General features: G+C 39.1%; 1 protein-coding gene and 1 non-coding gene across 2 annotated transcripts; both read left to right on the top strand.

Annotated features, from left to right (window-relative positions):
• The first annotated feature begins 2,204 nt into the window (after positions 1 to 2,204).
• On the top strand, positions 2,205 to 41,750 carry LOC117291534 (ankyrin-1-like). Its single transcript, XM_033773313.1, has 18 exons — positions 2,205 to 2,463; positions 5,564 to 5,785; positions 7,296 to 7,652; positions 9,392 to 9,514; positions 14,462 to 14,634; positions 17,051 to 17,251; positions 18,148 to 18,251; positions 18,665 to 18,818; positions 19,280 to 19,438; positions 22,243 to 22,428; positions 24,506 to 24,757; positions 25,135 to 25,354; positions 26,463 to 26,662; positions 28,527 to 28,666; positions 29,931 to 30,669; positions 31,901 to 32,011; positions 37,233 to 37,394; positions 41,665 to 41,750. The coding sequence occupies exons 3-15, from the start codon at positions 7,367 to 7,369 to the stop codon at positions 30,295 to 30,297; spliced, it is 2,565 nt and encodes an 854-aa protein (XP_033629204.1). The 5' UTR covers positions 2,205 to 2,463; positions 5,564 to 5,785; positions 7,296 to 7,366; the 3' UTR covers positions 30,298 to 30,669; positions 31,901 to 32,011; positions 37,233 to 37,394; positions 41,665 to 41,750.
• A 10,773-nt stretch (positions 41,751 to 52,523) lies between these two features.
• Positions 52,524 to 52,644, top strand: LOC117291983. Its single transcript, XR_004519249.1, has one exon. It is a non-coding gene; the product is annotated as a U5 spliceosomal RNA (small nuclear RNA).
• The last annotated feature ends 8,304 nt before the right edge of the window (positions 52,645 to 60,948 follow it).

The raw sequence follows: 60,948 nt of genomic DNA, 5'->3' as shown, positions 1-60,948 counted from the left end.
CCCCTGGGTCTACCCCGGTGTGTGGCGTTTTTTGTTCCAGGACAAACGTGGGTAATTATCTGCACACGTTCGTCCTGTAAAAAAAAAAGCCACACACCGGGGGGTCGACCCAGGGAAGCTAAACGAACGCACCCGATCAATGAGTCACTTTGGAATGTTAATGGAAGTCCGAGGTCGCCACCCACTCCAAACCTTAAAACCACACATGTAAGGAGATATCGCTCGTGACTCCAGCCAATCAGACGACTCATAAGAGGGAGTTCGGGTCAGGGTTTTGTAGACTTGCAACCCGACGTCTGAAACGACACAACCGTGTTGAATTCCACAAGGATGCCATGCCACTGGACGTTCTAATTTCAATCCAATATGGCGCGGGTTACGGCTTTATTTGGGTGCGTTCGTTTAGCTTCCCTGGGTCTGACCCGGTGTGTGGCGGTTTTTTTCTTCCAGGACGAACGTGTGCAGATAATTACCCACGTTCGTCCTGGACAAAAAGCCCGTCACACACCGGGGTCGACCCAGGGAAGCTAAACGAACGCACCCAGTATAGGGTGCGTTCGTTTAGCTTCCCTGGGTCATTCCCGGTCGCGTATTTTTTTTCCCTAGGACGAACGTGGGCAATTTACATAAATGGGCGTAGTTAACTATACATTTCCCCATGCACATGCGTACTTCGACGTAATAATAGTTGTGGAAATACACTCACGCATAACATGTACATACACGCATACACACATACACATGTTACATGTACAATGTACACATACATGTACAATACATGTACCATGTACAACTGCGTATTTTTAGTACAACTTGTGCTCTACCTTTTGTCCATAAAATGCGTCGCGCTTGCTGCCATTGCCAAGTCTTGATTGCCCGATAAAATATGTTTGGATAGGGTTGGGAGGGCAATTATGAAAATAGACTGACGGTGAACGGTTGTGGTCCTAAATGTTTTTTTGATAAAAATAGTGCACTAAAAACAGCACTTATGCATCTGGAAGCACACAAAACTATGCCACAAAATAATGTGGGTTTTTTTCTTCACAGGTTTGTTTATTTATGCATGTTGGGTCACATCAAGTGAAAATACTGTCTTTGACAATAATTACCAAATGTGTCCAGTTTAAAAATAATTGCTTTTTTGTAGACCATGGATGGTATATCTCCATGGTTAGACCATGGAGGCAGAAATAGGAGGTAGACTGGTTCATCACAACCTGTACACCATTGTGTGAAGCGATAGTAGAAGAAAAGCAGTGGTCCCCATTTATTTCTCCTCCATGCCACAACTATTTTCATTCCACATACAGTGGCCCAATTAAGGTCCCTTGCGGTCATCACTAAAGTTCTTGCATGCGCGAGAGTATTTTTCGGGCAAAAACACGCCCATTTTGTGTTAATTGCCCACGTTCGTCCTAGGAAAAAAATACGCTCCCCGGTCTGCACCGGTACGGTGCGTTCGAATAGCTTTTGACGTCATTCCAGGGGCTCACCCAGGTCAGCCCCCAGTGCCCTGCTTGTGGAGTGGGTCACTTGGGGGCTGGCCCCAGGTTAACGACGTCACTACGAGAGCGTTGAGTGGTCGTTCGTTTAGCTCTTGTCAGGGGCACACCCGAGTGAGCACCGCGGGGTAGACCAAGAGAGAAGCTAAACGAACGCACCCATAGATTGAGCAGGCCCATGACCTGTTACTGCCGGTCGAGGAGGAATGCCTGAAAATTGGCCTACAACTGAACACAAAAAAGACCAAGGTGATCGAGGGCCTTGACTGGGCCTTACCATTTCCTGGAGGGGTGTTGTGTAAAGAAATCATTGAAAAAATATAATGTTTGCATTTATTTTACTTTTGACCATAGGTATTTTATATGAATGGGTTCTTGATAATTTACCCCCACCTTCTCGGTAACATTATAAGCTTCGGCTTCTTGCGTAATGCCTGCACTTAGTAGTTTTCTTGTAACAATGGATTTGCTATTTACAGAAGAATAACACTTAACCATAGTGTATTGCTCCATGAAACAGCACCGCCTTGTACTGCATGTATTCTACAGTTTCCATATTTCCCCGAGTATGCGGCTAGCTAGTCCCCCACCGACCGGTGGAGCGTGTGGCAGAAAATGGGCCCGAAACGCGGCTAGCTTTGGCTCGGTAAAGTTGCCCCTCACACACATATTAGAGCTCTAATGCCCTCACATCACAAGTTGAGGGAAGTTGGGGCGGAACAACGCGCGACGTACGATTGCGGAATTCAACGATAGTACGACTACGACGTACGATCGATGTACACTCTCCATACTCTCCATTAACTAAGTAGGTCACCCTCCACGGCACAACAACCATGATCATCATGGAGCTCAGGTAAAATTTTATCGACACATCAAGTCGTCAACGACAACGTTGTCAACAAGTCACTGAAACGACGGTCTCACTCTCATGCATGGACATGATGGATGGTCTAAAGTAAGTTAGTATTTTATAGTATTAAATCATTGGGTTGTAGCAGTAGGCCTACTCACTGTAGAACCAGTAACTGGACTGGGGGCGCTGTATTCCTTTTTTTGAAATTTTGACATTCGTCCTTCCTTCCTTCCTGTGAAAAGTGCAGCCTCACATTTCCGTCATCTCATACTAATTACTAGCGATAAAATATTAATAGTCTAAATTGTTTGCTGAGTACCAGCGTAGATGATGTAGATGTAGTTACTGGAATGGGTACCGGTCACTTCGGCACCTTGCAAACTTGACACTCTGCACACTCTGCACCTTGCAAACTCGGCACCCTCAAACTCGGCACAGGCACAAATACAAACTCGGCACTCAGTTAAAAGCGTGGGAGGCCTCAGTATAATTTTATGTAAAATTCACTCCCAGTTCACTCCCACATGCCCATATAAAAGCTAGATCCTGTGAAGATATTACTATTAGTAATAGTAGGCCTAATAACATTGCAAGGGTCGTGGGTTCGAATCCCACCCGAGTAACATGCCTGTGATATTTTTTCACAGGACTCGGGAAAGTACTGAGTATACAGTGCTAACACACATCGGTGTATGGGTAAAAACCAAAATTATTATTCTTGATCCCCGATGCAAATTTAACATCTATAATATCGTTGCGGTACCCGCTGCCAAAACATAGGATTCAAACTGCCTCTAGCTACCGGGCAACCTCGGTAGTCTAGTTGGTAAGACACTGCTCTAGAATTGCAAGGGTCCTGGGTTCAAATCCCACCCGAGTAACATGCCTGTGATATTTTTTCACAGGACTCGGGAAAGTACTGAGTATACAGTGCTAATACACATCGGTGTATGGGTAAAACCAAAATTAATAGTTATAACATTGGTCATACCTCACACAAAATTCAACTGATCCTCCGTGATGCGGAAATCAAGGTCTACTACCAAACTCGCAACAAGTTGGAACCGAAGTTACACACTCACAAAGACAAGCATGACTCTAGCAGTCGGGCAGGGGTCTATGGAATTAGTGGAATCTTGTGGTAAAGTGTACATTGGCGAGACCGGTAGAGACCGGTAACTACCAGGCTAAAAGAGCTACTAGATTAAAAGGACATAAAGCACACGGCCGCAGACTGAACTAAACATGGTGCGCGGACGGTAAATTATTTCCCTGGGTCCCAAATTTTCTTGAAAGTTCGGAGCGGTTAATTCTTATCAGCTCCCATGACATAGTGATTTTGCCAGGGACTGCTCTATATTACGACATCCCTATGTTCCGAAACCCCTATGTTCCGACACCCCTATGTTCCGACACCCCTATATTCTTACACCCCTATATTCCGACACCCCTATGTTCCGACGCCCCTACATGTGTTCCGCCAACTCAACCATATTCGGACACCCCTATAATGTTCCGACACCCCTATATTCCGACACCCCTATGTTCCGACGCCCCTACATGTGTTCCGACAACTCAACCTATATTCCGACACCCCTATAATGTTCCGACACCCCTATATTCCGACACCCCTATAATGTTCCGACACCCCTATATTCCGACACCCCTATGTTCCTACACCCCTACGTGTGTTCCGACAACCTATATTCCGACACCCCTATAATGTTCCGACACCCCTATATTCCGACACCCCTATAATGTTCCGACACCCCTATATTCCGACACCCCTATGTTCCGACACCCCTACATGTGTTCCGACAACTCAACCTATATTCCGACACCCCTATAATGTTCCGACACCCCTATATTCCGACACCCCTATGTTCCTACACCCCCATGTTCCTACACCCCCTATATTCCAACCACCCAAACACCCCTATGTTCCGACACCCCTATGTTCCTACAACCTGCACCAACATTTTGTGTTAGCCATTATCTAAGAAAAACATTGCAACTTAAAGAAACGACAGCTGACTGCAATTTAATCCATAAACGTCCGGTAGCCTATCTTTATGTAGTCCCCAAACACAAAAGGGTTCAATTTAGATGAAAAGTGTTGTTCTGCTATAGCAACTTTGGTTATTAAGAAGAGATCACTTTTTAAAAAAAGTACAAATTTAACTTATGAATGTTCAAACTTATTGCTGGCCAAAATTCACAGCAAAACCTTTAATACAAGTTGTGTTTTTGTTATTGGTCAACAGAGTAATAATGTGCAAAAATAGGGGTGTCGGAATATGGGTTCAGTTGTCAGAACATAGGGGTGTCGGAATATATGGGTGTCGGAACATCTTTGGGGATGTCGGAATAAAGGCAGAGTTGTCGGAAAATAGGGGTGTCTTCGGAATATAGGTGTGTAGGAAGATAGGTGTGTAACCATTTTGCCATAACCTGGGCTACAAAGCTACTAACTTTCATAGCATTTTTTAAGTACACATAGGCCTACGTTACTTTATTTTTAATCACTTGACTCTGATCGTGGTGATATTGCTTGGTGCCGAGTATGTTTGTCAAAAAAAGGCGGGTGCCGAGTTTGTATGGTGCCGACATTCTTGGTGCCAAGTGGGTGCCGAGTTTGCAGGTGCTGAGTTTGCAAGGTGCCGAGTTTGCAAGGTGCTGAGTTTGCAAGGTGCCGAGTTTGCAAGGTGCCGAGTTTGCAAGGTGCCGAGTTTGCAAGGTGCCGAGTTTGCAAGGTGCCGAGTTTGCAAGGTGCCGAGTTTGCAAGGTGCCGAGTTTGCAGGTGCCGAAGTGTCCGGTATTCACTGGACTACTGGGTCTATTCTCGCTGTAGTTACGCTAACGTAATCTTCCTCCATCATGCTCCTACATCAGTACATTGTGTACCTAGAACTAGATTGTGACATGAGATTTGTTCCGCTATCTTTGTGGAGACGATAGCGGAACAAATCTCATTAGTCATAGTTCTAGGAGTAGGAGTAGGACGGTGCATTTTAAATGTTATTTTTATTATTTATTCAGCATTTCATATTTCTGTTCACATAGTGAACTGTTATCACACAAACTTTTAGCATTTTGTCTACATTAATGTGAAATATTACAACAATTTTTTTTTAAAGTTATAAATATTAGAATAATGGGAATTAGTTGTTGCGCATCTTACTTTGAAGTATCCTATGTTTAGGTAGCGTGACTTTAGCCTGAACATCTGACGTCTGCACACTTCGAGGCTCATGAATGACGCCAGAGACCGGCCTCCAGTCGATGTTAATCTTCACCATTGATCTACATTCATTTCACATTGTGATACGCAGTCAAATTCTACACCAACGCAAGTACATGCACATGCATGTGCTGTATGCAACACACTCAGACGTGGACACAGCATGTAGACGATGACCGAAAAGTAAGCTTTCCATGTTTTGATTGGTCGTCCGAGGTCACCTCAGACTAATGAAAACAAACCCAGATAATTCAATGCAATCCCTGGATCTGAATACATACATAGCAGCTATCTCTACCCTTGCCGATAAAGACAGGGGCCCAGTCTAATTTATAACTGCAGCATCAGAGAAGGCTTTCAGTCCAGACAGATGGGTTTCATTGCACTGGAGGGAGGGCGCATAATATATTGATGATAACTTTTGTTTCAATTATTCAATTAATATGGGAGTGGCTCTAAGCTTGGGCGATACCACGATATTATCGAATAACGCGATATTAATTTGGAAACGATTTTGATATCGGATCTAATTGGTTTTAATCGAAATATCGATATATCGTGATATATTGCGATGTATCGCGATATCGATCAAGTATCGTAATATGGTGATGTATTTCCTAGCTGAGACATCTTGCACCCCATAGGTTTGGAGTAAAACCAGAAGAAGAGGTCAATAGAACACCTCTCTTATGCTATGACTGTCTCTTCTACAACTTTCACTGGGAGTTTGAAGAGTGATGATGTCAAATTTAATTAATCGCGGTTATATCGAATATCGCGATATATTGTCGGCGATATATCGTGAATAAAATAAATCGATATCGCCCAAGCTTAGGTGGCTCATATTACCTGCCAGCTCGCCTTACCCCATTCTCCCAATAGGTTGCTACCACTCCAGTGTTGCTTCCATTTCTGTGATTATTTTGCGAAAAGGAGGTAGAATTTTAATTTTTTTCCACAAACATTTCTTCAGTTAGTTCCCTGAATTACGGACGCTTGAACCAAAACAAAGAGGGGCATGTTTTATACCTGTCACACCAGTTACAGATGCTATATGTGAAATGGTATTTTAGGTGGTAACCTTTTTCTTGCAACGTATTTCTGCTGTTCTTAGCTAGTTTTTGTGTTTAAGCAGCTCTATGAGTTTAGGCCCTGGAGTGCTCCTGAGTCATGCATGTTGAAGAGAAAGCCAATCTGTGCTCTGTTTAAATCTTTGTTTTCTAACATGTCTGCTGAGACCATTCTCAAAGGAACTGGACACCTCTGGTAATTGTCAAAGACCAGTCTTCTCACTTGCTGTATATAAACATATTCATAAAATAACAAACCTGGGAAAATTTGTACTCAATTTGCCTTCGAAGTTGCCAGAGAACAATGGAAGTAAAAACTCCACTTGTCACACAAGTTGTGTGCTTTCAGAAGCCTTGAACTCGAGACCCGAGACCTCAGCTGAGGTCTCTTGTTAAATTCAAATATTTCAGTTTATAGGAATTACTTCTTTCTCAAAAACTATGTTACTTCAGAGGGAGCCGTTTCAATGTTTTATCAACAGCTCTCTGTTGCATGGTTAAAAGAAAGTTTTTATGCTAACAATTATTTTACGTAATTAACATGAATGTCCCGTGCCTTTAAAGACATTTTACGTGTAATACATACAAATTCAACCCCTCTCCCCCTTTTTCTTTTTTTACAGAACCTGATTGTTTGGACCTTGATGTGCAGATATCACTTTAAAATGTGTTTGCCCTTGATGTTCTTGTACCCATGACATGTTTCCTGCTATCTGTTGTGCGTTCATCCAAGATGGTAGAAGCTAACCTGGTCCTGTGCAATGTATTCTGGCGTGCAAATCTCACCTGTAACTCTTACGTCCATGGTGATCCAAAACTCAACTTTGATGAACTTTGGCCTAATGAATTACAGCTTTCAAGACTACTAGAATGTCTGTTTAATGATGGTTTTCGGCTTCAGGCATTGGCATATAGCAAATATGCAGTACAATGTGGATCATTAAAGATGCTGAAAGTGCTACTTAAGAAAAAATATATTGGTAAGTACTGTAGAGTTATGATGCTTTGCTAAAGTGACAAGACAATGTATTTACTACCTGCTACGTACTAAAACGATTTAGCATCGCTTATCACCCGAACTTGCACACAAGGTCAGGTTAGAGATGTTGTTGGAATAATAAGGAAAACCATTTATTGAGGAACAGAACTTCTTCTTTTTTGTGCATGCTTGCTGAACTTGCTTTGTAAAGAAATGTTTCTCATAGTCCTTCTGATTGGTAGATGTGGTGGGTGTGTTTTTATTCCTTCATTTTTCAGGGTGCCCTTGTAGTCGGGTGCATCCGCTGGTGTACTGACATGACTGAAGGTCAAAAACAGCATGGAACATAGTGAAGTACCTTGTTGACACCCGGCTTAACTGGTACCGGTACATGTCAAATCTGATGCCTTGTCATCCATGACTTGGGAAAGTGCATCCATTGCAAACCTCTAAATCCCATAGTGTTGTAACTTATACAGCAACTGTTGATATGGAAACCGGTAAAAGGCTTTGGAAAAATCCATAATTCACAGAATCAATTTGTTCGTGCAGTCATGAGGAGCTGTGTCTCATGAGAACATCCAAGGCAGAACCCATATTGGACATACCAACAAAGATATTATTAGTACTTAGCGGTCCGTTTCACTAAATGATGTGCTTGCCTAGTTACTTACAGATTGAAGTGGTGGATACTGGTCTGTAGTTAGGTGGGATTCTTTTATCACCCTTCTTTAATATGGGAAAAATATGGTGAATGCTCTATGTTCCAACACCCCTGTGTTCCGACATCCCTATGTTCCGACATCCCTATGTTCCGACATCCCTATGTTCCGACATCCCTATGTTCCGACATCCCTATGTTCCGACATCCCTATGTTCCGACATCCCTATGTTTCGACATCCCTATGTTCCGACATCCCTGTGTTCCGACACCCCTGTGTTCCGACATCCCTGTGTTCCGCCATCCCTATATTCCGACATCCCTATGTTTCGACATCCCTATGTTCCGACATCTCCGTGTTCTGACACCCCTGTGTTCCGACATCCCTGTGTTCCGACATCCCTGTGTTCCGACATCCCTATGTTCCGACACCCTTGTGTTCCGACACCCCTGTGTTCCGACATCCCTGTGTTCCGACATCCCTGTGTTCCGACATCCCTATATTCCGACATCCCTATGTTCCAACACCCTATGTTCTACTGTTGGAACATTAGTCAATAAAATATTAATCAGTCAGATAAACAAGATTGCGGCGAGTGTATAATTAGATTGCAGCGATTACATGTGTATGCTCGAGCACCAACTGTTGAAAAACCTTATAGTTAGTTTCCCACAGAAAAGAATGGCCAGAAAACCTTCCACAATATTCTCTTGGTATTTAAAACAGTCAGCTGGTTGTATGTAACAGTATCAGGCATTCAACTTTTCAGCTGATCAGCTGCTTGAATTGTAACATACATAACAACGCTGCAATCTTATTCTATACTCGCTGCAATCTTGAATATCTGACTGATTAATATTTGATTGATTTCTTCAAATTTTGTTTGTCAGCTGTGCCATTTAACATTTTTAAACACAGCACAAAATCTTACTATCCATAAACGTTATGCCTAGTACCATGTTCCAGATGATCTGCAGTTGCACAAATACCTGATTTACCAAAAAGTTAATTTGTTTATGGTTTGCAAGAAAAAGGTCATAATGCTGTTTGATTTTCTCCTGATTTATGTTTGACACAGATATAAAAGATGTTTTCAATGATGGAAAAAGTTTGCTGCACATTGCATGTGTTTCATCAAACACCAAGGCAGTTGCATGGTTGATAAATGAAGGTATTTCCCTCAGAACACTTGACAATAATGGTAAGCAAACTAATACACTATTCCAATTTAACTTAAAATCGGCCTCTGTATTAGCAGACCAAATGTACACCCAACCCTCTCTTACCTCCCCCTCCCACCTGTCCTCTCATCACTACGTGGTCTTGTAGTGTGCACCCTCATACATTCCCCAGCTTTAACTCTTCCTTCCTTCCTGTAAAGTGCAGCCTCACATATGTGAAGATAAGATTCACTGCGTGTTTTGGTATGCGTCCAAGAAAGAATTAGTAGGACATGGTGTCTAGTCTGGAAATATGTACAGATAGTGCAAGTTAAACTGATGAGCTACTTAGATGGATGAGCCTTAAGTGCGAGCTTAAAGGCGTCAAATGATTTGTACTCCGCTGGGTCTACTGCTAGGCTATTCCAGTTCCGGATGGTACGGGGGAAGAAGGAGTTAGTCAACACTGTTGATTTGGTGTGAGAGATAACAAAGTGGGATTTGTGACCTTTGGTTGATGTAGATAGATGGATGAGGTACTGGTTCCACTCAATGTTGATGAGACCGTAATAGATTCTTGTACATCATAGCCAGGTGACTGCTAGTGCGTCGGTCCTGTAGGGATTGCCAGTTAGTTCCTGTAGAATAGCAGAGACACTTCTTGTCCTGTCGTATATCCCTGTGACAAAGCCGGCTGCATTGCGTTGGACTTGTTCCATTTTCTTTGAGCTGCACTGTGTGTGGGTGTCCAATACAAAACTAGGTACTCAACTATTGGTCTTACGAATGTGTTGTATGCAGATTCCTTGATCTTGTGACTGCAGTGCCTGAGATTTATTACGGGCTTGGGTGGAATTAGCTTTTTTAGTGATTGTGTCGACATGGGCATTGAAGCTTAGATGAGAGTCAAAGGTACTTTGCTGAATGTTCATGTAGAACTTCTTATGTGTGACCATGGATGATGCAGGAGACTCGGATGGGCCTGCGCTTGTTGGTGATTTGGAGCACATTGCACTTCTTAGCATTGGACCTCATCAGCCACTTTGACTCCCAGTCTTGGAGGGCATCAAGTTCTTTTTGGAGGCTGGTCGTGTCATTGAAGGATGAGATGCTGCTTGTATATAATTATGCCGTCTTCAGCTAGTGTTGGATACAATTAGGAAGATCATTGATGAAGATCCCTGTGGTACTCCTGATGTTACATGGGAGTCTATGCTTTTCTGACCATCAGCTGCAATGAACCTGGGACTGTTTAAGGGACTTCATAATTAAGGGCACCAAGCTTCTTGTTTCTACTGCCAGCTGGTACGCTTTTCACAATGTCATAGATGGACTTGTTGTATGCATTGAGCAGGTCTTCTGTGTATCTCTCTTTAGACCTCGGAAGCGGGCCCAGTCCTTATCTCTGTTAGTTCGACTAGCTTTCCTGTAGGCCCTTGCTTTGCATCTAGAGGCATGCTTGGTGTCGGAATTAAACCAGGGTTTGTTGAGTCTATTTGAGCCTTGTTTGGAAGGAACATAAGCATCAATGACATGAATCAGTTTATGGTGGTTGGCCTTGTGAAGATCTTCAACTGGAGTGGTGGTAGAAAACTCAGAGGTGAAATGAGGTGACCATTCCTTTATTCTCATGTCCATGAATACCATTTCATGGTCACTCAGCCCTGGTAGGCCAGAACATGTGTTGACAATTGAGGGGAGGTTAGTTATGATGACAGACATCCAAGATGTTATTACCTCCGGTAGGGAAATCAATCATCTGCTCGAGCCCAGATCTATTGAGGACCTGCAGGAAGGATTCACTGATTGTAGTCCGGTGCTGATGGGACTTGATGCTGTTAGTAGCCCAGTTGATATCGGGTAGATTGATATCCCAGCTATCCAAATTGCAGCATCAGGCGTGTCATGGCCGAGCGGTTAAGAGCACCGGATTCAAGCTCTGGTGTTTGATCAGCAGAGTGTGGGTTCGAATCCCGGTCATGAAACTTGCTATGTAATATTGGGGGGGGGGGGTAGTGCTTTCTGCTCCACCGGCCAGGCTTAGGACTGATGATACCCAAGCCTACATCCGTATGGACTGTAAAAGGGGTAACCCTGTTTCAGGTGGCAACGGCCTCTGGACAAAAATAATTGCATGGGGACTTGCATAACAAAATAAAATAAAAATAATAAAAATCAAAAAAATCAGGATTGTTCAGGCAGATATCAGAAATGCCACTGGTAAGATCATTCATGTGATCGATGCTGCAGTTAGGTGGGCGGTAAAGAGAAGCTACAATTATTGATTGATTGCCGTTGATGATTTTGGCAGCTATGAAATCAGCTTCTGTTTTGATGACCATCTGATGGTTGTTAAGGCTAGAATGGATGCCTAATAAGACGCCACCGTAGCCATCCTTCCTATCGCAGCGGTAAAGGTCATACCCCGTTGGAAAGACTTCGCCTTGAGAGATTGATGGTTTGAGTCAGTTCTCGCATCCGTAGATCACATCGGGCTTCACAGCTTCAACTAGACTCCAAAACTCTTTACGCTTTGAGAGGATGCTCTGAAAATTTATTTCAAGAAGGTGAAGGTTTTGAAAGGAATGTTGTTTGGCCTTATTTGGAGATGACATGGCGAGGGGGAGCCAGGTGGGGTTGAGCTGGTAGAGCTTGGTGTCGAGTGATGGTAGTCTCAAAAACACTAGTTGAAAAGATGAGCAGACCACATCTGGGCATTTCCAAGCCAAAGTGGACATAACTCAAAAAAATCAAATTGTGCCTACATGTTTCTTTACACTTTCTTATTATTCCAAACACATGCCAGGATCAACTTCAAAACCTTTTTTTAGAATTTGCTTCACAGTTTGATTATAAAAAAATCATTTGTTCGGAAAGTGTATTTTCAGTGGGAAAACTTTAAAAACTTAGATTTTTTTCAAATGGGTCCAATGTTTTCAGCAATAAGCAGTTTTCAATAAAAGTCATTACATTTTATATCCATGAAATATGGTGTACAAGAAATATTCATCCAATTTTAACCATCACCCTCCACTTTTCCTTTCATCGCTTACCTTCAGATACTTTAGATATAGTGTAGCACGAGTTACCGAAACACACAATATTTTAACTTTACTACAAAATGGTGACACTTTAATTGATGCCAATTAATATCTATCTTCTACCATTGGTGCCTCAAGTATTTATAAGAAATTGAACTGTCAAGCATTATCTACTACATTATAATGATCCGTTAAAAACTGTTGCACGAGTTACCGGTAGCACGAGTTACCGATGTAGCACGAGTTACCGATGTAGCACGAGTTACCGCAATTCACTCTCCCCTAAACCAGCAGGAGGATTCAGTTAGTTTTACCAAGTATTACTTGGCAACAACTGAGAGCTCTCTTCTGCATATAATGATATGCATAAATGCAATATTAAAGCCTGGGGTCTATGGTAGGCAGTGGCAGGCAAACTACTAAAGACCTAAACACTGACATTTGTGATGGTCGATGGTTTGTAAATATTGTGGTTGAATATGAAGCCTTATGAAGGAGACCACTTTCCCGGTGAAGTTGTGCAAAATGGGCAAAATTATTTTACAAGTTGCTGAGGAATGCTATTTAAGAAACTTTGACATTTTGTGAAATAATAGTAAGTTGTTAATGGCCGGACAAACTGTAGCACGAGTTACCGTAGCACTAGTTACCATGTTTTTTGCATGTCAATGTGAAATTAAGACGAGCACATCTTTCTAAGGTATACCATAATAAACTAAGGCATAGTAGTTACTCATCATATAATCAATTAGACTTGATTGGTTTTTGTTTCAGGACACGATCACAATAAAAATGGGTAATTTTTTAACATGTCCTCTGCTCGTAGCACGAGTTACCGATATTCAGAGCTGTCCCATGCATACAACAATTTTTTTTTTCTCGTCAAATTACTATGAGGATCTAGCCTTGGATGTTGGCTTTCAAAATACAAAACATTAAGATTCAAATCAAATATTGTTTAATAACTGGAGCCTGGAGTATGAAAAAGGACACCATAAACTGTAGCATGAGTTACCGTGGAATTGCCCATCTGTACATTCCCATGGTAGATCAAATTGCCCAAGGACTTGTAGGGTGGTGTAGACTGACACAGGCTGCGTGAAACCAGACATTACATGATTCACAGAGTATGCTAGCTTTGGCACCCTTGTAGGACGTACATGCTCGGTTGCATTCCCCACATGGATATTTAAGGGGGGGGGGGCAGGGTTGGACTCCACATCACCTGCTTGACGGATTGATTGACTTGCAGGTAAATGGAGTAACACTGTAACACTGCCAATATACAGCAACAAGATGGTAGTAAGAACTACCCAGAAGGATGACCCGGGGGGACAAGGATGATGAAGATGACATGAACTTCTAGTTGAAGTTGACATTATTGCTTGACCATAACTGTTGTAGGTAGTACTGGGTTTGTGTTCATAGAGTTTGGATAGAGTTCATCACTAGTTCAGTTGGCCATAATATCGTTGATAATGGCTGAATTATAACACTAGGATAATAATTACACTTACAGAGGTGATGCTCAGTGTAGAAGCAAGGATTGAAAATCAGGATAAGGAGAAGGACGATCTGATCGACAAGATTCTTAAAATCACATACGACTATCCTGTAACTCTGTCTTAAGGAGGAACAAAGCCTTTTGAAGCTTGCCTTATCCTATTTTCTGTCAATCTTGTTATATGGCACAATCACATAATTTTTATGTTTGTAGGTTGCTCTCTTCTCAATTTTGGTTTAATCAAGAGAAGTCTGGATTTTAGGACATCCTGCTGATTGTGAAGGATGGGACTGTTGAAAAAAGGTGAAAAACAAAACATCAAAGGTAGATGCATCTTGCTGCTAAGAAAGGAGAAATATTTATAAAAGAGTTGTGATAGTGATACTTGCCAAACTGACTGACCTATATAGTTTTGTAATTTGTATGGTTAATGTTTTACTTAGGACGAACACCAGATCAACTGTGTTTCTGTTCAAGTACAAGAAAGGAGTTGCCATCTCGGTATCACACACTAAAAATGACCAAAAAGCAAGTGGCTGCTGTAGAGGACATTGAGAGAATTTTTGAACTAGTGAGAGATCCTGCAGCTTTTGAAGATCTTCAGATAATGTTGCAGGTACAGTTTTAACCTTTTAAAGTACATCAGTTACATTACATATTTATTTTAGGGACGTTCCACTTCTAAGCTAAGCGCTTTGTCTGACTGGCATATAACAATGCTCACTATCGTTTATACCAGTTTTGATTGTCATAGATGCATTGTGGGTTGGGTTGGACTAGTTAGTCATAACTGTTGTGGATATCAAATGCCCTATAGTCTTTGAGCAAGTTCGAGTGTGCACAATGGTTTTAACTAAAGGTTGACCATTTTGACTCAAACCCAGGCTGGTCGACCATTGGTTGACTACTGTGGTCGACCATTTGGAACCAGCCTCGACCCCATGGTTTCTTCACTGGTCCCAACAGCATGTTCCATTCTAACATGTGTTAAGCGCAGAGGGGAACCAGTGACACTCTAGCGAAAAGGTGGAAAGTTGACTAGACTACCAAACGAGTCGTTCGGGTGAGTACGTTACTGCGCATGTGCGTTGCTAGTCTGTGGTCGACCACTGGTGGACTATTTGTGCGCACTCGAACTTGCTCTTTGTTGTAAGTGTATCTTCCTCATCTTGTGATCCTGATGGCTTCCCTGAACCATCTATCGACTCTGTGGCTTGTAAGTCGCACAGCGTTTAAGCCGCAGCGGGCACTGCACACACACTAGAGTAACTATAAAAACTTGTAATGCACACTAAGCCACCCTGCTGGGTGTCCAAGGCGCTGTAAAACCAATACCAAAGAAAGCAGACCAACAAAATCAGTCCTTGAAAATCTGTGACATAAGATAAGTTTTTAGAAGAGATTTAAATTTGGTGGTACAAAGACAAGATCTAAGATTAAGTGGTAGAGAGTTCCAGATGCATGGCGCAGCCGAAGAAAAAGACCTGTTACCCCAGGAGTGTCGAGACTTGGGTTCATTGAGTAGAAGCGTGGAATTGGATCTAAGATTCCTTGACGGAGTGTAAACTTGAAGTAGTTCTGAGATATAATGGGAGCGTTGCAGTTAAAGGGTCTTACTAAGTTTTAAGATAGTGATAGTAGAAAGCTTCCCTTAAAATATTACTTACTGAGGTGCTGTAGTTTTTGATAAATGAGTAAAACAATGTCACAAAAGTAATTTTTGTCTCAGTTTTAGCAAGTAAAATTGTATTAACCAGTTATGGTATAATAAACTGGTTACTCATTTCTCAAAAAGGTAATATTTGAAGGGAAGCTTTCTACTATATATCATTATCTTCAAACCTTGTAAGTTTAATGTAAATCTGTGGACATTTTGAAAAAGTATGTGAATCTTTTAAGTGCTTGTGGACAATAAACATCAACTTGAAGATGCTTTGTTGAGAGATAGAGAGCCAGTGAAGGTATTTCAGAATGGGGGTGATAGAACAGGATTTTCTAGACAGTGTCACAATGCGAGCTGTGGTGTTTCGGAGGTGTTGAAGACAGGAAATCTGGTTGTTAAGAAGACTGTAGAGAACAGCGTTGCTGTTGTCCCCGCTAAAGATCATGAGCGAGTGCCTGGCTGGCAGAAGAAAGGACATGTATGTGCCAATCATTGAAGGGGACCTAAACCAGTGTTCCAAGCTTGAATCAAAGTTGTGTTCTTCTATGATCATTAAATTTTGTACAGGGGGTTTAATGCCCTTCAGGTCTTAATAATTTGCAAGCGGTCACCAGTGAAAGTCATAATTGACATGAGCTTGGTATGGGGTCCGAGTTTTGCGACTCCGCCACTGAAAAGATATGCTGGGATTTTTTAACATTTCGTCAGAACCATCTCGTCACACAGACCATGTTTTTTTCTATAAATATTTAACAAACGATCTTTTAAAAGTGTCTGTTTGTTGTTGGTATTCAATATTAACTTATTTGCAAATAGTATAAGCCTCCCAGCGTATATGAGGGTCAAAATCAGCGTATAGTTCGCGGCATATACATGTAAGCCAAAGATTACACATTCAGCAATTACTGTGGCATTGTCCGATTTTTATGGTGTGATTGGTGGCCACAAGTGGTTGGTAACTGCAAAACTATGTTGCTCGGTAATTGAAGATGAGCAGGTGGATAGGAATTAGTAGCATGCCATTAATGACAACAACAAAAAGTATTTAATTGTTATTTTAACTTGGGTACATTGCATGTACTTCAGCTGGCAGTCATACCACTTGCTCTTATATCGGGATAAACTATAGAAAGGATTGGGGTAACTCAGTCAGTAGCAAAACTTAAAGCATGTTCTAAAGTAATTTGAAATTTCCAACTTGTACACAGTTTTAAACATGTACTCTGAATCTTCACAGTATTGAATATTTCAAAAGAAGAATACTGTACTATTTCATTAATGAACTAAGTGTGAACTGACCTTACAAATGCATGTAATGATATATGTAATCAAAGTTACCTTTGCTTTTAATTGTTGTTAAACCTTTCAGACACTTGAATTTGATGTTAATAACAACAAGGATCGTAATGGAGATTTACTTGTTCATATCGCTGTTCAACAAGGACTGTCTCATTTGGCTGTGATCCTGAATCTTGTTTTAGTACATGAGGCTGATGTGGAAGCAGTAGATCACAATGGTTTGACACCTCTATGCATAGCTGCCAAGCTTGGCTATCACATTTTAACAGAGGTAGGTGCATACAGTGTGTCTATACATATTGTACAAGAAGCCTGTTGTAATCATTATTAGTGTGGATTTCTTACTACTATTGCATACATATTCACAATTTTCATTTTAAGGGCTGATGGGACAGGCAACATCCAAACACCTAATTGTGATTGTTTCAGTCTTTTTTCTTTGTATAGTTTAACTTATTCTTATTGATGAACTTTGTCCACAAGCAATGCAATGCAAAGCTTGCATCGCCTTGAAACATGAAACATTGGTACCAGATAATGAGTAATTTGTGATGTCATTGGTTGTTGAATAACATAAAAATAAAAGTTAATGTTTTCAAAAAATCCTAACTCCAGAAGCATTAAATCTACATGTATCTTTGAAGAGGTCTTTAAAAATATACCAAAATTTTGACTTTTGCTAATTAAGTATGTTCTGTTTGCTAGCACAAGACAGTACAGTTATAGCAGAAAATTACAGAAATCATCTTTTTTTCAAACAGTGTCAACATGACATCATCAAGCATTCCTTGCTGTCACCTTAAAGGCATATATGCAGTTTACAATTTTGAAAATTAAGTAAATATTTTTTCAGGCCTTTTAATCCTTTCTACAAATAAAATAAGTTTTTATGGATGTCTTAAAATATGCAAAAATATATCAAATCAATTTGATAAAACATTAAATAACTTACTTTATACATGTACCTCATTTTGGTAATGATGTTTGTGATATAGTCACAAGAAGCATTCATTCATTCTTTCTTCAAGGTATGTTCTAATTTTCATAGCAGCCAACCATACCAGGAGACACATGGCAAACCCCTCCCCTTAGCGATGAGTGTACTAGGATCTATTATGTGACACAACACACAGGGGTACATACATTAAACCTGTGTTTGCATTACAGGTTTTGGTCTGTTTATTGGGTGCTGATCCAAACGCCTACAGTATCTGGAATCATTGGACGCCTCTTCATTATGCAGCAAAAGCCAATTATGTATCAATCATTGAGTAAGTGTCTAGTTTAAGAGTCTCTGCCTGTAAGAATGGCAGTAATCACTTATCAAAGTTTCAGCCAAACGACCCTCTTAAAACGGAAAGTGTATTCCTAGTTAATACAAAAATGTGCTCCGAGCTCATCCCAACAGAAGGAAAATATGTTTTTAAACCTCCAGTTTGGCACATAACAGAATTAAGCGGATAAAAATCCTTGGGATCTTATTGGCTCGTTTTATAATCAAGTCATTCATGCAATTACCAGGTTAACCGCTAATGACATGAAAAGTGTCTCAGGTTTACAAAATGCCAATAAAGTAGCAAATAATTGTTTGTATTCCACTCATGCTTTTGTGATGACAATAGAGTGAGTAGTTTAAATTATGGTTCCTTATAAATTTCAAATTTACATAAAATTTGCTTTTAAGATGTCTTGCAAGGAGAGGAGCAGATATGAATGCGGAAGACAGGTTTGGGTTCAGAGCTGATGATACTACCAGGATGGTTGCTCAACATACCAAAGACCTTATTAAGAACCTGCGGTTTCTACGTTACCAACACCTTACCTGCCTCACTAAACACGTAAGAACTGTTATTCTGTAAATTCACAAGGTTCATTCTAATTTTGTATTTGTGATGTCACTTTTTGTTGAAAGATTGAGCATTAAACTCTCCTTTCTCACATGGTGCGAATAATTTTTGCTCATCTTGAGGAGAATGCTGGACTGCTGGTGGTGGTGGTGGTTGAGCTTAAAGTCAATCGAAGAGCATCCTCTAATTTGTTCTTGTACCACAATTGCTTTGAGTCAATGTTAGCCCAAATATCTTGAACTATTTATTTGGCTACAAATGGCTCTTAGTATTGGTGTGATAGATATAATATTTATTCACTTCAAATGAAGCAGACTTATTAGCTCATAATTATTGACAAAAAAGAACTGAAATCCACCATAACTAACAATTATTGAAAGACCAGTGCTTTACATGTATTTCATTTTAAATTTGATGTTATAATTGATAAGAATTTGTTTTATTTTGCCCAGGGTAATTTGAGCCCAGGCATGATTCGGCCGTTGGATATGTTCTCAGTTGACAGTCAAGGTCAAACTCTAGTGATGGCAGCTGCTCAGATGAACCGATGTGATAATCTTATGGTGCTATTACATAATGAAAGATGTCCTATTGATGCACAGGAAACAAAGGTTGGCTTATGCTTGATTAGAGAGTGATGGAAGTCATGTTGAGCACCCACTATTGTGAATAAACCTTTATGGTGTGCACATTTTAGGGTTGCCCTTGGAGAAAGACGTTTTAGGGTTGTTTTAAGGAGGTGAAAGGTCACAGGGCAAGGTCAGAGTGATGAGTTAAGGTAACGATAGCTGTAAGTACTTGAATGAACTCTAAGCTTGGGCGGTTCCAGAAATTTGGGGCTCGGTTCCGGTTCCGAAAAAAAGCTCGGTTCTAACATACCCGGTTCCAATTCAATATAAAACATAAGCCGTCCTTCCCGAGCTCACACACACACAATTGAGCCGATCTATTTTAACTGAAAATAACCAAGTTAATCAGACATCGGTCCCGAGCTCACACACACACAATTGGAGCCGATCTATTTCTAACGAAAATACCAGAATACCCACCCCAAGTCAATCAGACATCGTGCCACCGAGCACCTATTCTCCCTGCATTTAACCAAGTCTTTGATTTAGCCGGCAGTACGTCCGTTGTGTATCAGTACGTCCGTAGTGCAGTACGTCCGTAGTGCAGTACGTCCATAGTGCATGCAGTGTGTCGTCTCTGTACATACAAGTGTACATGCCTGTACATGCATACAGTACTGTGTGTTTTGTGCATGGATGGGGCAAGCTTTTATGAATATGGATATATCGGCAGCCAATCACAACGTGCTGTCTATTTGGACTTTGGACTCTGTACATGTACATGTATATGCATGAGATATACATGTATAGATGCCTATGCATTGGAGGGGGCTGTGCACTGTGTATGCAGCCACACGTGATAGTTGATACTCATGTCGGCTTGAAGCCTTTGCACACTGTATCTGCGGTCACCGCTTTCAACATCAAGCCTCAATTTCTAGAGCCGGTTCGTCGCAGGATCGGCTCTACAGAGCCTTTTATAGTTGGGACTCGGACTTTTAAAATCGGAACCGACAAAAGCGGGTACCCGGTTCCACAGAAGAGTGGAACCGCCGGTCCGGTTTTCAATTTGGAACCGGGTAGAACCGGGTAACCGAAGGAACCGCCCAAGCTTAATGAACTCAACACAAAAAGCAGAGCCATATTTACAAACCCATGAACAGGCATGAAAAGCTTCCGGGCTAAACTGGAATTTGGGTTTTTTTGTGGGTTTTTTTCAAATTTGTGGTCTTCAAGTTCAATGTGCATTTGATATGAAATTTAAATGTTGTTGTGCTGTCAAAAATCAACTGTGTCTTGCTTGCAAAATCATTTGTCATTTTTTGTCGTAATCTTATACACCTATCAATTGTAAGACACACTACTTGACCCCCGGGGAGGGTGTGTCACTGTCCATACGTGAGTCGGATTTGCGTGTCCAAAGACCCACCCTGAGTCAAAAAATTGACACACTTGTTGCAGATTTGGACGGTCCTCCGAACGATTTTTTTACTTACCAATCGCGGAAAACTACGCACCACGAACGGACATTACCAACGCACATAAAATCTCTTGTAAACTACGCAGGCGCAGTGAATACCAAATAATTCAACCTTACACACCTACAAGACTGAGTTTCGCGGTTTTGCAAGTGCATGCACGTTTTGAGGTGTTAGAGGTTGTACCACTTGATTTTCGAGACGAGCGGTTCCCAGCGCACTAGCTATTAAAACGCACAGAAAACAGAGAGGGGCCCGAATACCCACAATTCAAAAGCACAGCGCGCACGTGTGTACACGATGGTGCGCAATCGTCAAATTGCTTGATACACAATTGGAACTGCCTATTCTGCATTGCGCAAGTTATAAATTGCGCAAAAAAATTGTTGCGCAAATTTGTTGATTGCGCTCGACAGATGAGCGGATGCGTGTTTTGCTGCAAAATAAACGATCGCGGCTAATTAAATCGAGCAAAACACAGTTTGTGGCATTGAAAGGTTGGAATGTCTGCAAATACCAACATCATACTAAGGCGGGGAGGGGTAGGTGGCTTCATTATTTGATTCTCCACCAAATAAACAAAATACATGTTGAAATGGACATCAAAGGAACATGACGTACGTTGACGCACCTCTTAAAGATTTTTTGACTGACTACTATTGGATTCGTCACTTTTTTGAGAGTAAAGACGCAGACTTGACACACCCTCCCCGGGGGGCAAGTAGTGCGTCTTACAATTGATAGGTGTATTAGTCGCTATATTTTAGTTCAGTCAGCTGTGAGCAAAAAGGGCAAAAAGTGGTGACACCTCGTCAGTTAAAATCAGTTAAGGTCACCATGGCTATTCAATAACTCCAATCACAGCGGGGCATCTGTGTTTGAAAACACACCATTCCTGTTTTAATACAGCATTGACACGGGATGAAAACATTTTTAAATACACTGTACATATTTACTTAGTGTTCCTTAATCAGCAAGTTTTCCCTGTTTTCTGCACACAAACCAACCCAAACCCTAAATCAAATGACTTTGTCAGAGATTGAGTTACATTGACTTTGTTCATAATCTCTGCGTTGACATTTTAATTTTATACATGTATTGTCTGTTTAAATTTGACTTTATTCCTTGTTATACATGTCAGTTTGTCTTACTTAGTCACCACCCAAACATCCATGTTTCTTGTTTACAAACACTTAGTTTCTAGTTCTTTTATTGTTTCTTTATTTACTTTTTTTAGTTTTTATTAATTGGTGATTAATTATTCATCAGTTTTATTGTTGAGCATAAAATTCAATCCTGGTAAAGTGTTCATCTTAACCTATCACCAAAAACGCCTTCAATGTCTCTCTTTCTTTTGAATTTTTGTAGAATGGCCAGACAGCTTTATCATTAGCAGCTATGTCAGGGAAAGCAGATGCTGTTCAAACATTATTGAGATACGGTGCACATCCTGGCATTGGAGACATGGGCGGAATGACACCTCTACATCATGCATGCCTGAATACACATGTACAATGTGTACAGGCTATAGTCAATGTATCATCCGGGCTTACAGTAAGTTACTTTTCATGTATCTTACATCTGTCATTTGTCTTTCTTGTGTCATTCATGTATGTTATGTTTTCCTTCATTTATAAAAAGGACATTTATTAACCCATGTCTATTTAAGTTAATCCTTTTAATTTTCCTGTTTGAACCTTAGAATATTGAATACAATTATAGATGCTGTGAATCTCTGAAAACGATGAGCATGTATAATCCATACATCACCTGCCATGTAAACAGTCAACAGTCAAACGAACGCAGTTAGGCACATTTTATGATGGATAGGTTACAACACAAACTACGGCAATTTGAAACGGTGAATTCTATTACAGAAAATATGTCACCTTCGATACCTACAAATGCATTTTAGTGTGCAAGCGCAAGCAAATCAACTGAACAAAAACAAAGCACCCCTCCTTGCACTGCAGGTCCCAAGTGTACACACGTAATACGCCCTTTTTTTTACAGTGCCAACAGTGTCAAGTCATTTTCTCTCAACTCCTGAATTAAAAAAAACTTAGTGTAACACACAATATAGGCAAGCAGTCCAGTTTCCGGACCCCTTTGTACGATGTCAGAATCGACTAAAGGAAAGGAAAACCATTACAGAAAAATGAAATGTGGATCTTGCGGTGGTCTTCCCTTGACCTTGGAGTTTGATGTCCATGCAACATGTCAGAGATGTTGCGTTTGTTCCAAGGAAAAGCCCTGTGGGGTCTTCTCTGGCTGGTCTGCCGCGGAATCAGAGATGATGTATTTTTTTATTGGAAGGTTTTTCTGGCCTGGTTCATGTAGGACAGTCTGACACGAAAAATGTCCATGTTTCGACTAAGAATCTCCAAGATTCAAGATGTTTTCACCAGTTCCCCCACTGAACGACAATATGTCAATGGTGAACAGTGGCGCTTCGGAAGATTTGTTATCCTCAAGTCGTGCTTATGATCGTCCGATATCCTCCTCTGCGTAACAACAGCTTTATCTACACTGTCTTTCCTCCCAGACGATCCTTGCAAGTTTCAGTTGACACATCCTTTCATTGGCCCTTACCTTTTCACCGCCGATGGGTAATTTTGCCTGCTACTTACCCACAGGAACGGCCACCAGATAACAGAGGTTTTTCTCGCTATGACATTCACCCATCACCGCATAACGCAGATTTTTCTTGCCAACATTTCCAAGGTGACGTCTGGCACCAATCCAAGTTTCACGCTACCGCTCTAGAGGTTCTCGTTCCCGGTGTTGTTCACCGATAAGACTGTTGGTCACCTGTGGACGATCTCCGATCACCCAGATGTTTGTCTCCCTTTATGAATCCTCTTGAGCTCCGTTGGGGTCAGATCTTGATTTAGTGGAGCCTGGGAACACTTCAATGCTAGGAACATATCTGCTCCTGAGAGCATCCATCATTAATATAAACAAACAGGTTTTCTGTGAGCCCAAACGCTCCACCTGAACCTTTCACAGTCTTGTTCTCTCACTCATGAGCTTGATCAAAGGAATCACAGATAATTAATTGTATGTGGTCTTGGAAAGGATGATGTGTTGGGATGCAACTACTAGGGATTCCATTTTGTCTTGGTTGAGTTTCAGTTTATTGACAGTCATCCAGGTTTGAATGTCTTTGACCACATGTATCAGCTTGGAGAGTGCACCTTGGTGTTATAAGCTGTCATTGAGTCTTGAGATGTTGGTATGTCCTGGTATGTTAAGAATTTTGCACTGTTGTAATTCTCAAACTCTTCTCTACACCATATAATTAAAAATTGAAGCTTAATTGGACCTTAAAAACTCATCACAAAATTAAATATCAACATCAAGATCACACCTGAACAATGACATGGTGACACATTGGGTGTTGATTAAATTAATTCAAAGTTTAATAATATGTGAACTCTTGAACCACTAGATGGATTTTACAATCATCAGAAATGACTTTGAAAACTGAACTTGTAATACACTCATGTTATTCCATTTTTACCATCTTGTTTTCTGATTCAAACCGGAAGTAAAAAGAAAACTGTTCGAAAGCCTTAACTTCAGATTGAAAGGTTTAGTGTTTTATAATTTTTTTTTATTTCTTCAAAAGGGACTTGCAAAAGCTGACGGATATACAGATGAGCCTGAAATATGCAGTATTATAAAAGAAGCAATGAAACGCAGGCAGAAGACAATAGTTAATCCAACACTTTTTGAATGTGCAATGAATGGGGATGGAGATCGTTTGTACAGTACATTGGAAGAAGGTGATGATGTCAATCCTTTGACAGGTACAGGAGACTGGCCATTATACATGGCTGTTGGAAATGGTTACCTCAAAATCCTCCAACTTCTGCACATGGTAACTCAAGTTTTGTCATTTTTCTCATTGGTTGCATACTAGGGGTCCTTGTTTTCATTTGTAGCAACTTCATGAATTAAATCAAATCAAGCTTATTATTGATATGTTTATGCTGATCTTTGGCAAACAAATAAATGATGCACATTGCTGTGAATTAGATTTAGTTGTTAATTTTTAGGGTATGTATGATATGTAGCAGTATCAGAACAAATGCCATTCAGATTATTATATAGAAAAACTTGTCAGAAAGGAAAACTGCTCAAAATGTCAAACATGAAAGTCACTGGGGGTGGGGGGGAGTTTCTTCTGAAGTTCAGTAGGGTAAAATGAAATAAATGTTGTATTTATTAAATGGAGATAATGTCTTGTATGTACAGAATGGAGGAGACATCTGCAGACATCATCAGACAACTGGTTCAACTGCTCTTCACATGGCCTGTTCCAGGGGCCATTATCACATTGTTTCTTACATTCTAAAGGTCTCCAAAATCCACAATTATTTGACAAGCTTGGAAAGTGAATCCTGTGTTAAACAATGGGATATCAATGCAGTTGACTTGCAAGGTCAGACAGCTCTCCAGGTTGCTGCAGAGAAAGGTTTGAATTTGATCAATCTATTTTGTGTGTGCACAGTAGTAAATCCAAGGGGTGGGAGGAGGCATACATATTCCCAACATTTTCGTTGAGGGGAATGGGCCATATGATCATCTCCAGATGTTTGTAGAGTGTTTGTGGAGTTTTAAGAGGACAAGTGTGACATTTTGTTTGTGAGCTACAAGCCGAAAGATTTTAAAACACTGCAAAGTGAGGTGGCCGACATTAAGCACCATGTTTATTTATTTTTAAATTTTTTTTGTTACAAAGAATTGAATGTTCACACAAGCAGAAGTGCTCGATCGCATTACTTTTTTTTTCTTTTAACAGCAAGCAATGACTTTAAAGCTAATTAGTTTAAACAGGTGTTCAGGTTAGGCTTGCCAATTATGCTGGGCTTGCATGTTTCTCTATATAATAATAACAAGAATAATTGTATTAATAACAATTGTGGCTTCTTATATAGCGCGCATATCCGTCACTCAGTGACGCTCAAGGCGCTTGTTCAGTTTGTTCATGCAAAGATGTGGAACTATGCTTGAATCATGAGATCACCTCCTTTTGCTTAGCACATTGTGTAATGGTTTTTACAAGGTGCTGTTACACAATGTGCTACCAATCAAACCAGGAACACCTGGGTGAACCCCTTCTCTTTTGCAATAACTGCACTGGGTTAAAAGACTTTAATAGAAGGAGTCAAATGACTTTCTTGATTTTAGGTTTACAACTAAAGGATATTTTTGTTTAAAAAGATTACAAAGCAATGCATGTGTAAGTCTTTAATGCAAATTTCCAGGCGACCATAAGAATAACAAAAAAGACTTATAAACATAAGCTCTTAAAAAAATCTTTCGGTTTTGAAACATTGTTGCCCCCATACGTCAGCAACAAATTATATTTACATATAGATTGTTTGAATGCTTTGTGAGTTAAAATCTGATTTGTTTGGCCAGCCCCTTTTTGTGTCACCATTTTCTAAGGGGCATTGGAATCAGGAAGTTTTGGAAATGTCTTACAAAGGATAAGATATTTAGTTAGTTAACCACAAGGAAATTGAGATGTACCACCCTCGTGTGAAAACCTATTTTTTAATTGTTTTTTTTAATCAAAGGATATAGTCGCATTGTGAAATCTCTGTTGGATTATGGTGCTACGTCAGCCCTAATAGACTCTCACGGGCAGCCTTACAAGGTCAGTCAATATGAAGGAGTTCAGTTCCTTATTGAGCGTCACCAAAGAAGTCGGATCGAGCAGATTACAACGTGCATCAAGAATAGGAAATATTTTCATCGACTTACAAGAATATGGCAGGTATGTGATACTTTCCTTACATATTCAGAATGATAGGATTTGTTGTGTCTCAGTCTCTCATTGGCTGTTGATAGTTATCCATACACATGCCCATAACCCCACGCAAGACATCTTGCACATAATGCCATACAGTATAACAGGTCCAATTTCAAATGTCAGTGACAAAAGGATGACAGCTTACATGTATGACACTAATGCTAACAGAAGTGTTATTGTGTTCACCTTTTGCCACCATTTCCCTGAAACAGATTAAGAATTCGGAATACCCATTAATAGAAAAATTTCAAATTATTGTGAATCTGTCAGGAAAATAAAGTTATGTGTTAAAGGCAATGGACACTATTATCTGTCCGCTAGAGTTGGACAACTTCGGGGTCTCCCTTGACACTGCCCAATACCACGCCGTTCACCATGTTCACATCGAAAACCATGGCGCGTGAGCTCGCTAAAGCCTTGGTAATTTATGTAATCCAACCTATTTACTCTCAAAAGAAACGTCTTTGTAATAGAATACTGGATTTATCAAACAGAGAATGTGATCAATGTCACAACATTCAACTGTATTCAAAGGGCTTTGTTTTGAGTTTAAAATGTTACTTATCGAAAATACAACCGATTAATTGTGGTCTACGGGTACGAGTCTTCCCATGACTTTACTGTGTAGCTGTGTTTTTCTATACCCATCTCAGGTGACGTGATCACATGTTAACATTGGTAGCGCAATCAGTCCATTGTATTTTAACGTGTTATTCATTTAATGTAGACTTTAAGCACCTAGAGATAACTTCAAATTAGGCGCTACATAAATCAAATTATTGTTTTGAGCAAAACTATATTACGTCTGTATAATCCCGCAAAAAACAATCTAGGGTCCCTCATCCTTGATTTGATTTGAATTTTCAAAGATTTAAATATTTGATGACGTAGAGTTCTGAGCCAGTGTCTAACATATACATGTAGCAATCCATTGTGTCACTGATTACTTACCATTAACTTTATCAGAGCCTTGCATGTGAAATATTCTGCTTACATTATTTGTTTCAAATATGGGACTGTACACAGGCTTCTTTGGACTTGTTTTGATTAATGGAGCGGAACAGGAAGCCCTTTTCTCTCTACACACATAACATGCTAGTTGATGTTGCTGGCTCAAGTTGAACCACAAATTCATTTTTGACATGAATGTCTGAAATGTTCAGAATTGTGCTTTTGTCAAGGGACATTCGAGGGGGAGAAGCAGAAGAAGTATTAAGAGGAATTGGGCAGTAAACAAGCATAATGTTGTGTTGTGCTGTTCTTGTTGAACTGGAAGTATCAAATCAATTTGGTTTTTTTGTCATGGTGTTTTTGTATCATAGTGTTTTTGTACAGAGAGTTGTGCCACCTTCACTTGCATAAAACCAACAAAAGAATAAAGCTTAACACCAACTAAAGTGTTACAAATCATGATGCTTTAAATTTCAAAGGTTAATTTTCTGGTACTTTAAAGATTAAGTAATTAGTAAAATGTGTGTAAGAGATTAAAAACATGCAGAAACTGAAGAATTATTTGAAATGTTCAAAATGTTCTTCAAATTTGTTTGATTTTTACTGCTTCGATTTGAGGTGGGTTTTTACTGTTTCGATTTGGGGTGGTTTTTTTCCATTAAATTTATTTATTGAACGCAATAACACACAGTGGGATGAATCAGTCTTCACTGCGTGGTTACGACTTTAATTGGTGGCTAACCATTGTTAAAGAACATCACTATAACTCATTCCAACAGTGCCCAGTCACCAGCAGGTCTATACCAAGCAGTGAAGATCAGCTGGTCATATGCTTATTGCCTAATTAATTCTGCAAAGGTTTTGCCTTTTTCTACAGTGCAAATATGACCACAATCTCCGGAATCACAGCGGTGACACTCCACTTATGATTGCATGCTTTTATGGAAAGAGTGAAGTTGTTAAATTCTTGCTTAAATCTGCTATTCAAAGTACTGAGGAGGAGCATGACTGTGGAATGTAAGTAAATAGAGAAATCTGTCAAATTATATTGCTGTTTCTAAACCTTAAAATAATGTAAATTAAGAAGAGTACTCGAGCCCATCCAGCCCTGATAACTTTACCAATTGAATCTGTCACATTGGTGCATGGACAAAATAGCGCATATAGATTCCTTGCTTTTTCGACTGGCTGAATGTAGAGGTCACCAATTTTTGATGGCAGAGCTGGGTTGCAAGTTTTGAAATGAGAAACTGTATAAAGAACATTTTATTTTACTGTTATTAAATTTTAGTTTGTTGCTTGTTGCCCAGTATTTGACATCTGCAACACAAGTCGAGAGGGACCAAAAGGGTTTCTTTGTGCTCATCAGTTGCTTGAAGAAGGTCATTTTGAATTTACGAAGTGCAGTTTCTGTCCAAAATTTACCTTGTAAGCTTGTTGTGTATGCATACAAGTGATTAGTTTCAAAATGCTATTGTTAAATGCAGCACATTTTTCAATCACTGTGGCAAGGAAAGTAATTTGTGACATTGGGCGATAGGTCTGCAAAATGGTTTGATTAAGGCTTGTTTTGTTTTAATTGGTGTCAAGTAGACAGTTTCAAGGAGTCTGGCATAACTTTTTGGTTACCACGCCACTATCATTTAAGGCTGCTTGCAACAGGTCATGTGGCCATGCTGCAGGCAAAGCAGGGTTTTAAGGCTGCTTGCAACAGGTCATGTGGCCATGCTGCAGGCAAAGCAGGGTTTTAAGGCTGCTTGCAACAGGTCATGTGGCCATGCTGCAGGCAAAGCAGGGTTTTAAGGCTGCTTGCAACAGGTCATGTGGCCATGCTGCAGGCAAAGCAGGGTTTTAAGGCTGCTTGCAACAGGTCATGTGGCCATGCTGCAGGCAAAGCAGGGTTTGGCAAACCTACACCTTCACCTACACCACTTTGCCAGTTGGACTTTTTTGTGTGACCAATGGTAACTTGAAACCTTCAATTATGGCTACGTGTTAGAAGTTTAAGAATGCCCCTCTGTCCATCACAATTGTAGACCAGATGCCAACTTCACTTTTCCCATCAAAGCAATATTCTTTGAAGACAAGCGCTACACATGATCCCACTCCATGATTTTCCACAAATAAATATCCTCTCTTGGTCTCTTCAAATACCTTTTCAATTTTTATGAGCATTCAATTATCCAGCAAAATAAAGTTCTTTAAACTGGCTAATCTCCTTTTGTATACGTCTCTCCCAGTAACATTGAATTTTATTGCTCTCTTTCTCCATTCTTCAAAGGTTAAGGTCGGTGCACAAAGAAAGGACAGACTCCTTTGTTGATTCTGGGGCATTCGATGAATCTAATCCTGAATGCAGTAACCACAAAATGCTGCTGGACATTGTTGATGAAGATCATACTGAGTTTGAGACATCTGTAACTGATGTGAGTGATCAAGAAACAGGATCAGACAGGACCATCAAGTATACAGGACAGGGTCCTCGTTTATCTGCAAATAAAGGTAAGATCAAGAAACAGGATCAGACAGGACCATCAAGTATACAGGACAGGGTCCTCGTTTATCTGGAAATAAAGGTAAGATCAAGAAACAGGATCAGACAGGACCATCAAGTATACAGGACAGGGTCCTCGTTTATCTGGAAATAAAGGTAAGATCAAGAAACAGGATCAGACAGGACCATCAAGTATACAGGACAGGGTCCTCGTTTATCTGCAAATAAAGGTAAGATCAAGAAACAGGATCAGACAGGACCATCAAGTATACAGGACAGGGTCCTCGTTTATCTGCAAATAAAGGTAAGATCAAGAAACAGGATCAGACAGGACCATCAAGTATACAGGACAGGGTCCTCGTTTATCTGGAAATAAAGGTAAGATCAAGAAACAGGATCAGACAGGACCATCAAGTATACAGGACAGGGTCCTCGTTTATCTGGAAATAAAGGTAAGATCAAGAAACAGGATCAGACAGGACCATCAAGTATACAGGACAGGGTCCTCGTTTATCTGGAAATAAAGGTAAGATCAAGAAACAGGATCAGACAGGACCATCAAGTATACAGGACAGGGTCCTCATTTATCTGCAAATAAAGGTAAGATCAAGAAACAGGATCAGACAGGACCATCAAGTATACAGGACAGGGTCCTCGTTTATCTGCAAATAAAGGTAAGATCAAGAAACAGGATCAGACAGGACCATCAAGTATACAGGACAGGGTCCTCGTTTATCTGCAAATAAAGGTAAGATCAAGAAACAGGATCAGACAGGACCATCAAGTATACAGGACAGGGTCCTCGTTTATCTGCAAATAAAGGTAAGATCAAGAAACAGGATCAGACAGGACCATCAAGTATACAGGACAGGGTCCTCGTTTATCTGCAAATAAAGGTAAGATCAAGAAACAGGATCAGACAGGACCATCAAGTATACAGGACAGGGTCCTCGTTTATCTGCAAATAAAGGTAAGATCAAGAAACAGGATCAGACAGGACCATCAAGTATACAGGACAGGGTCCTCGTTTATCTGCAAATAAAGGTAAGATCAAGAAACAGGATCAGACAGGACCATCAAGTATACAGGACAGGGTCCTCGTTTATCTGCAAATAAAGGTAAGATCAAGAAACAGGATCAGACAGGACCATCAAGTATACAGGACAGGGGCCTCGTTTATCTGCAAATAAAGGTAGCATGAAGTGTTTGCTATTTCTACTTGCGTGGTTTACTGTGCAAAAAGCTAAAAGTAGACTTACATTACTCGTTATTATTGTTGTGAATCATCTTTACTTTAAAGTTAAAATTTGACTTTCGATCAAAGTAATAAGACAGTTTTGTTTGTGTTTGAGTTGTTGTATACTTGTCTCCTTTTCTAAGCATCACAGTGGAACAAAATATTACCATCACTATAACATCTTGTTGGGGGAAAACAAGAAAGAAAAAAAAGCAAACTAAAACTTTTAAAAACTGACCAACTTTTTTTTAAATCTCACAGCTGCCAACTCTCTGCCTGATTCTGTAGAAAGTTTCCTGAAAATAATCAAATTTTTCCATTTTGTTCCGAGTAATACATTTCAAATGTCACTGATTGTGGAAACGTTTATTACGTGATACAATGACAATAATGTTTTTCCTCTACTGACACTGAATGATAATATGACAATAAACAGTATCGTCTCTGAGTCTGAGGTTGCAAGACTCTGTAAATAGTATAAATCTCTGCAATGACCATTATTCACACTATATTTTTTTAGGTTTTTCCTCGTCAGTGAACCTTGGAGGTAGACAATCAGCACATAATGCATCATTTTGCCAAAGTTATGACTCACAAGCATTGGAGGATTCCTATGAAGACAATCACTCAGGTAATGTCAAGGTTTGTCCAAGATGCATGTGCACTCGATCAATTTGTCTAGCTTATAAAGGTGATTTGGGAAAGCTGGGAAGTAGGTAAGTAATAAATCACAAGGGAAACTGACGGCAAGTTTTAGATTATTTTTGGTTGAAATTTATTCCCGTAACTTCCGGGTTAACATGCTCAACCACTACCATCTGTGCTATCTACAATCATTCCATGTCAGACCAACACACTTTTTTACCTCATGTCTTCCAATTTTGATAAAAATTGCTGTGCTTGTAGGTCCTAATGAGCAATGAATGCACACCAATTTTTAGCCCGATCCGACTTACCATAAGGTCAGGGCAGAAACCACCAAAATCTGACATTTATAGGGTAAAATACCACCTTTTTGGTAAAAATATGTCATACATTGTACCCATATCAATTTTTATCACATATATGCAAATTTGGTATCAAAATGATGAGAATTGCATGCTCAAATCAATTCTTTTGTCAAAAATAAATTTTCTGAAATGTAGGTCACTGTAATCTTTAATAATCGTGACCTTTGACCCAGTTTTTGAAATAATGTATCATTAAAAAAATCAACGAAATAAAAATCACTTGATAGAACATGTCATCCTCAATCAGAATCCACTAAGAAACAACTGGGCTCTTCAAAATTTACAACTTTATGACTATTTTTGTACAGTTGGTAGGTTACAAATTAGTTAATTTATATACTTTACTTTATAAATCCAGAAAAAAACAACTTTCAAAGTTACTTAAATTGTTTGGGATGGGATGTTTTCATGTTGAGGGCTGATGTGGTCTAACCAGAATCATACTTCAAAATACCAGCAGGGACGCACCCATGATTTAATTTGGGTTGTGGGTGGGGGGGGGGGGCATATTTCCCAAACAAAATTCTCTCCAAGATGGTAAAAAAAATGTCACCATGCTGCAACTCTGACTTCATCGGAAGGTTAGCATGCCTTTTCGTGTGCTATACGGTTAAATGGAAATCGCACAGTTGGCACAAAATCTGCTGCTGAGCAGCTCTATTAAAATGGGCCCTGAAGTCAGAGTTGCAGCATGGTGAACAAATTGTTCTTGAGGATTTCTCAGAAAGTTATTATGCATTTTAAAATTTGTTGTTCAAGATTCATCACAGGGGGTTAAAGCAAGACTGCATAACTTTGTGATCTACTGAAGAAAGGCAGACAGCTTCTCCATCTCAACTTTGATGTAATCTCTATACTGAGATCACTAATAACCACAGTGGTGCACCCGAAAAGAGAGGGGGGGGGACGATAGGTCTAGGGGATTGATCCCAGCCCCTCCAAGGTATTCAATTTGTTTGTTTGATTTGTGTTTATTTTTTGTTTTGCAATCTTCAAAAGAAATTTTTGGGGAAAATATGGCCCACCCAGTAAATCCTGGGTGCGTCACTGCTGGTATTTTAAAGTATGTTTCTGGTTTAAACCACATCAGCCCTCAACAAGACAAAAGTCGCAAACCATGAGTACTTTTAGTAACTTTAGAAACAGGAGAGTGAGTTTTAATGGTGGATTTATTATGTAAAGTATATAAATTGACTAATTTGTAAACTAACAACTGTACAAAAATAGTAATAAAATTGTAAATTTTGAAGAGCCCAGTTGTTTCTTGGTTGATTCTGATAGAGGAAGACGTGCTCTATCAAGTGATTTTTATTTCGTTGATTTTTGGAATGATACATTATTTCAAAAACTGGGTCAAAGGTCACGATAACATATTAAAGATTACAGTGACCTACTTTTCAGAAAATTTATTTTTGACAAAGGAATTGATTTGAGCATGCAATTCTCATCATTTTGATACCAAATTTGCATACATGTGATAAAAATTGACTTGTTATGACATATTTTTACCAAATAGGTGGTATTTTACCCTAAAAATGTCACATTTGAGTGGTTTCTGCCCTGACCTCATGGTAAGTCCGATCGGGCAAAAAATTGGTGTGCATTCATTGCTCATAAGGACCTACAATCACAGCAATCTTTTTCAAAATCGGAAGACATGAGGTAAAAAAGTGCATTGGTCTGACATGGGAAACCAACTATTATTATTTGTATTTAGTAATAATAATAGTTGTTTTTTATAAATTGCGTTATAGACCCGAAGGGCATCTCAAAGTGCTTAGTATTGGTGCACTATCCCTAGTGTTAGTGCAGGTCTCCCTAATAGATTTGTTAGTATCTTAGTTCGGGGGTACCAGTCAGAAGCAACTGGTAACTGCTGTATGTGAGACAAAAACCTGGGAAAAGGCAGTAGAGGGATCTGATGTGTATCAGTAGTTACTGTTGTTCAGCAGGTTGCTGAGTGGTGTTACTATTGTTCAGCAGGTTGCTGAGTGGTGTTACTGTTGTTCAGCAGGTTGCTGAGTGGTGCTACTGTTGTTCAGCAGGTTGCTGAGTGGTGCTACTGTTGTTCAGCAGGTTGCTGAGTGGTGCTACTGTTGTTCAGCAGGTTGCTGAGTGGTGCTACTGTTGTTCAGCAGGTTGCTGAGTGGTGCTTTCTGATGTGTATCAGTAGTTACTGTTGTTCAGCAGGTTCCTGAGTGGTGCTACTGTTGTTCAGCAGGTTGCTGAGTGGTGCTTTCTGATGTGTATCAGTAGTTACTGTTGTTCAGCAGGTTGCTGAGTGGTGTTACTATTGTTCAGCAGGTTGCTGAGTGGTGTTACTGTTGTTCAGCAGGTTGCTGAGTGGTGCTACTGTTGTTCAGCAGGTTGCTGAGTGGTGCTACTGTTGTTCAGCAGGTTGCTGAGTGGTGCTACTGTTGTTCAGCAGGTTGCTGAGTGGTGCTATCTGATGTTCAGCAGGTTGCTGAGTGGTGCTATCTGATGTGTATCAGTAGTTACTGTTGTTCAGCAGGTTGCTGAGTGGTGTTACTGTTGTTCAGCAGGTTGCTGAGTGGTGTTGCTGTTGTTCAGCAGGTTGCTGAGTGGTGCTACCGTTGTTCAGCAGGTTGCTGAGTGGTGTTACTGTTGTTCAGCAGGTTGCTGAGTGGTGTTACTGTTGTTCAGCAGGTTGCTGAGTGGTGCTACTGTTGTTCAGCAGGTTGCTGAGTGGTGTTACTGTTGTTCAGCAGGTTGCTGAGTGGTGTTACTGTTGTTCAGCAGGTTGCTGAGTGGTGTTACTGTTGTTCAGCAGGTTGCTGAGTGGTGCTACTGTTGTTCAGCAGGTTGCTGAGTGGTGCTACTGTTGTTCAGCAGGTTGCTGAGTGGTGCTACTGTTGTTCAGCAGGTTGCTGAGTGGTGTTACTGTTGTTCAGCAGGTTGCTGAGTGGTGCTATCTGATGTGTATCAGTAGTTACTGTTCAGCAGGTTGCTGAGTGGTGCTACTATTGTTCAGCAGGTTGCTGAGTGGTGCTACTGTTGTTCAGCAGGTTGCTGAGTGGTGCTACTGTTGTTCAGCAGGTTGCTGAGTGGTGCTACTGTTGTTCAGCAGGTTGCTGAGTGGTGTTACTGTTGTTCAGCAGGTTGCTGAGTGGTGCTACTGTTGTTCAGCAGGTTGCTGAGTGGTGCTACTGTTCAGCAGGTTGCTGAGTGGTGCTACTGTTGTTCAGCAGGTTGCTGAGTGGTGTTACTGTTGTTCAGCAGGTTGCTGAGTGGTGCTACTGTTGTTCAGCAGGTTGCTGAGTGGTGTTACTGTTGTTCAGCAGGTTGCTGAGTGGTGCTACTGTTGTTCAGCAGGTTGCTGAGTGGTGCTACTGTTGTTCAGCAGGTTGCTGAGTGGTGCTTTCTGATGTGTATCAGTAGTTACTGTTGTTCAGCAGGTTCCTGAGTGGTGCTACTGTTGTTCAGCAGGTTGCTGAGTGGTGCTACTATTACACCAGAATGACATATTTACAATCAATTATTAAAAGTTTAATATATACACTTCTCTCCAACCTTTACTAATTTTGGTCTACATGTGTCTCATAAATCGATATTAAATGAAATCCACATCAATGAAAGATCTAATACTACTTTTGTCATGACCTGTTCCAAAAAGGCCTTCTCAATTCAGCAAGGTATGAGTAAAACAGAATATGTGTCAAATTTCTGCTGACTTAAACCTCAATCAATAAGGAATTTATTTGACTGGTTACCGTACCAATCTCAGTGTAAAGTCAACTTGATTATATGGCACTATTTATACACAAAATATGCCCTCGATCAAACTTTGGAAGTACTTAATATTCACAGAAATCCCCAAAAACTTAGCTCTAGAGTATTCACTGCTCTAAGCTTGGTAAATGTTTTTGTCACAGAGAAAAGCAATGTTAATTTTGGGACAGTTTTTGCTTTAAAATATGTACAACTTCCTTCAAAGGAGTGACACTGGCATTAATGAATACACACTTTTTACATATAGGTTATTGACCACTCAAAGTCAAACAGATAATATGTGTCTTTCAGACTATCCTTTCCGCTAAAAAAATTTCTCACATTAGAGTTAAACAGTAATACAATAATAAACAAAGAAACAGTCCCACTGGATAATATGCATCCACTTATCACTTCGTAAAAGATAAGCTAGAAAAATCCCAGCTGCCACACAGTACTAACTCTTAAGTTGTGGTTCCAGTCACAAAGTTCATATCACACAGTTGTCAAAAGTTGTTGCGCCCTCTGCTGCTCATGTAGCAACCCAATTCATTGGACATGAGATGCCTTATTGTTGGCCGACACTCAGTCTGGCATTTCTTCTAATTTTTTCCATTAACACTGCTCTCAGAATATTGAATACAAGAAAAAACAATGATGGCAGCCTACCAATCTCTTTTGATCATCATTTGTACAACAAAAGGATGTAGCTTTTGAATCCTGGATTATGCAGTAAGCCCTGGAAAAATATTTTTTTAATTTTTTTATTTTTTTTATGTGTGAGTTCCAGTACCATTTTTAGGTGCATGACTGTGGATTTTCTACTTGGAATATTTATACATGAGTCAGTCAACTGCACTGTTCAATAAAAAAAAAACAATGCTCCAAACTTGTTCCAAGTATTCTAGTGTGGACAACTTTGGTGGGAAAAGGCATTATATATCTGGCATGAAGTGGTTCAAATGAGCTTTTGGATGGTAATACACAAAGAAAATCAATTGCCAGACTGGTCATCATTGTTAAATGAGCAAACACAAGATTCTTATAAGATAAGATATTATGTGTGAAATATTTGTATAGAAATTCACTTGCTTTCTTCTTTTGTCTACGTAGAAGTCTTAAAAAAATACCCAAACTATCAGAGATTCTCACACAACAGGAAAGCCCAAAGTACCAATGACTTGAAAGAATGGCAAACTATTGGAAGTTTAAGTATGAAGGACTATACTGCAGAGTCTCCAATAGCTGATACCATTAATCCAAGAATGTATCAAGGTAAATATGTTTTCTTTACTTTCATGTTTTAGGACGAGTTTGCTGAGGGAACTTTCATTGTGTTACTATTTTTGTACAAACCTGTATGTTCTAAAAACATGCAGAGTTGTTTGTAAGCAGTTGATTTTAAATCTGCATTACCGGGTACACTGTTTTCAATTGTTAATTAAACCTACATTCATAAATACCTCAGACAGTTTCTCTATTCCTATTGGTGGAGAGTGCGTCACGTGGGGGTGTTTAAACCTTTGATAATGACCAGTGTTTATGACCGGTTGTGAGCGGGACAGTCTTCATTCCTATTGGTCGAGAGCAACGGCTGGAACAGTTGTGCCACATCACGTGATACACGCGACGTGCACAGCAATCTCCATATAAGGAGTTGTTTACTCAAGAGCCTTACCGTTTCATAGCTGGAGGGGTGTTGTGTTGAAAGAAATCATTGAACAATTACAATTTTTGCATTTATTTTATTTTTTGACCAAAAGGTGTTTCCTCTTTTGAAAATAGAGTTCTCATCATCAGTAGTACCAACAACAAACATTTCTGTTAAAAGTACACGTAGCTTCACTGTTCACTCAAACTGTAATACAGTGACACAATGGAAAAAAAGTTCAAGACTGACGAAATCACCATTCCCTGATGAACACCTCTTTTATTCTTAAACTTGTGAAAAATTTGTGTACAATGTTTATGATCACGATCAATGCCAGTGTTACCCACAATCTTTAAATTAAAGGAATTTGGCCATTAGCGACGGGCATCAAAATGACAATACTTTAACATCATGTGTGGGAGGTTGCTTGTATGAAATAACATGAGTGATGACATAACAAAACATGAGAGGTGACGTAACAGGGCTTTTTGCAAATCCTTCTAACAAGCATCTGAGAAGGGTATTCAAAATAATTGGGTTTTTTACAAAATCAAAATCTGTTTAATCTCACTTGAACTTCAATTTCTTATCAATTAAAAGCATTTGAAATTATAATTACAGCAAAAAACACTTAATGCTATTTCCATTCAAATGGGTCATTTGAGCCCCAGCTAGCCTTGAGTGCCCCATATGTTCTGGCAGAGTGAGACCTCCCCAGCATGCCCAACAAGTCTTGAGTCACCCAGGTTTTGATATAGTCTTTCACATTCCAATTCTTTTTGAGGTACATGTATGGTACTTCAGTAGTGTGTGTGGCAAAAGATGGTTACAAGAAGATTTACACAAAGAAAAAAACACAACTTCTAAGACAGTCATTTCAGTTGTTTAGAAAATGCAGCATGACATGCAGCTGTTGGCAATACCACCAACGCAGAACCTGGAGATCAGCATGGTTCTATTGGCTATGTCAAGTACATTGGTTGCTATAAGCCTTTTTGAAATATGGCGGACACAATGCTACAAATCTATGAGGTTTGGGTAAATTTGTGCGCATTGACCATAGAAATAGATTGTGTGCTATTCAGTGAAGTGCAAACCTTTTTAGGCGACGCGGCATTTACACGTAAACTTATTGACCACCAACGTTCATGGTGAGCGTGGCATCAGTCGCCGCCATACCTCAAAAAGGCTTATTGGCTATGTCAAGTACAATTGGTTGCTATGCAAAGAATACTCAGAGCAACTCAGAGGAGGACTTCAGTTCTATTGCTCATACAATAGAGGCACACACACATCTGTTCTTGAAATTGGTGACAGAGTACTCATTCATTACAAGCACCTCAGTTAAAGAGGTAAACTAGCAGACCGATGGGAACAACAACCTTGCGTTGTCATATCTAAACGCTTAGCAGACCTGTCTATACTGTTCAATCTCTTGACAATGGTTAAGAAAAGACATCCATAGAAATTTGCTGACTCCTTGTATGTTTCTCATGATTGAAGACAGAATAAAAATGAGGAAAACAATGCATGTAAAATTGAGCTGACAAAATAACATATCTAAACTCCCACCAGAAGATGATGGGAGACTATAGGAGAACATTGCTTTCATACCTGTAGAAACAACACATGACATGCCTTCTTGTTATTATCACCCCATAACTCACACCAGTTACGATATATGCGCGAACAGAGAACATCACTATTACATCTTCGTCATTATCGCCTTCAATGCTTATTCCAGAAAACAGAGTAAGCACATCTACTCCTCATCAAGCCCTACCCCCAGTTAATACAACTGAAAATGTCAGATTAAACAAGCAACATAGAGCTCATGCTACCTCTCAACCTCTAGCTTAAGGCCAACTAGACTCAGACTGTCCGTCAACAGACTGAATTATGACTATCTTGGACAAACCAAACAACAGAGAGTCCAACCTCAGTCAAGACAATTTAAACTTTAACAGAGACTTACAAGTTGAAGGATTCAAGGATGGCTTAAATCTGAAGTCTCTACATTTATATCTTTAAATATATTTATATTTTTGTATCTATATTTATATTTTTGTATCTTCTTCGTAATGGTTTGAAATGTAATTTTGTGAGTCCAGAGGTACACTACAATATCCGATGTTTTAGTATTTGAACTTTTTAATGTTGGCTGACGAAAAAATAATAATTCTAATTCTAATTCTAATTTAAATGAATCCAGAAATATAAAAGGGTCATACAAGGAAAACATTTCAGCTTTATAACACATTATTCCTGTAAATGGGCTCAATTTGTCAAGCCTGTTAATTCAAACACATAAATGTTCCTCTTTCCCTGCTCGGCTGCTATCTGAATATGTACATCTGTATAGGTGCCTCACCACACTACCTGTTCATTACAAAAGACGTCTAAAGCCCTTTTCACACGACAAAGTCAAACTAGGGTCCTTGGAGTCAAGTGCCAGTTGTCTTGACCAAGGACGTTGGTCAAACTCAAACAGGATTTTTCACACGACGCGGAAACCATCGTCTCAAGTCTCAGAACCTTCAAATTTGTGCTATCAAAGGTCATTGTTTATTGTCCATTTGACTGATATCTGCACAGCTTTGGAATAAGTTTGATATTCACTGGTATGAATGTACGAGCACACTCTTCATTGTGAATCCTCTCAACCTGAGTGACCTCCAACTTTAAATCCTTTTGAATAATGACACCAAAGAGGTTAACTTTATTAACTTTATTGTGACACACAGTCTTTTCTTTCTATTTCTGAGTGACACAGTGACGAATGCCTGGTTTGAGGATATCCAGTCTAGAACAAAGATTCATTTCCATGAGCATCAATGCAGAAGATTGTCAAAATGTAGCATGGGGGGGCATTGCGATACGCAATCTGGAGCTGATACAGCTTTTGAGTGACTTCAGTCCATTCTTGAATGTTTGGATGAAGCTCTCTGTAAGACCATTCGTGGATGGGTGATATGGGGCTGAAGTGATGTGTCTAATGTCATTCTGCTTCAAACTTGGGCATATTGTCACTTAGGAGTTGTTCTGGAATACTATATGTGCAAAAATTGTTCTCAGGATATCGATCGTTTTTGGTAACGCAGCAGCTTTGGTCTGTATTTTTTAGGCCACTTTGAATGAGCATCTACCACAACCAAGAACATGTGTCCCAAGAAGGGCCTGGCATAATCGATGTGTATATCTCTGCCAAGGTTTTGTAGGCCATTTCAAAGTGTGAAGTGGGGCTTGAGCTAGATTCTGTTGGACTTGTTGGCAGTTTTCCTTACATACATCAGCACCGGAGACCGGTAATGTTTCAAATTGAGTCATGTTGAAGATGTTAACTGGATCATTCTGTGGAGACATTGTTTTACCCAAGAGTCTCTGATCCAAGATGGCAAAGGTTACAGCTTTAAAGGCAGTGGACACTATTGGTAATTACTCAAAATAATTATTAGCATAAAACCTTTTTTGGTGACAAGTGTGTAAAACATTGTGAGAAACGGCACCCTCTGAAGTGCCATAGTTTTTGAGAAAGAAGTAACTTTCCATGAATTTGATTTCGAGACCTCAGATTTAGAACTTGAGGTCTCGAAATCAACCATCTAAACGCACACAACTTCGTGTGACAAGGGTGTTTTTTCTTTCATTATTATCTCGCAAGTTCGATGAACGATTGAGCTCAAATTTTCACAGGTTTGTTATTTTATTCATATGTTTAGAAACACCAACTGTGAAGGCTAGTCTTTGACAATTACCAATAGTGTCCACTGCCTTTAATGGAATAGATAAGCAGAATAGAGTGTTTATGGGTCAGGTCAGGTCAGTGACCCTAACTTGATGTATGCAGAGACAATAGTAGTAATATAATGGATGTACTCTTGTTTGCAACCACAGGTACAAGTATTAACCATCTCCATGCCAGTAACCTACATGACGGTAGCACAGCCATGCATCGAGCAGTCGAGTGTATTGATGAAAAGAAAGGTCAGAAAAATGTGCTCCTACTTTTAAGAAAGGACCCGTCAACTATCAACTTACAGAACTTCAAAGGTTTTTCCCCACTTCATCTTGCAGCAAAAAAAGACAGAAAACAAATTGTCAAAACGATTGTGGTGAGACATTTTTATTTGTTCTTGTTTTCATATACAATAGACTTTATACGCTTTGTTTGGGATCTCACTCTCAAATTGAACTTACACTATTCCATTGTCCATTATTAAAGGGACACACTGGTTTCTTTGGGCTATTTAGGCTACAAAGTAGACTCAAACATAATAATAATAATAATAACTTTCGATTTATATAGCGCCTAATAACTAACACTTAATTCTCTAAGCGCTTTACATTAGTGCCCTGGTCATAGGGCCAATAACATCCCTTTTTAATGTTTCTCAGCTCCCTTGGGAGTATACAACCTGGGCAACCGTTTATATCGCTCCACAGGCTTTTTCATTCACAATATCAACCTCTACCCTCGCAGGTACCCATTTATTCCCCTGGGTGAAGAATCAACCTCTACCCTCGCAGGTACCCATTTATTCCCCTGGGTGAAGAGAAGCAATTATAGTAAAGTATCTTGCTCAAGGACACAAGTGTCACGACCGGGATTCGAACCCACACTCCGGTGAAAATGCACCAGAACTTGAATTCGATGCTCTTAACCACTCGGCCATGACACTCTATAACTGGGTCTGTCCACACTAAGTGTTCATCTGGATCCAAATGATTACTTTTTGGATTGGGACTGGGAGGATACAAACAAAAAAACATTTTCCCCTGTAATTTGTTTTGTACAATTTTCGGCTGATAATGAGTGTGCTTACCAAACAGTATAGAAAATGTTGTATTATTTAAGAAAATATGTTGTCTTGACATATTGTTTGTAATCAAGACTGACATTTTGTATTGGAATTGACTGGATAGTGATTGTCACAGAGCAGACCCTTGCGCCACTCCACTCGGACCAATATCAACATGATACTCAAACACAAGAACAGAACCCAGTGACAACATAGGATAACATCTATTATATATCGTTGCGGTACCCGCTGCCAAAACATAGGATTCGAACTGCCTCTAGCTGCCGGGCAATCCCATTAGTCTTGTTGGTAAGACACTGCTCTAGAATTCGAATCCCACCCGAGTATTATGCCTGTGATATTTGTTTCACAGGACTTGGGAAAGTACTGAGTATACAGTGCTTACACACATCGGTGTATGGGTAAAAAACTAAAATTAATACACCAAGTACTTGTTTGTCATTGTGGGTTTGTCAGTCGGTATACCACACTGTGTTTATGATCACATATTTTTTATGATGTTCCTTAGCCTGATTTGATATGGACCTACAGTAGGTTTCCCTTGGATAATCTGATAAATTGTTAGGTCCGGGGCGTCCATTGGTTATAATAAACAATGATTGAAGGTTTTATGTTAGGTTTTCAGTACAAGTATGCCATTTTGCGAACAAATATTGGTAATTGTGGGGAAAAAAATTTTAATACAAAACTGTGGAGAACAATCTTCTATTGATCTTCCCTCTGAATCTAAGTGTAACACAAATTAAATAACATCAATAAGTAGAAGCAATCTTTTTCTCACATGTTACACATTTCTAATCTAATGGGATAATGATGCTATATGTATACATTGTGTTGTAGATCCACAGATACAGTTTGCTTTAGGTTTCATTAATTGATCCTCAACTTGTTTTCTTCTTTTTCAATTCACTCAGTCTAGTCAGGCCTTACCATTCATCTAAACAAGTGGACAGTAATTGTGCTCAAGTACATAAGTGTTCGTTGTGTCCCCACCTCTTTGAACATTATTGGTTGGTTATTAAAATCTAGCAGAGGTTCGTCAGCACGCCTTGTCAGTTTTCACGCTCAGCAATTATCAGCAATTATGTTTCAACCCGCCTGTATTTGTACAATATTTGAATTGTGGCTTCTTTTTTTTCATCTTTACTCTCATCTGTACTTTTCATGCATTTTACCCTTTCCTGTTGTATATTACTTGAATATTGATTTTTCAGAGTGTGCCTACAGCTGATCTGAACCTCAGGACAGCAGATGGTCAACTTGCAGAAGACAAAACCAGATCAAAACGCCTTGCACAAGTTATAAGAACAGCACGTCAAGATCTAACAGAAAAGAGGTCAATTTAAATGTACTAAATCATTGTTTTGTTGTGTAGCCTTGAGTCCTTTTGGTGTCGTAAGGTTTATACCAACATGTACAGTTTCACAGCTTCATTTGCCTACACTAGCAATTGCAACATGGGGTGTTTGAATCAAAGTTGAGCAATAAGAGCATATATAGGGCTACTGTTTCATTTGCTTGTACATTCCTCACCCATTGGATAATTTTAATGTACCCCAAAAAAGAAGTTATAATATATTTTCCAATTTGTATTTAAAGTTAATTGAACTTAAAAAATTAATAACATACTTCTAGCAAATGAATCCTTTGTCTAATCTTCAATTTCCAGTTAGTTTTTACCTAAGTTCCATGTAATTCCAACAGTTTTGATCCAGTAATTGATTGTATTTCCCTAATTATTTATTTGTATACCAGATCGAGTGAAGTGTTTCCAACCTTACATTATTTTAGATAAATACAAATAACAATTGAAATTTTCATCAAATAACACTTGTTTTATTACATAGATCAGCATCATCACCAAGGGTGGAGGGGATCCCAACAACTTCACAAAGTAATGTGGGAGGAGCCAGCATTGACTTTGATCAATTGGAGGAGCGTTTCAAAAAACTGAGAAAGACTAACTGTAGTAAATAACCTGAAGGTAGACATTATCACATGATTCTGTGACTTACAAGTAGTCGGGTATAGAATGGGAAAGCCTGGAGGATTCTAACACTTTGTGCATAAAAAATGGCCAACTGCGCCCTCTGGGATAAGTTTACCAAATATGGTACAGTATAGTTGGTAACATCAATCAAAACTGTAATGATGCCTTAAAGGCAGTGGACACTATTGGTAATTGTCAAAGATAGCCTTCTCACTTGGTGTATCTCAACATATATGCATAAAATAACAAACCTATGAAAATTTGACCTCAATCGGTCTTCGAACTTGCGAGATAATAATGAAAGAAAAAACACCCATGTCACACGAAGTTGTGTGCGTTTAGATGGTTGATTTCCAGACCTCAAGTTCTAAATCTGAGGTCTCTAAATCAAATTCGTGGAAAATTACTTCTTTCTCGAAAACTATGGCCCTTCAAAGGGAGCCGTTTCTCACAAAGTTTTATACCATCAACCTCTTCCCATTACCCGTCACCAAGAAAGGTTTTATGCTTTTTTTTTTTTCGGCAATTCCGACCAGGTGTATTGCTGCTGAATGCAGAAAAACACTTTTTGAAACGTACCAACTCACGACTTGGACGTACATGTACTTTGCAGGCAAAGTCTGCCTCGATTGACGTCACAAAAGGGGTAGGTGGAGTCAGCCCCCCAAACAACTTTATATATTTTTTAAACATATAAATCGTGACAAACAATTACTAAAAAAAATTTGTATTGTTCGTAAGCATATACTCTTATGTTTGAAAGAAAAAAAATTCTATTTCCAGGTGACTTTAAGCTAAACATCTCTTGTTTTTGTTATGTGTTTGGTTGAGCTGCAAAGCAGAGTGAGCCTTGAATGACAATTTCCGTCCATCTGTCTGTCCATGCGCATTCAGTATGAATGTTAAACTTCTAAGTGTTGAGTTGTTGTATGGATTTTAAAATTTTATGGAATCTTAAAAAAATGCTTCATTTTTAAAGGAAATAAATATGTGGGCCCCTAGATTTTACAGAGTACATGTTGAAGTTTAAAATAGCTACTTATAACTTTGACGTACAACGTTACTGCAGACATGCACATTGCTCATCCAGTCACACTTAAAATCATACTCATGACTGTCTCACCGTGTCCAGATGAGTGGGTTAAAACAATGAGAAACCTGGAATGTCCATGACTCCTTATTGCAATGATGTATGATACAAAAAAAAACTTATATCAAGTTTTGTCAGTGACAGGCAGATTGATAATTTATATTTTAAAAAATGAAACTCATAATTACCACACTGGTTCCAGTTGAATGGGCTGAACAAAATGAAGAAAACCTTAATGTTCTTAATTCCGTATTGCACTGATGTCTAGTAACTTCAATTGTATATTAAATTTGATCGCTGACAGGCAGAGTCATAAAAGAATGACACTGTAAAAATTGACAATGGTTCGTTGTACTTTTCAGAGGTGTGCATGCTCTTGGCAGTATAATAAAGTGATTTGAGCCTTGAAGCTCATCAGACAAGTGAACCTACATTTGAAGACTGCACAGTTGTCAGCATGTCAGGATAACATTGTCAGGTGTCAACTTCATTAATACAAACTCAAGTTGAAAACTCATAACTCTTGAACTTCGTATTGAGTTTTTGCTACCAATAAAGCATAAAACAGAAGACAATTGTTTGGATTTCATGACACATATTTGGGTGTTACCTTGTACTGCTATACCTCATACATATTCATGATCGAGAGTTGAGTTCATACTGGTCCATTCACCATCACGTGCCAGGTGCTAATTTTGATAATTACCAAGTGCGCCCGGGCAGGCCGGGAACTATTCTACTTGTCATGCGCATTAACCATGTGCGACCGGTCACCCGGGCGATATTCTACTTGTCATGCGCTTTACGATCTTGGTACTGTTGTACACACGCACGAACATCGCTCTACGACATTCAAAACATGAACAAACATATCATGTGCATTTTATTTCACAGTCGTCATTTTCCAGTAACTTAATATGTATGAAGTATAGTAAAACAAATATAACATGGTTTATTTCAGGTGACTAGTCGATAATGAGCTCCCCTCGGTTGGAAGTTGGCAAACTAGTTCCCTGAAATTGTCATCTTCCAATACCTGGGGGAGCTAATATCAACAAGTCACCCTCAAACCATGTTATATTTGTATATTAAATCTTAGTGTAACGGTTTTTTTTAATCATAACTCCTAAACTTAACTAAATGTAACCTTAAACTGGATATTGAAGCAAAACAACAATTTGGCTATACAGTGAATTTATGGCATGGAATTTGGGCATGATTTCAGTCGTACATGAACTTTTCATGTAGTGGATGCATCATGAACATTAATTGCATTTACCTGCGCGTTAGAAGAAGTTTGAAATTGTGTACATTTGTAATTTCAAAATTTCAAAAAATGTTCATCAATGTTTTACTGCTGTATACTATCAATAAAGGCCTAAATGTGAAGTTCAAACAAAATGGATTGTTACACAAGAAACGTTTGTAAAAGTAAAAGGTCCAGCTTTGCATATACGCAAAAGCACATTTACAGGGTCTCATAAAAAACATTATGTTTCAAAATCACTGTTGCATCTCTTCAAACTCTTCTGTATTATGATGAAAACAAGGCAATTACATTGAACCATATATCTCATCAAATGAACAGCAACATCAGAACAAGACACTGGACACCTTTGGTAATTGTCAAAGACCAATCTTCTCACTTAGTGTATCTCAACAAATGCACGAACCTGTGAAAATTTGAGCCCAATTGGTTGAAAGAAAAACACCCCGTCACACTAAGTTGTGTGCTTTCATATGCTTGATTTCGAGACCTCAAAATCTAATTCTGACTACTGAAGTTTCAAAATCAAATTTGTGGAAAATTACTTCTTTCTCGAAAACTACGTTACTTCAGAGGGAGCCGTTTCTCACAATGTTTCTCACAACTCCCCATTACTCGTTACCAAGTGAGGTTTTATGCTTGTAATTATTTTGAGGTACTCTTCCTTTAAAGAAGGGGGATATTGTTGTTACTGCTTTCAATTCTGACACTCTTAAATTTAATTACACATATTCTAGAACCGATGCTTTGAAATTAACTGTTTTTAACAAGTTTCCTGTCTACTTTGACAATTTACTCTCATATGTAAGACACCAACTTTTGACTAGTCTTCCTGGGTTTGGTAGAGGAATCAAAAAGCATTTTAAAGAAATCAGGTCCAAATTTAACTTTTTTTTAAATGTTATCTTTTGTTTTTTTGTATTGTGTATTTGGTATTTTTTACTTTACTTGTCTTTTTATGTTGAGTTGCCCAGCTTGGCTGGATAATGGGTAAAACAATATAATACTATAATACTCCTGGGGAGGGTGTGTTTGGTCTTGTTATTGTCTGGAACCTAAAGGTCAGCCACTTTGAAAGTAACTTTCTGTCGGTAATGGCTTTCCCTGCCAGGGTTATTGTCTTTTTTTTTTCTCATGCGATTTGTGTGCCACCTCCACTGGAGGTTGTTTCCTACAGTACATGTATCTGCCCGCTGTCAAGCCAGGTTTCTCAGTACTTTGCTTAGTGGTTTAACATGTTTGTATTATTCTTAAAACTATTGTTTTGCTTGTTCTTGTAAATCTTTGATTTGCAGTTTTTTAATGTGATTTTTCATAATTATTTGCTGGCAAATAAAATGAAATGAACTGAAATGAAATAGTATGCATTGCCTTTATTGTCATTTTATATATGTTTGATATTATATAACACCTGAGCAGATCCTTGCCATTTGATTGGAGGATTGTCCGTCACGTGAAAGCAAATAAAAGTGTCATTGCACGCTGAGTCACTCGCCGTGCTTTTTCGTTCCATCCGAAAAGTACCATTGCCATAGATATAGAATAGAATAACTAGATCGGCCGCGCGTACAATACACTGGTTCAGCCTGTGCGCTGCCATTAATCACGTGCTGACGGCAACGCGCAACATTTGAAATGATGTGACGAGCATGCTTTCGACGACCAAACACACATTTTGACTAAAACCAGGAGCCAAACGTCTTTAAATTTCCGGATACTGTAGTCTCTTTCCATCCATTTTAGAATAGGCCTAACGTTTACCGAGTATTTCTTATGGTGTAGATGAAATGGTGAATAATTGTGCAGCAGCTACATGTAAAAGCCGAGGGAGGAGAAAAGAACCAATCTCTCCCTAAACTGAGATACCATAGGTGAGTACAACATGAACATGTACACTCATTATACAAATTTATGCGTGCACTATAGTTGGGATAAATGCTAGGCCTAACTTGTTGAGGGTGGTCGATGATACAGGAGTCCAGAGTCAGAGTTCGTTATTGAGGTTAAACTAACGGTTCTTTTCAGAAAACAAGAACAAAAGAAAGAAAAGAAATTTAGATAGATTACTAACACCAACGGCGAAGCAAACCGTATGCCCTACTATTAACTGGACAGTCAGTAACCATAGCTTGCGTTCTGATTAAATCCAAAGGTGCATTCATCAGCTGAGGCAACTGACATCATTTGAATTCATATTCGAAACAGACATCCAGCGCCAAGTTGCAGAGTTATTTTTCAAGTGTGACATACAAACAAGCAACATTAAAGCTCATATTAACGTATAGACCCTATTGCTTTTTGTTTCCATCTCAGATTTCCCCTCAAGGACAAAAAGAGGATGTGCATTTGGTTGCACAGAGTAAACAGGAAGAGAGTGTTCCGTATGTATAATGGTACCACCACACCGTCACCTATGGCCAACCTTATGGAGACCATGGAAGGAAGAGCAGCCCAAGATATGATTAAGAGTGGTGTGTTTTAGTCACCACAGCACACCCTTGATCCAGCTAATTCTTTCCTCCACGATCCATCACATGGAGAGAGCCTGGTATGTGGTAACCAGCATCGCTCGCCAGTATCTTCGAGTCAGGGCGTATGACTTCGGGGAAAAAACTACAGAGAAGCTTCACGGCCAGATATTACGAAGCGTGTGTTCTAAGTTGGTTTTGTTCAAAGGGCAATACAACTGCAAAGGATATGACTGGTTTCAGACGATTGGTGATAGTTTTTACAAAATATTGTAGTCAACATTTAAAAGACTATTAGGACGCCAGTTGTTTAAATTATGACGGGTCCTCAACTTCTTTTAAGTTTGACCAGAGCGGACCTCATAGAATTGCTTAAAACCCCTTCAGCGAAGCGAAACAGTCATTGTATTATTCCAAGATGTAATTACAAAGAATATACCAAAACATTTGGTAAAATTCTACCGTTGGGCCGTTTTCACATAGACTTTTGTTTTCGTTCATTTGAAAGAGAGCATGTTTTATCTCCTCTTCGGGGATTTTTTTACCCGAATCTTCAAGGATACTTTCAGGAATTGCTTAAGCTTCAATGTTCGACACAATTTCATCTAAATGGGCTTTGGATAAATTCTCTGAATTGTACAGGTTACTTTGGAACTCAGTATATAGCAACATCGATCATTTTATTCAATCATTTATTTATTTTTTTGTTTATTTATTTATTTATTTATTTATTTAATTATGTTTCCATTATTTAATTTTGTTTATCTTTATTTTATTTTTTTAAGTGTTCTTTTTTTTATCAATATTTTGTTTTTATTTATTGTTAAAAATTCTTTATTGAGAACTTCATAGTACATGGGGCGTCTTTCGATAATGATGAGTTCGTTGAAGCGTCTGTATAAATCTATCTTGTTTCAGCTGTCATGTCTTATGTTCGTCTGTTCTTTTGTTTGCGTGTCTGTCTGTCTTTTTGTGTTTTTTGTGTTTGTCTCTCTGTCTTTTTTTTTTACAAGGTTCTACTTATCAAAACAGTCACATACTCTTATCTTATCATTACATTTATCCTGCTTAGGTCTTCATTGCTTAACTCCATAGCTTCATCTTGTCGACCCTTTCACAGAAGTATGGAAATGAAATGTGAGTCTGAATGGAACTGAATTAATTGAATTTAAAAACTTTACTAGTTAATTGGTTAGTTTGAACTGCATTGTAGCTACCCACAAACATGTTAAGTCAATGTTAAGACGATCGTTTAATATGTACCCTACTTGTTAGTCACACGAAACTGGGGTGCGTTCCACTCGCGCAAACGTTGCCAACAGTTGCGCACGTTCGCCAACAATTTCAAGTGGAACGAGTTGTTCGCCGCCACCGTTGGCGAACGTTGGCAACTTTAGGCGAACATACTTCGGAGGTGTTGGCGAGTGATTTTTAAAATGGCGGACAAGCATACGGTATTATTTCTTTGTCACAAACATAATTACATTGTATTTTTGGTGGATGATAATGCAGATTTGGAATAACAAAGTTAATTAGTTGATGTAATGATGTCAAAAAGAGGACTATTGCAGCAAAAACGAAGTTTAAAAAAAACCTACGTATGGTGCGCGCCATCTTCATTTCAGGGCGCCGCCATATTGACATCGCGTATACGCACCAATCGTTCAAACGATAAAAAAACGTTTGCGCGAACAGTTGCGAGTCGTTTGCGCGAGTGGAACGCACCCCTGGCTTTGTCAATAGGAGACTTTCCAACGCTAGGTGGCAGCAAACATACCGGGTAAATTTCCATTGTTTACGTAGTTCCGAACATGCGCATAATTCTGAGAACAATGGATTTACCCGGTAAGTCTGCTGCCCTCTATCGTCCCAGAAAGTCTCCCATTATTTTTATTCTGCGCGTTGCCGTCAGCACGTGACATTTTACCGCGTCCATGGCGAACCAAAACTGTTTCTAAACAGGCAACGACGCGTATGTACGCGCGGCCGATCTAGTTATTTTAATTCTATATCTATGACCATTGCACGCTGCCAGCGTGCATTAGTACTTTTCGGATGGAACGAAAAAGCTGAGTAAAGTAAACACATATCACTGCGTGCGCGTGTCTTTGGTAACGCAGCAGTGTTACTGCAAGGTAGTAAAATTACTTAACATTCGGCTTCTACAATTAAACATTGTAGGCCTACGTTTTGTTTGTTTTGAAAGTTTACCGTTACACCGATGTGTGTTAAAACAAAGTGCTTAAAACAATAGGTAATATTCTCGGGTGGGTTTCTAACCCACGGCCTTTGTAACTCTTCAGCAGTGTCTCACCATATAGACCACTGAGATTGCCCGGTACAGCTATAGCTAGAGGCAATTCAAATCCAAAGTTTTAGCAGCGGGTACCACACTAATTGATAAACTTTATATTTGCATCGGGAAATAAAGAATTTATAATTTGGTTTTACCATTCCATCGATTTGGTTTATAAGCACTGTGTACTCAGTACTTTAACGAGTTCGGCGGGGAAACAAAATCACAGGCATTTTACTCAGGTGGGACTCGAACCCATGACTTTTGCAATTCTAGAGCAGCGTCATACCAACTATAGACCACCGAGATTGCTTTGTAGCTAGAGGCAGTTCGAATCCTATATTTTAGCAGCGGTTATCGCACTTTTTGATAACTTGCGCTAAATGTGCATCGGGGATAAAGCATTTATCATTTGGTTGAACTCTTACACCGACTTGTAAACACTGTATACTCAGTATTTTACGAGTTCTTAAAAAAATACAATGTTATTACTTGGGTGGGATTGGAACCTCATATTCTTGCCATTGCTCGAGTGCACATCTAGAGTCCGGGCTCCGACTACTTGACGGCATTTCATGAATATTCAATGTTCTGACTAATATACTCAAACCTACTTTAATAATAATTCCTTTGACAGTTTTGTTTAATCTAATTAATTAATACATCCACTTTAAACGTTTTTTTTATTGAGAAAAATACAACCTCTGCAAGAGGCTAACATTTATATACATTTATGAATAATTTGATCTTACTGTTTTCGTTTAACGCCATAAAGTTAATTACACATGTAAAGAAAGACTACCATGGTGAAACACTTATTCTGCACTCTGGGTTCACTGCATTCGCATAAATCTTTCGCCTTTTACTAAAGATTTCCGTGCAGAGGAACAACTCGATGAGTCTATTGACCATTTTTTTTAACTGCCCAGTCGAAAGATTGGGCTAATAAATAAACAAAGACCACCAATATAGGGCTGTGTAGCTCAGTTGGTAGAGCGCCGGTACGTTTATCCGGAGGTCGTTGGTTAAAATCCCGCCAGAGTAACTGTTCTTCGTTCAGCCATATTTTAAAAAACATTGCCATAGCACGGTTTCCCTTGTGGTTTATTACATGGTATTTGAAAAAAAGGTGTCACTTACCCTGAAGACGATCCCCTGGCTGCCGCTTCCATGGTTGTATCGCAAACATTTTTTGCTAAGCCAAGGTATTTTCTGAGCGGTGTTAAACGAATTGCTTAAAAAAGAGGTAATATACTCGGGTGGGATTCTAACCCACGACTTTTGTAACTCTTAAGCAGTATCTTACCAACCAAGCCACCGAGATTGCCCGGTACAGCTAGAGGCAATTCAAATCCGATGTTTTAGCAGCGGGTACCGCACTATTTGATAAACGTTATATTTGAATCGGGAATAATTGGTTTTACCATTCCACCGAGTTGTATTATAAGCAATGGGCCGAATTCATAAAAACTAGCCATTGCTTATAAGCACAGGCACCGAGCAAAAGCATAAGTTCATCAGCAGAAGTTGAAGCAAGGCAATTGATTAAAAATGTATACACATAACCTTTTGCACAGCTAGCTGTGCAATTGCTTGAAGGTTCTTATATAGAAGAGTTTGCAGTAGACCATGTAATAAAGGTTCTTATTAAGACACGTGCGATGAAGCATGCGTTAATCTGGAGCTTGAGAGAAGCAGTTTTGTAAAGGCTGCAGCTATAGAGTTGTGATCAAAAGGTTGTCAAATGGGATCAACAAGAGAATGCGCTTTGGTCCAAATACATTCTGTGCTATAAGACAAGTTTCAACTACCGAGTAACAAGGAGTAACAACCGAGTAACCGAGTAACAACCGAGTAACCGAGTAACTACCGAGTAACAAGGAGTAACAACCGAGTAACCGAGTAACAACCGAGTAACCGAGTAACTACTGAGTAACAAGGAGTGAGTAACCAAGTAACAACCGAGTAACCGAGTAACTACCGAGTAACAAGGAGTAACAACCGAGTAACAACCGAGTAACAACCGAGTAACCGAGTAACAACCGAGTAACCGAGTAACTACCGAGTAACAAGGCACTTCAGGGTGCCAAGCAACAACTGCTACAAACACCGGGAAAACATGGATGACAAACAAAATGTGCAGGAAACTGAGGTTGCCAACATGAAAGTAGTAGTACAGAGCTGCACTCGTTAGAAGTGATTTGATCAAGTATTGTTGGTTTTGCCATTCTATCTTACTGGATATTTAAGTCCCATCCAACATATGCAGTAAAATCTGTATTCCACAGAAATAAAAAGCAGTCGCATCACTTAATAACTTGAGTAACTATAAATCACCATGGGATTACAAATAACATGTTTCTGTATATAGAATTCTTTAAAAAAAAACGCGGATGCCGGATATTTGCCCATGTTTTTATAAAAAATATTAAGTTTATTTAATATTTGTTTCCTGTTTCCAATGTCTATTGGAAAACTGTCCAAACATAACCCTCATAATGTTTTGTGTGGGGGGGGGGGGCTGCACTCGTTAGAAGTGATTTGACCAAGTATTGTTGGTTTTGCCATTCTATCTTACTGGATATTTAAGTCCCATCCAACATATGCAGTAAAATCTGTATTCCACAGAAATAAAAAGCAGTCGCATCACTTAATAACTTGAGTAACTATAAATCACCATGGGATTACAAATAACATGTTTCTGTATATAGAATTCTTTAAAAAAAAAACGCGGATGCCGGATATTTGCCCATGTTTTTATAAAAGAATATTAAGTTTTTTTAATATTTGTTTCCTGTTTCCAATGTCTATTGGAAAACTGTCCAAACATAACCCTCATAATGTTTTGTGTGTGTGGGGGGGGGGGGGGGGGGGGGGGGCTGCACTCGTTAGAAGTGATTTGATCAAGTATTGTTGGTTTTGCCATTCTATCTTACTGGATATTTAAGTCCCATCCAACATACGCAGTAAAATCTGTATTCCACAGAAATAAAAAGCAGTCGCATCACTTAATAACTTGAGTAACTATAAATCACCATGGGATTACAAATAACATGTTTCTGTATATAGAATTCTTTAAACAAAAACGCGGATGCCGGATATTTGCCCATGTTTTTATAAAAGAATATTAAGTTTTTTTAATATTTGTTTCCTGTTTCCAATGTCTATTGGAAAACTGTCCAAACATAACCCTCATAATGTTTTGTGGGGGGGGGGGGCGGTAGATGACCCAAAAATGCAAAGAAATCAGCCAAAATAGTAGTCAAAGTATGTAGTTTATGGAGTTTTAAGTCTTATCACTACAAATGAGAAAAACAAGTCTTAAACGTTTGATGATTATTTTATTATTACATGCATTATGTTTTTTTTAAACGGTTTCCGTAACAGAGCAAAAATTATAAAAACACTTATGGCTGCGTAGTATGAATGTGGCAACAGGCACTCTAAAAAAAAGAGATCAAACATTTTGAATTAATTTACGATAGGTGGATTGGATATTTCTTCTCAATTAATTCTTGGGTTTTTGCACCTAAGGCCGATGAAATCTTCCCAGAAGTTTTTCACCGAGTTTTTTACCGAGTTCTTAAAAATAACAATAAAAAACTAAACATTAAGTGTTTGTGAACAAACACAAAGCTGTTCCGTGCTCTTTTGCTTGGATTATGTGCTAAAATGACCAAGGAGTCTATAACTGAAAAAAGGTTTGAAAATGCTGAATAGTGTCTCGAGTTATGGTGCCACTTCCGGTTAACCAGGATATAGAGGTCGACATGGGGTCATAGTAACCTAAGGCTAATCTCCAATACCCAAGGTGTCTCTAACTGAGAAAAGGTAGAAAATTGATATGTCCTACTTTGGGTTGACCCGGAAGTAGGGGTCAACTTGAGGCCACGGTTTTTCAAAGTTTATATTTAACGCCTAAGGGGGTCTAAAACTGAAAAAAAGTTTGAAAATCGGTTGTATAGTACTTGATATATAGTTCCATTTCCGGTTGACCCGGAAGTAGAGGTCAACTCGAGGTCACGGTTTTCAAAGTTTATCTTCTAAAACTGAAAAAAGTTTGAAAATCGGTTGTATAGTACTTGAGATATGGACCCACTACCGGTTAACCCGGAAGTAGGGGTCAACTGGAGGTCACGGTTTTTCAAAATTAATCTCCAATCCCCAAGGAGTCTATACCTACAACAGGGTAAGAATCGGCCTTGAACTTCTTGAGATATGGTGCTACAAAGATTTCCCAATTAAATATGCAAATGAGGGTCACGTGGATAATTAATTAAGAATTTAAACTTTTTTTACATTTAGAATTAAGCTTAAGTTCTAAGCTTCAATTTGATATATGATTTAACTCTTTTGACCTTATGGTTTAGGAGCTAAGGAATAAACAAAAAACGGCGGAAACAAATAATAATAATAATAATAATAATAATAATAATAATAATAATAATAATAATAATAATAATAATAATAATAATAATAATAATAATAATAATAATAATAATAATAATAATAATAATAATAATAATATAATAATAATAATAATAATATAATAATAATAATAATAATAATAATAATAATAATAATAATACTAATAATAATAATAATATAATAATAATAATAATAATAATAATAATAATAATAATAATAATAATAATAATAAATAATAATAATAATAATACTAATAATAATAATAATAATAATAATAATAATAATAATAATAATAATAATAAAATAATAATATATAATATAATTGAACCTTATATTCATGCCATTGCTCGAGTGCACATCTAGAGTCCAGGCTCCGCCTACTTAACCACATTTCACGAATATTCATGATTATATTCAAACCTACTTTAATAATAACTCCTTTGACAGTTTTGTTTAATCTAAATAATGGTATAATTCCACTTTAAACAGGTTTTTTTTATGAAGAAAAAACAACCTATGCAAGAGGCTGACATTTGTATTAAAAACACTGTATAATTTTACTGAGTTCTGTTGGGAAAAAAACAAGCTTATTATTTGGTTGGGATTCGAACCTTATATTCTTGCCATTGCACTTCTCATGGTGAGGTGGGTGCACCACTCAATAATGATTTATAGTTGGGGGGCCAATGTACAGATTTCGGGTCCCGTTGAAATTTCATGTTAATTTATGGCAACCATTATAAATGCATTCTTCTGATTCCCAAGAAATAATAAGTATGATGTTGCCGTTTTTTCCAAAGACCTTATAGTGACCTTAAATTGAGGTCAAAGGTCATGGGTAATTTTAACCTAGTTTTTTTCTTTTTGGACAGGTTTTCAGAGAGTGTCAAGGTAATTGAGCATAGTTATAGTTAATTTTGAGTCTTCCCCATGGTTATTTAAACATAAAAATGTTAATGTACTAATGGGTTTTACTGTAGGAAAAGTGGCAAAATGTTACCGTACGTTGATTTCGAGGACCTTTATTTATTAAATGCAGATATGACAGTAAATGACTGGTATGACAGTAAGTGACTGGTATGACAGTAAGTGACTGGTATGACAGATATGACAGTAAGTGACTGGTATGTAACATGAATATGTACTATGTTTTGAATCATCAATTATGCCAAGATTTTGTTACTCCTCTGAAACTATTTGAAATTCGAAAGGACAGCTATATGAGAAATCCTGGGAACTCTCGGGCGAAATTTTAACTTAAAAGTGGCAGCTTCCATAAAACAAGCTACACGTATGTCACACAAAATCCAGTATTTTGATTTAGTATGAACATTCATTTTCTTATTTGCTGTTTACCTAATCCCCTTGTATATATTGTAAATTGTCCAGAACCCAGTGGCCATGATTGTATATAACCCATGTCTATTGTGTAGTACTGCGCCTTGATTTGTATGGTCTCAGGTTTAGGGTCCAGTAACTTCATTGCATATTCAAAGTAAGTTTCAATAACAAAGAGATTTGTGCTGGTGTGATGTTTGTGGGTAGCAGAAGGAGGTAGAGCAAATGAGTTTGGTGGGATATGAACACAGTCCTTCTGAGAATTTGTGCTGGATGCACACACCCTGTTTTTGCTGTGCGGTTGGATGGTCTTTTGATGAGACCACAGTTTTTCAAGTATATATCTATTGGAAACCAACCAAAATTTTGCGGTGTTAGCTTTTTGCAAGCTTAATAATTTATTAGCTGTTGCAGGCTTTTAGCCTAATAATTTTGCCAGCTTTGGAAAGGAAGACAGACAGATTGGAGGATAGACATCTACAATCATGGCCCATATGTGAAGTGTGGAGTTGGCGCTAAAAGGTCGTCCGGGAACCGCTGGTTCGGATTGATGTGTAAGAAGTGCAAAAGACAAGTGTGAGGAGATCCACGCTGGAACTCGTTGAATCAATGTGTGGCGAAGAGGTTTTCAAATAGTGGTTTAATTCCAACGAGGCCTGGTTTACCGAGACGAAGTCGAGGTAAATTATCAAGAACCAGGCCTCGGCGGGTTTAAACCACTAGTTGAAAACCAATTCAACACACTTTGATACCCATTCATAAATACCTTTTCGGTCAAACACATCAACACTTGGTCAAAAAGTAAAATAAATGCAAAAATTATAACTGTTCAATGATTTCTTTCAACACAACACCCCTCCAGCTGTGAAATGGTAAAGCCCTCGGCCGCCCTTGGGTAAACAACTCCTTATAAGGGAATGCTGTGGGCGTCGCGCGTATCGCCTGATGTGGCACGACTGTTTCAGCTGTTGCTCTCGATCAATATGAATGAAGAAACTGTCTTATAAGAACAGGTGCAAGGTCGCGTGTCACATCAATGAATTAACACTTTTTTACCGGTCACAAACAAAGGTTTATACACACCCACGTGACGCGCTCTCCACCAATAGGAATAGCGAAACTGTCTGAGGTATTTATGAATGAACTATTACTGCAAGGCAGTCACAAGAGACAGAGCTAGGTGTATTGTAGTGTAAAACCTTTCAAATTGGTTTATAGTATGAGGTGAATCCTCGAGAGTGGAAAGTTCTTGAAGTTGGTGGTGGAGTACATATAGTTCATTGTTAAATATTGATTGGAGTGATTTTGGTTTGATTTTGATTTGGGTGTGAAGTGGAAGCGAAGACCTAGAAATACAAATAATAATTCATTGTTGCTTTTTGTTCTGGAAGTGGTGAGGTTTTTTCAATGATTACTGAATCACTATTCCTGCATACGTAGAAGGAGATCTCAGTTTTTTTGACCAGGTGAAAGTAGTACTTTGAACTGCAATTATAAGTACTGGTCAAACTGACCCCGAGCTTGAGACCTAATTTATATGGGGAGTTTTTGTGTGTAACTAGAGGATTGTTTTATTTAATAAACAAATTGTATAAACTGAGAAATTCTCTCTGAGTTTTATTTATTGTATTATGGATCACATAGGATTGTTCTTACAATGTACAGTTGGTGATTGCAATTAGTCTGCTTTGTAAATTAAAATTTCTTGAACAATTGTGTTTACTGTGAAATGAGGTCATGCTTCTGCAATCTTTACTTTTTACTGCATGTTTATATGATAAATGTAGCAATATTTTAGTTGCGATCATGAGGCGAGAAACACAGTTGGCATGCTTGGTTGTAGAGGCCCACTGTGCACAGGGAGCACACTTACCATCATAGTGACTTCAATGAAGACACACCAGATGGGAAATGGACACTACATGCCACTGCCACTGCTCTCTATCAACGGCTTCAACAGACTTGAGACAGTCAAACAACAAACACAAACGGAGGCTTGGTGGCAAGTCTTGTTGCCTGTTCTGCACAAAACACCAAAGTTGGCAAATAAAAGGTTCCACCTTTGCTGGGTACAAGACCTGATCGGCGAAGGGTGTTCTGAGGCTAAATGCATGTATATATTAACTCTGTGAGGCTGCTTTCATGCACCACAGTGCGCACAAATCATCTCGATGACATCCAGTCCTTGGACATCACACCCCTAGAAATGACAAGACCGACTGCACGCTGGTCAACCTCTGCAGCACACTGACAGTGATGATTCAGCAGGCCAGGGTTCAATTCAAACAGCAGATGCCATACAATCTATGGACATCACACCCCAGAAGAGTAAGAACACCAGCTGGTGTGTCTGATACCTACAATGCGCAATCAACAAGCAAACCAATTTTACCTTGACAATGTTGGTGCATTGTGACCTTATGCACAACATTCCTACTTGTTATGCCTACAACTCACTCCTAGCCTCTGAAAAACCTTTAATGGAAGTAGCTGCCCTTTCTTTAGTAGCAGCACCTGCCCACGAGTGGCAAACACTGTTGACATCTAGAAGTGGACACACCAGATATACTGCATGGTTGTGGGCTTTGACAAGAAGACCGTGACGGTGATCACCTTGGACATGGCCATGCAAGAGAAAGCCAAGCAGCATGAGATGACTTCAAAGAGAAGTAGGGGTTAAGACCGAGTGAAAGGCACACTGTAACGGCTGCACCGAGGACAGCTAGCAGTTTCATAGAAGACAGCAGCCTGGATGAAGCTTGAGTAAGCTCAATGCCAAAGGCTCCTTTTGCTGTGACTGGGCAGCTTCAACCATCTACAGATAAAAGTAAGTTGATGTCTATACTTGAAGTGTTGTCCATGCAAACTGAAACTGTGGATGGTCTGCAGCCAGACAGCATCAAAACTGATGGTTGTCCACTGCCAATCAGGAAGGTGTCTGTCATCGGCGGAATGGCTGTTGTATACAGGCAATGGGGATGGGAAACCAGCGTGAATTACGACTTGTGCCGAATGGGCTGACCACTTCAACATCACACTGGATAGCATGACCAAAGATTGCGATGAGGTGCATCTTGTGTTTGACCCCTATGATGTCTCTACTTCACTAAAGCAGGCCGCAATGAGAGAGAGGCCCATGTGGCAAACCACCCACTGCATACCGTGTGGGAGGATAACCCACCAACATGGAAGGTATCTGTTTAACACATTTTGTGTACTACCAGCACCAAGGACGAGCTGACTGTCTACCTAGTTCAGAAAGCCCTTCACCATTTTAAGCAGAGGTCTAGACCTTCATCGCTAACTCAAGAAAGGATGTCTTTTCGAGATATTTAGATGTGCAGCACCTTCGAAGTTCACAAGAAGGGACCATAACTAAAATTGTTATGCACAGCATAGAAGCTATTCGAAGAGGAGCCACAGACACTGTACATCCAGTAACCAGACACCAACAAGATTGTCCTTACAATTCGGCGATACC

The sequence above is a fragment of the Asterias rubens genome, chromosome 6 (genome assembly GCF_902459465.1).
Source record: "Asterias rubens chromosome 6, eAstRub1.3, whole genome shotgun sequence".
NCBI lineage: Eukaryota > Metazoa > Echinodermata > Asteroidea > Forcipulatida > Asteriidae > Asterias > Asterias rubens.
This window is presented reverse-complemented; position numbering and strand designations above follow the sequence as displayed.

Bases quoted from the DNA above. Each gene is read 5' to 3' on its own strand.
- LOC117291534 (XM_033773313.1), top strand. From the start codon at position 7,367: ATGACATGTTTCCTGCTATCTGTTGTGCGTTCATCCAAGATGGTAGAA. The intron at 7,653-9,391 runs GTAAGTACTGTA...TGTTTGACACAG, and splicing joins ACTTAAGAAAAAATATATTG to ATATAAAAGATGTTTTCAAT. The intron at 19,439-22,242 runs GTTGGCTTATGC...GAATTTTTGTAG, and splicing joins TTGATGCACAGGAAACAAAG to AATGGCCAGACAGCTTTATC.